The sequence below is a fragment of the Rhinopithecus bieti genome, unplaced genomic scaffold (assembly GCF_001698545.2).
Source record: "Rhinopithecus bieti isolate Rb0 unplaced genomic scaffold, ASM169854v2 scaffold_32047, whole genome shotgun sequence".
NCBI classification, from domain to species: Eukaryota; Metazoa; Chordata; class Mammalia; order Primates; family Cercopithecidae; genus Rhinopithecus; species Rhinopithecus bieti.
Genome location: NW_016814042.1, coordinates 841,606 through 913,694, shown reverse-complemented (window position 1 = coordinate 913,694; position 72,089 = coordinate 841,606).

The following is a 72,089-nucleotide window of genomic DNA, read 5'->3' as shown; positions in this document are numbered from 1 at the left end:
CCTGGACTACAAAAAAAAAAAAAAAAAAAAAAAAAAAAAAAAAAAAAAAAAAAAAAAACACCTAACCAATTCACTTGCACTGTGGTGACTGTGAAATGTGGGCCGTGAATCTGAGAACTGACCAGATTTTCCACATCCTTTGGGCTTTTTCTGGGTGCCTCACCATGGGGTAATCCATTACTACAGCATCTCCTGATGAACAGCGAGACAGGTTGTGGGAGGACAGAGGAGCCCCAGGCCCAAAGGGACCATCTGGGATGCCTCCCTTTGTCCTTGCGGCTGCTTGTCTGTCTTGTGTAGTTAGACAAGTTCTCCAGCCACAGAGCTTGGGGGAAAGAAAGTTTACTTCATATTTCATAGTCACAGATCTGGTAGCCTATGTACTGTGAAGTAGCTTAAACTAGAGAATTTCCTTTCTGGAGAGTCCCTACATCTGGCACTCCCCAAAACACATGGTGGATGGTGCAGGCCTTGATGGTAGAATCCTTGAAACAGGTGGGACTGCAGCCCCCCAGTGCTCCAGCAAGCTGTCTAGGCACATAGATCCATGGAAAGTCCCATCATTGCCTTGCAGTTCCAACTTCCATCCCAGCGCTGTATTTTTACTTAGAAACTAGACATTTCAACTTCCCTCAAGACTCAAGACTTCTTCTTGAACCAAATTTCTCACCATCCCAATCCCTTATCATCTCCCGGCCCCAAACAAAAATGTCCTGACTTCTTAGTGTCTAACAGTGAAACCACCATTCTCAGGGTCTCTCAGACTCAAGACCTTGCCATTGTGTTTTCAAATTCCTTCACCATAATTCTCTAAATTCAAAAAAATAGGTGTAGATGTAGACTAGGTAGTAGGTATAGACCTCAGTCATGGCTCTTCTCATCTCAGATTTGGAAATCTACAGCAGTTCCCAAATGTGTCTCCTCAACAATAGGGTCCTTCCTGATCAGTTCTTCTAAATCAGGAGATGGCAAACAGATAGTAAATATTTTAGGCTTTGTGTCTGTACTACAAATATTACAGTCTCTGTTGCAACTACTCAGTCAGGTGTTGCAGTACAATAGCAGACATAAATGAATGTGCGTGACTATAGTCTAATAAAGCTTTATTCACAAAAAGAGGTGGCAGGCTGGATTTGGCCCAGGGGTTGTTATATGCCAACTTCTGTTCTATACTATTCTCGTATTAATCTTAAACACCATAGTCCCTATCATTTTGTAGTGTTTGCATAAGTGTAATTAGGTCCAGAAATAAGACACGAACTCCAGTCTATAGCAGACATTGTTGACACCTTGCCTCATAGTCCTTAGTCCACTGTTGAGTTTACCTGTAGCCTCAGGGTACAGCTCCCAGGAACACTGAGAGCTTCTGAGCTATACCCACACTCTCTGTTTCACTGCCTGAGGACTTTCTCTAGTACCTTGGAAACTGCTCAGCTCCTGTGCAGGGCAGGCCAGAAATAACCAGGGATTCAACACCATCAAGAACACCCCTCACCAACAAGAAATGTGAACTGATGTATACATATTACACTTCCCCATCCCTTAGGAAGACAATTCTACTTTTTAAAAAATTTTTTGGTTTATTTATTTATTTATTTATTTATTTATTTATTTGAGATGGAGTCTGGCTCTGTCACCCAGGCTTGTGGCACGATCTCAGCTCACTGCAACCTCTGCCTCCCAGGTTCAAGCAATTCTCCTGCCTCAGCCTCCTGAGTAACTGGGACTATAGGCACATACCACCATGCCCAGCTAATTTTTTTGTATTTTTAGTAGAGACAGGGTTTCATCATATTGGCCAGGCTCGTCTCAAACTCCTGACCTCGTGATCTGCCCGCCTTGGCCTCCCAAAGTGCTAGGATTACAGGCATGAGCCACCGCACCTGGCCCAGGGCAGTCAATTCTGAGGCACATTCTAGATGGATCCACAGACAGTCCCAGCAGGGTTGAGAATCAATCCCAAAGCAGAAACTTATTGATTCGTGTATCCTCCACAGCCTCTCTTCCACAGCTGTTACATTTTCTCACCCCCTCAGGTGCTTCTTAACAATGAAACCATCATTCTCAGGGTATCTAGGAGATTTGTCTCTGGGTCTGAATTCAGGGTAACTAATCTAAGACCTCTTCTGACTCTTAATCCAGGACTTCTTTTTTCCATGTTAACTTCCTTCGAAGAGTCTACGATGGCACTTTTACTTCTGATAATACAGCAGGCTGAGCATTCTGAAAGTATCTTCTGATCCTAACATTTAGGTACTGGATAAATCATGCAAACACACTTTTAAATACATTTCTGTGTTTTCAAGGAAGTAAGGAAAGTCGACAAGGGCCACATACTTACATACACAAGCAAAGAGTGAGTGAAAACAGGAGTGGTAAGTGATACCGTGGAAGCAAATGTCAACTTGCAAATGTCAACAAACAAATATCAGTACTGTGTGATAGTACTGAGAGTCAACTTGATTGGATTGAAGGATGCAAAGTATTGTTCCTGGGTGGGTCTGTGAGGATGTTGCCAAAGGAGATTAACATTTGAGTCAGTGGACTGGGAAAGGCAGACCCACTCTCAATCTGGGAGGGCACCATCTGCTCAGCTGCCACCATGGCCAGAATAAAAGCAGACAGAAGAACATGGAAAGACGAGACTGCCTAAGTCTTCTGGCCTCTATCTTTTGTGCTGGATGCCTCCTGACCTCAAACATCAGACTTCAAGCTCTTCGGCTTTTGGACTGTTGGACCTACACCAGTGGTTTGCCAGGGGCTTTCAGGCCTTTGGCCACAGACTGAAGGCTGCACTGCCAGCTTCCCTACTTTTGAGGTTTTGGGACTTGGACTGACTTCCTTGCTCCTCAGCCTGCAGACAGCCTATTGTGGGCTTCACCTTGTGATAGTGTGAGTCAACACTCCTTAATAAACTCCCTTTCATATACACATCTATTCTACTAGTCCTGTCCCTAATACAACGTGGTTTTGATGTGAATGGGAAATGGGAGGCCAGGCTTTGGCCTCATGCAAGGTCAAGGAGCTAAACTTACTAAGGCCTCCACATAAATATATGTCTTCATTGAAAGGGCAAACTGAAAAAAGCAGCCTTCTAACAAAGAAAAACTGTCTCTGTGGTAGCTCTAGATGGAAATATATATAAATCGTCTTCCCTTATAATGTGTAACCTAGATCTGTTCTCACTGGGGCATCAGGAGTCTGAATTTGTACTGCTCATATGGAAAAAAAATGCCAATCTGAGAAACTGAAGTCTGTCTGGTTTAATAGTGCTCCCAATTTCAAACAGAAGCAGATTTTTTGAGGGGGAAAATAAAAACCACAAAGTCCTCAAATCAGATCCCACAAATTATGTTCAATCAAACAAGAGCCCAAGTAAAAATTTAAGAAATGAAAAAAGTAACAAGCTAACAGAAGCTAGCATCAGTAGAAATGGCAAACATCAAATTTATGCCCACCAACAGATTTGAATACTGGGTTATCAGAGAGTGAATATAACTAATTATGAAATTATTTAAAGAAAAGAGACAAAATTGGGGAAATGGACAAAGTGCCAGAGAGTATCAAAACATGGCAAGATAAATTTTTTAATTAAAATGAAAAATACAATCATTGAAATTAAAAACTCCAAGAAAGGTTTTAGCATCATTTTAGACACCCTTGAGAAATTTATGAAATGGTAGAGAGCTGACAAGTTATATAGAACTCAGCATAGAGAAGTAGGTGGTAGAAAACAGGAAGGAAGGTGAAGTCAAGAAACATGAAGGATAGAATTAGAATGTATATAACACATATGTAACTGAAGTTACAGAAATAGTGAATGGGATAGAGGCAATATTCAAAGGAATAATTGAAAGAAAAATAATAAGAAATTTCCAAAATTTGTGAAAGATATACATTCATATAAAAAACAGAATTATATGAAGTAGTATAAATAAAATATAATGCATTCCTATAAACTTTGTAGTTAAACTGCAGAAGAGCAATGAAAATAAAATATTTTAAACACACAAAAGACTGATCACCAAAATAAAATGCAAAACAGAAATCAATAACTAGACTAACAACAGACTTCTCGCTTGTGACAATGGAAGTCAGAATATAATGGAATAATATCTTTAATGTGCCAGGAAAAAGTAACTGTCAACTACGGACAGTCTATCCAGAAAATCCACATTTTAAGTTACTATCAGATTAAAAAATAAAATAGTTTACTGCAAAGATATCCTCACTAAGGAATTTAGCAGAAGGTTAGCAATGCAGGAAGAAACTTTGAACAATGAAAATGTAACATATATATAAATCTAACAAATATTGACAAAGTAAAACAAAAGTAATAGTATCTATTTTGTGTATTTAAAAACAAAACAACTGGACAATACTGAAGAGGACGGGGATAATACAAAATAAAGCATTCCAAGATCCTTGTACTTGAGAAAAACATAGTTAAGATACTAACAGATTTTAGACTGTTAAAGTGCACATAATAAAATGTAAATGTTTATCTTTAAATAAATATTAATGGAGTGAATAATTTCCAAACCAGTAAAAGGAAACTAAAATGAACAACAAACAATCCCAAAGAAGGCAAGAAGGGTAGGGGAGAAATAGAACATAGAAAAAGTAAGATTAATAGCCTGAAATAACAAGGGAGAAATTAATCCATATATAATTTAAAATTATATGAAACTTAATATATACATAGTAAAATTAAACCCAAAGGCAAGAGAATAATGAATATATAATTCAGAATAATGATCACTCTTTGGGAATAGGAAACACAGAATTGGATACATATGGAAGAGGAATACAAAAGGAATTCAAAAGTATTGGCTATGTTCTAATTCTTAAGTGGAATAGAGAGCACACAGGTGTTTGCTTTATTCTTCATTTGTTATATTCACATATATAGGTATGTTTGTATAAATGAAATATTTCATTAGAATATTTTAAATTTTAAAAAATATCTGCAGTAGTTCCATGTTGCCCTATGAAGCTTAAACTCATGGGCCTGGCTTTTTAAGTCCTCCCAAAGCTGGGCACACCTTCTTGCTCACTTCTTCCCAGCATGGAACTTTCCCTGTTGTGGGAATTCTCTGTTGTCATTTCTTTGCTCTGCATTTCCACTACTAGACTCACTCACTCACATTTCCAATATTTTATTCATTCTGTTCCCCTCATCTTTCCTTTGATCTACGAAGCAAACTCTATAGTTTCTAGAAAGAAAAAAATAATAAAACATTATTCTCTCTTGGATGAAGAATACCTGAGTTTACCTCGGGGCACAGGTATGTCACAATGATGTGAAATAGTCCCAGGACTAGTGAACTCAGTCAGCTACACACTCTTGGTGTTCATTGTAGGGGGAGAGGGAGAGTCTTGTCCCTCAACTACCCAATAAGCTCCTTGAGAACAAAGACAGTGTCTAAGCTTCTGTTTATCTCTGACTACCTCTTAGCTAGCACTGAAGTCATAAATGCACTCAAACACCCACTGAAGAAACGATGGCCTGAGAAGAATTCTAAATTCTTATGAACAGACCCTGAGAACCTGGATCTTGAGTCTTTCAGTTATATCCATGCACACCTTTCCTACTTCAGCCATTTTTCTTCTTAAGCCTGTTCAAATTGGTTCCTGCTACTTTTTAGCCATACAGTTCTCATTAAGAAATGTGTATCCAAGACTCAAGGCAGCTCAAATTCAAACCTCAACAAAAATGACAAATTATATCACACGCTATGGACCTTCAAAGTTGTTCACAAACAATAAATCTGTGAATGGCAAAGATGTACTGGGTTGAATTAGGTACTCGAGGCCCACAGTTAGGTCTCTGCATGGTCAAAACTGGAATCTAAGTGTCTTGACACTCCGAGGTTCTTCTCACTCGCCCACATGCTCAGTGATATTGCTTTATAGAGGTTATAAGGTTATCTTCTCTCTTGGAACCTCATAAAGAGGTTCCTGATAAGACAGCAGGAGTTTACGCAGAACATGGTGGGAAGAGGCTGTTGTCCTAAAACACTAAATTGGTGGGAGCTGAAAAGAAGAAGGCGAGTGTGAACTTGAGATGGAGGAAGATCTAAAAATTCTTACTATGGCCCACTCCAAGGAGAAAGTGGGAATTATTCTCTGCTAACTCTAGATGTCCATATGGTCCTAATGACCAGATTCTCCATAAACCAATACCTTTTGCCAATAGATAGCTGGAAACCATGGCATTCAATGAAAATTTATTGTCTACTATGTGTCAAGCATTGTCTTAGGCACTAGGGTCATATTAGTAAACAAAATAGATAAAATCTGCCCTTATAGGGTTTACATTCTAGTAAAGAGATACTTGACAATGAAGTAAATAGGTCAAATGTGTGTTTTTTGTTTGTTTGTTTGTTTTGGGGTTTTTTGAGGGTTTTTCTGTTTTTTTTTGTTTGTTTGTTTGTTTGTTTTGAGACAGAATCTCACTCTGTCACCCAGGCTGGAGTGCAGTGGCGTGATCTTGGCTCACTGCAACCTCCACCTCCTGGGTTCAAGTGATTGTCCTGCCTCAGCCTCCCAGGTAACTGGGATTACAGGTGTGCACCACTTCACCTGGCTAATTTTTGTGTTTTTAGCAGAGACAGGGTTTTACCATGTTGGCCAGGCTGGTCTTGAACTCCTGACCTCAGGTGATCCACCCGCCCCAGCCTCCCAAAGTGCTGGGATTCTAAGTGTGAGTCACCGCACCCAGCCCAAATGTGTTTTATATCAAAAGTTGATACATGCTATGGAGAAAAATATGGAAGAAAGGACATTAGCAGTGTTAGTAGGTCAGGGTAGGCAAAGAAGCCTTCCTTAATAAGGCAACACTTGAGCACCAGGCTCAAATAAAAGAAAGAATAAAGAACGAATGCAAAGCAAGTTTACAGTAGCTCCTAGATGGCCCTCTAGGCCTGATTTGTTGGTCTTTTCCTTAAACCAAGATGATAACAAAAAGAAAGGCTGGCAAGGCTCTCTAGCAAGGTAAAGTCACAGGACTGGCAGAACCTGGCATTAGCAGGATAAAATCGTAGCTAGCAAATCCTGCCTCTCAAGAAGTAAACATCAGAGATGAAGGCCTCCAGGGCCAGGACTCCCCACTTTTATAACAGAACTTTAAATTCCTTTGATTCTTTCTCTTTCATATAGATATCACACACTACATAAAACACACACACATACACACACACACACACACCAGTTTTTAATGGAATAGCTGGCAACAAAACACTCCCTCACTCCTTTTGGAAGCTTGGAGGCAAACTCTTAGGATATCTATGATTTCACCAAGTTACTCATGGGGTAAATCTATCAAGGCCAAAGAAATTGGTTGGAAAGTTAAGGGAAGAGCTATTTGAACATAAGCAGCATAACACTCTTCTATTAAATTAGCTAGCCATTCTCAGAGATAAGTCTATTTCTGGAAGTAAGCTAGGTCCCTGTGATGCCCTTAGGAAGATTCAAGGCACTAATGTAACTACAATATCTCACCTCTCATTCATCCTCTGAATCAACATGGGCCTCCTCTTATATATCCTATGGAAAAAGCAAGAGGTTTGGGGGTTAGATATGGGTTCTGGGTTCAAATTATCCCAGCTCTGTGTTTCACAGAAACTTGCTTTTGGCTTAATTTTCTTTTCTTTCTTCACTCACAATCTCCTCCATCTAGCGCATATCCCCAAGAAAAGATCTGGTTTTCTTTAATGTATTATTCAATTAACCTCCTCATGAGACCTCCAAGGGACATTCTGGAGTAACAGTGGATAGCCCTACACTGTTTTCTAAGAGTTTTCTGTTTCTCTGTCTACCCTTCCTTTACACAGCCTTTAAAACCCTGTTCTCCCAAGAAATTCAGCTCTGCCTCAACTTGTATACCATGTTCAGCAAAACAGAAGACTCAATAATTCTACTTCCATATCCTAGCTAATGATGTCCACTCTCCAGGCCATCTCAGGATCCAAGACAGCTGTGGAGCTCAAGCCATCACATCTGTATTCTAGGCCAGGAGGAAAAGAGGCAGCAAGACAAGAAGAGTGCCTCCAAGCTGAACCACCTCCCTTCAAGAAGCCTGCCCAGAAGGCCCACACAATATTTCTACTTACATCTCACTGGCTAACACTTAGTAACAAGACCACACATGGCTGCAAGAGAGACAACAAAAGTGCCTTGTAAAACATGAGGACCTGTTATTACAGAGGAAGGCAAGAACAGATGTTTGGGTGGGCTACAAATGATCTCTACCAAAAGAGTATAACAAAGAGAACAGGCATGGACATGGGAGGTCATCCAGATGTGGATCCCACACAGAATGATGATCCCACACAGAATGAGGATCTCACTTCCTCCTGCTCTCATGGCTTTTCACCTTTGCCCATGCCCACCACCAGCCTGGAGGCTCTTCTGCTCTTCTTTATGCTTTTTTTTTTTGAGATGCAACTAATATGACAACTCCAGGAAATCATCTTTTGCCATCACCCAGTGCCCTACCCCTCAAACCTCTGTGTTTTTGCCTATTATTGTGCTTTTCTCACTTCTTATAATTAGGTCTTTACTGATTTATCAGAATAAGATCCAGAATAAGAATACATCCTTACACTTTATTAAGTGCTAGTAATTTATTTCTATTATTTCCCTTTTTTTGCTTTGTCTTTCCAACTGTCACTTTTCCATATTTTTCTTTCTCTCATTCCCTCGCCTGTTCATTGGATCTAACAGGAACATTTAAAGTAGGTGACCATTGAGCTCCACTGATGGTCTATAAAGTCAAAGAGGATTCTGATCTTGAATCTGTTATATTAAAGGTTCAAAGTTAAATGGGTCATTTAGATCTAAAAAGTCAATACAGCTCCAAGCTATCTTAAGATACTCTTAGGAAACAGCTAATGCTCTAGGAGAATCTGGTCCAAATTAAGCCATTTCAGTGTCCTTGACCCTAAGAAATGACAGAGCTCCCCTTATAGAATACTATGACAAAGAGTGTGGCAAGGCATAAAAACATCTTTTGCAGGGTGTGTGTAGATTTATGTAAGTTGTGTGAGTTCTCGAGTTACATTAAGATAGCTTTTCCTAACTGGGTCTTCGAGATCACACCCCCATGGTTGGGGAAGATTGAGGAACTGGGAAGACTCTAGTCAGAAGGGAGTAGGTGGGATGCAGGCTTCCCTTCCATAAGCCCTTTGTATCCAAAGGTCCCTGTTTGTCTCTCAGCTTCATATCTTGGAGGTGGGCTACAGCAGGGATTGTGGCAGAGGTGGTAAATGCATGGATGAGCTTTCTAGGAGATGGGAGCTAGCTTCAGACATTCCATGAAAAGGGCCAAGAAGCATGAGGGAGAAATCCCCTAAGAGTAAGGCCTAAAGCCACGGAGCGCAAGCCATTTCTTACAAAGCAAATTATCAAACTTATAAACTTTTAGATTGATCTCCCTTTTACAATCTTCTGTTTTTTAGTAAAGACATGTTTAAATGTTCCATATATATCTTTGTAGGCTACACAGTATAGAGAGACATCACAGGTCAACACTTGCCCCAGGGGTTACAAAGAAAAGAATTTCTTCTTTCTCCTTCTCATCCTTCCTGCTCGCAGTAGTATCTGAAATTATAATGCCAAAGAGACAAAATAATTTACTTTTCTATGAAAAGGTAATATTTAAAGTATAAGAAAAATTTTAATTTCCTGCCAAAAAAAAAACTAACCAGGGCAAAATAGGAAACGTCTAACATTTCAGGCTTGGACTCCTGTTCTGCCAAGTACTGAGTGACCCCAAACCAGCCACTTAATGTTCCCAAACCTCAGTTTCCTCAGCTATAAAAGAGAGATCTTAAAATCTACTTCACAGTAATATCATGAAGATTGAAGATTTTAGACTATAAATATAAATTGCATGTCTTGCATTAAGAGTAGATATCAATAAATACTTTTCTGAATTTGGCAGACCCTAGAAGGCAAATATCAGAGATTTATGTTTCTTTCCCAGAGCCAGATACCTTTCCCTCTATCTAAAACAGCAGTTTTCCACTCACTCCACAAGTTAGTTAATTCTCCTAAATGCTTCAAGAAATTGGCATGGTTCACAAAATTACTACCAATAAATTTGTATTGAATCACTAATACTAAAGCACTCCCCCAAGGGTTAGGGAAAAATAGAGTCAGCTAAGTGAAGTTTACTATTCTCTGGAGCTTCCAGTTTATTTGAGGAGACAAGACTAAACCACAGAGATGGTTGGCAAACAATAGCCTTCATTCCAAGTCACTGGATATATCTATGCCATTTACATATTCTGGAGCTGGATGGGGGGAGGACTACAGGGAGGGTCTATGGATCCACTGAGTCCTGTAGGAGATGAATTTGTTCCAACACTTCATTTATCACCTGATCACCAGAAGTTCCCACTTTGATTAGTGGGTCACAGTAGCATTTGGGGTCCCTAACGTCAATTCAGAGCCAATTCAGTATCTAGTAAATCCCTGAAAAGTGAAGATTTCCTTTCCCCCAGTGCACAGTAACCCTAGTATATAGCTAAAGGCACCTTTGGGGAAGACTCAAAGGAATATTTACAGAATATAGTTATAGCAGTGTTGTACATTCTTACTCAAGGGAGCTAGCCTCGCCTTCAATCAAGGGCCTCGGGTCTGTGATCTGGCTTATGCCTGGACATTAATTAGGAAGCTAAGATACTCCACTGTGTGCACTCAAATTAAGCTCCTAGACATCAGCCCTAGAGTATTTCTGTCATGCAAAAGAAGTAATATTGCAATAGGCTGCATATCTATTTCATTCCCAAGAATACAGTAATCAATTAGGTACTGCCAAAGATCCCAGTAGGTCATTCTGCTTACCTCTTTGTCCTTGTTGTCCATTACAGGAATTGTGTTGACCTTGCCTCTAGTGGTTAAGAACTACTCTTAGCCACTAATTTTCCAGGATCCCCATGGAAATCAGGAAACATAACTAGTAGCTGTATCTCCCTGTGTGTACAAAAGAAGTCACCATAACGCTTTTCATAGATGTTGATGCTCCCTGTTACGGTTTGTCTCTATGTCCCCACCCAAATCTCATCTTGAATTGTACTCCCATAATTCCCACATGTTGTGGGAAGGACCCAGCGTAAGATAATTTGAATCACGGGGGTGGTTTTCCCCATACTGTTCTCATAGTAGTGAATAAGTTTCACAACATCTAATGGGTTTATCAGGGGATTCTGCTTTTGCTTCTTTTTCATTTTCTCTTGCTGCCACCATGAAAGAAGTGCCTTTTTCACCTTCTGCAATGATTCTGAGGCCTCCCCAGGCACGCGGAACTGTAAGTCCAATTAAACCTCTTTTTCTTCCCAGTCTTGGGTATATCTTTATCAACAGCAGGAAATGGACTAATATACTCCCATCACTAATACATACTATTTCCCAATTTTTCCTCTTAGAAAAGGTACTATGTTCTAGGGCTTTTTGGTGTATATAAAGGGGATAGGGAAGAAGGGTATACAATTTGCATATGATAATTCCATGCCAATATTCCTATCTTGTCAAGTCTTGGAGTTAATCTTGTACATTGTGCCTCAACCTCACTGAATTCATGAATTCAGGCCATTGTGGAGTCCAAGTTTCAGTCAAGCAATCAGGCAAACTAATTTTCAGAACCACTTCTAGCATTAGATCCACCATCTCTGGTAAGTACACATATAAAATCAGCTTGGCTTGATCCAGTTTTATATTCTGTCCTTTTTGTTCTAACAGCCTTAGAATCCAGTCCCATATGTTTCCCCCATATTTGTGCTGAAAAAAAAATTAGCAACATCTTGCATTTATTTTGAAGTATACTTTTTTTTATTCAGGTCAGACAGAGACAACCAAGGTTGGGGACTTAGAAGCTTGAGAAAAATAAGCATCCCTTTGCAAGGCAGCTGGTCTAGGTGGAGTTGTTACTGGGAAATAACAGAAAGGGAAAACTAATATCATCAGTTGGAGGAGGCTTTGGAGTTCAAGATGCTCAGTTTCAAACAAGTCAAGGTGAAAATGTGATCTGTCTGTGACTTTAAATTGTTGTCATTCTACAGCCCACACACTTAATTCCAGGTTAAATTTTCCTTTTTAATTTTTGACTTTTAATTTCTGTGGGTACATAGTAGGTGTATATATTTATGGGGTACATGAGATGTTTTGATACAGATATGCAATGCATAATAATCACATTATAGAAATGGGGTATCCATTCCCTCAAGCATTTATCCCTTGTGTTACAAACAATCTAATTATACTCTTTTAGTTATTTTTTAAATGTACAATTAAATTATTATTGACTATAGTCACCCTGTTGTGCTATCAATCTTATTCATTCTTTGTAACTTTTTCGGTACCCATTAAGCATCCCCACCTCTTCCCCATCCCCACCCCCACTACCCTTCCCAGCATTTGGTAACGATCCTTCTGCTCTCTATTTCCATGAGTTCAATTGTTTTTTATTTTTAGATCCCACAAATAAGTGAGAACATGTGATGTTTTTCTTTCTATGCCTGACTTATTTCACTTAGCATAATGACCTCCAGTTCCATCCATGTTGTTGCAAATGACAGGATCTTATTCTTTTTTTTGGCCAAATAGTCCTCCATTGTGTATAAGTACCATATTTTCTTTATCCATTTGTCTGTTGATAGACACTTAGGTTGCTTCAAATCTTGGTTATTGTGAACAATGCTGCAAAAAAACACAGGGGTGCAGATATCTCTTCAATATACTGATTTCCTTTCTCTTGGGTACTACCCAGCAGTGGGATTGCCAGATCATATGGTAGCTTATTTTTAGTTTTTTGAGGAACCTCCGAATTGTTCTTCAAGGTGGTTGTACTAATTTATATTCCCACCAACAGTGTACAAGGGTTCCCTTTTCTCCACATTCTTACTAGCATTTGTTATTGCCTGTCTTTTGAATATAAGCCATTTTAACTGGAGTGAAACATCTCAATCTCATTGTAGTTTGGTTTGCATTTCTCTGATAATTAATGATGTTGAGCACCTGTTCATATGCCTGTCTGCTATTTGTATGTCTTCTCTTGAGAAATGTCTATGCAAATCTTTTGTCCGTTTTTAATTGGATTATTAGATTTTTCCTATAGAGTTGCTTGAGCACCTTATGTATTCTTGTTATTAATCTCTTGTCGGATGGGTAGTTTGCAAATATTTTCTCCAACAACTAATTTTGTTGATTGTTTTCTTTGCTGTGAAGAAGCTTTTTAACTTGATATAATCCTATTTGTTCATATTTGTTTTGGTTGTCAGTGCTTATGGGGTATTACTCAAGAAATTTTTGCCCAGACCAGTGTCCTGGAGAGTTTCCTTGAAGTTGTTTTTGTACTAGTTTCATAGTTTGAGATCTTATATTTAAGTCTTTAATCCATTTTAGTTTGATTTTTTTAATATAGTGAGAGGTATGGGTATGCTATTATTATTCTACACATGGCTATCCAGTTTTCCCAGAACCATTTGTTAAAGAGACTGTCTTTTCCCCAGTGTATGTTCTTAGCACCCTTGTTGAAAATGAGTTTACTATAGGTGTGTGAATTTGTTTCTGCATTCTCTATTCTGTCCCATTGGTCTATGTGTCTGTTTTTATGACAGAACGATGCTGTTCTGGTTACTATAGCTCTGTAGTATTATTTGAAGTCAGGTAATGTGATTCTTCCAGTTTTGTTCTTTTTGCTTAGAAAAGCTTTGGCTATTCTGGGTCTTTTGTGGTTCCATGTCAATTTGGGGATTGTTTTTTCTATTTCTGTGAAGAATGTCATTAGTATTTTGATAGGAATTGCATTGAATCTGTAGATTGCTTTGGGTAGTTTGGACATTATAATGATATTGATTCTTCCAGTCAATGAACATGGAATATATTTCCATTTTTTGGTGTCCTCTTCAATTTCTTTCATCAGTGTTTTCTAGTTTTCATTACAGAGATCTTTCACTTATTTGGTTAAGTTAATTCCTAAGTATTTTATTTTTTATGTGGTTATTGTAAATAGGATTACATTTTTTATTTCTTTTTTCAGGTTGTTCACTCTTGGCAATATAGAAATGCTACTGACTTTTGTGTGTTGTTTTTGTATCCTGCAATTTACTAAATTTGTTTATCAGTTATAATAGTTTTGGTAGAATCTTTAGATTTTCCAAATATAAGATCATATCACCTGCAAACAAGGATAATTTGACTTCTTCCTTTCCAATTTGGATGCCCTTTATTTCCTTATCTTGTCTGACTGCTCTAGCTAGGACTTTCAGTAGTATGTTGAGTGACAGTGGAAATCCTTGTTATGTTCCAGATCTTACAGGAAAGACTTTCAGTTTTTCCCCATTGCTTATATGAGCTGCTTATATATGGCTTTTAGTATGTTGAGAAATGTTCCTTCTATACCCAGTTGTTTTAGGGTTTTTATCATGAAAGGATGTTGAATTGTATCATGCTTTTTCAGCATCAATTTAAATGATCATATGGTTTTTGTCCTTCATTCTATTGATATGATGTATCACATTGTTTGATTTGTGTATGTTAAACCATCCTTGCATCCCAGGGATAAATCCCACTTGGTCATGATGAATGATCTTTTAAATGTATCATTGAATTTGGTTTGCTATTAATAGTATTTTGTCAAGAATTTTTGCACCAATATTCATCAAGGATGTTGATCTATAGTTTTCTTTTTTTTTATGTGTCTTTGTCTCTTTTTGTTTTCAAGGTAATGCTGGCCTCATAGAATAAGTTTGGAATATTCCCACTTTCTCTATTTTTCAGAATAATTTGAGTAGGACTGGTATTAGTTCTTCTTTAAATGTTTGGTAGAATTCAGTAGTGTAGCCATCAAGTCCTGGGCTTTTCTCTCCCGCGAGATTTTTATCATGGCTTTCATCTTGTTACTGTCATTAGTCTGTTCACGTTTTGGATTTCTTCATGGTCAATCTTGGTAGGTTGCATGTGTCGAAGAATTTGTCTATTTCTTCTAGATTTTCCAATTTATTGGCATATAGTTGTTCATGGTAGCCACCAGTGAGCCTTTGAATTTCTGCAGTATCAGGTGTAATGTTTCCTTTTTCATCTCTGATTTTATTTATTCGGATCTTTTCTCTTTTTTCTTAGTCTGCCTAAAGGTTTGTCAATATTGTGTAACTTTTCAAAAAATCAACTTTTTGTTTCGTTAATCTTTTGCATTGTTTTCTTCTTTTCAATTTATTTCTTCTCTAATCTCTATTGTTTCTTTTCTTCCACTAATTTTGAGTTTGGCTTGCTCTTGCTTTTCTAGTCTTTAAGGTGCATTATTAGGTTATTTATTTGAAATTTTTATCTTTTTTTGATTAGGCACTTATAAGTTTTTCTCTTAGTACTGCTTTTACTGTATTACATAGGCTTTTGGTATGTTGTGTTTTCTATTATTATTTGTTTGAAGAAACTTTTCAGTTTCCTTCTTAATTTCTTCATTGACCCACTGGCATTCAGGAGTATATTGCTTAATTTCCACGTGTTTGCATAGTTTCCAAAATTCTTCTTATTATTGATTTCTAGTTTTATTCCATTGTGGTCAGAGAAGATGCTGGATATTACTACAATTTTTTAATGTTTTAAGACTTGTTTTGTGACCTAACATATGATCTATCCTTGAGCATGATCTATATGTGCTGAGAAAAAGAATGTGAATGAAATGTTCTGTAAAATATCTATCAGGTCTGCTTTGTCTATAATGCAGATTAAATCTCATATTTCTTTGTGATTTTCTGTCTAGAAGATCTGTCCAATGCTGAAAGTGGAGTGTGAAAGTCTCCAGCTATTACTGTATTACAGTCCATCTCTCTCTTTAGCTCTAATATTTGCTTTATATATCTAGATGCTCCAGTGTTGGGTGCATATATATTTAAAATTATTATATCCTGTTACTGAGTTGACCCCTTTATCATTATATAGTTGCCTTGTCTCTTCTTATAGTTTCTCTCTTGAAACCTATTTTGTCTGATATAAGTATAGCAACTTCTGCTCTTTTATTTTGGTTGCCATTGGCATGGAATATTTTTTTCCATCCCTTTATTTTCAGTATATGTGTGTCTTTATAAGTGAAGTGTGTTTCTTGTAGGCAACAGATCAGTGGGTCTTGGGTTTTTTTTTTTTTGGTGGTGGTGGTGGGTTTTTTTGTTTTGTTTATTGAGTTTTCGATTTGGGGTTTTTTTTTTTTTTTCCATTCAGCCACTATATCTTTTGATTGGAGAATTTAGACTATTTACATTCAATGTTATTATTGATAAGTAAGGACTTAGTCCTGCCATCTTGTTATTTGTTTTCTGGTTATTTTGTGGTCTTCCCTTCCTTCTTTCTGTCATTCCTGCCTTCCTTTTAGTGAAGGTAATTTTCTCTGCTGATATGATTTACTTTCTTGTTTTTTTATCTGTTTTATGTTTTTTTGTTTGAGGGTATCTTGAGGCTTGTAAACACTATCTTATAGCCCATTATATTAGGCTGATAACAACTTAACACTGTTTGCACAAACAAGCAAACAAAAAACTAATAAAGATGCTATGCCTTAACTTTGTCTCACCCCTCACTTTTTCAACTTGTTATTGTTTCTATTTATGTCTTATTGTACTGTCTGTGTCTTGAAAAGTCATTGTAGTTTACATCTTTAATTGGTTCATCATTTAGCCTTTCTACTTAAGATAAGAACAGTTCACACATCACAGTTACAATGTTATTGTGTTTTCCTATGTACTTACTATTACCAGTGAGTTTTATACCTTCAGATGATTTCTTACTGTTCATTAATGTCCTTTTCTTTCTGACTGAAGTACTCCCCTTAGCATTTCTTGTAACCCAGTTCTGGTGTTGATGAAATCCCTCAGCTTTTGTTTGTCTGGGAAAGTATTTCTCCTTCATATTTGAAGGATATTTTCATTGAATATACTGTTCCAGGGTGAAATGTTTTTGCCTTCAGCACTTTAAATATGTCATACCACTCTCTCCTGGCTGTAAGGTTTCCATTGAAAACTCTGCTGCCAGACATATTGAATCTTCATTGCATGTTATTTGTTTATTTTCTCTTGCTGATTTTAGTATATTTTCTTTATTGTTGACCTTTAGGAATTTGATTATTAAGTGCTTTGAGGTAGTCTCCTTTGGGTTAAATCTGCTTGGTGTTCTGTAACCTTCTCGTACCTGGATATTGATAACTTCCTTTAGGTTTGGGAAGTTCTCTGTTATTATCTCTTTGACTAATTTTCTACCCCCATATCTTTCTCTACCTCTTCTTTAAGGCCAATAACTCTTAGATTTATCCTTTTGAGACTATTTTCTATATCCTGTAGGCATGCTTCATTGTTCCTTATGATCTGTTCTTTTGTCTCCTCTGACTGTGTACTTTCAAATAACCTATCTTCAAGCTCACTCATTCTTCCTTATGCTTGATCAATTCTGCTATTTAAAAAACTCTGATGCGTTCTTTGGTGTTCCAAATGCATTTTTCAGCTTGAAAATTTCTGCTTGATTCTTTTCAATTATTTTAATTTATTTGTTAAGTGTATCTGATAGAATTCTGAATTTCTTCTCTGAGTTATCTTAAATTTCTTTGAGTTTCCCCAAAGCAGCTGTTTTATTTTTTTCTGTCTGAAAGGTCTGTTATCTCTGTTTTCCTAGGATTGATCTCTGGTGCCTTATTTAGTTCATTTTGTGAGCTCATGTTTTCCTGAGCTTGGTACAGGTCTTGATACCTGTAGCTGTCCATCTTTGTCTGGGCATTGAAGATTTAGGTATTTATTGTAGTCTTTGCAACCTGGGTTTATTTGTACCCATCCTTCTTTGGAAAGTTCAGATACTTGAAAGGACTTGGGTATTGTCATCTGAGCTGTGTCTGCTTTAGGGGACACCCTAAGCCCAGTAATGCTGTGATCCTTTCAGGCTCGTAGAGATACTGCCATGATGGTCTTAGACAAGATCTGGAAGAATTCTAGTTTGAGCCAGGTTTGCTTTCTGCTACAATAGGGCAACACTGAATTCAATGCCTCATAATTGCTGCACTCTCACTCTCCCCAGCACACAGAAATGCTCTCTACACCACACCACTGCTGCCTGGAGATGGGGGACGGGTGGTTTCTGTGATTCAAGCCGGTTTTTCCTACCTCTATAGTGCCTCTTTCAGTGAATGAAGTTAAAACCATGTACTGTGAATGCTTACCTGATTTTTGGTTCTTATGAAGGTGTTTTTTTTCTGTAGATAGCTGTTAAATTTGTGTCCTTCTGGGACAGACAATTGGTGGAGACTTCTATCCTCCCATCTTGCTTTGCCTCCTCCTTCCAGATTTAATCTTTATCAAGATTGTTCCTGTACATTGAAAGAGATTCTTCTAGGGTCTCTGTAGAAGCACCTTAGTTGTCTGAACATTGGGATGAAAGTTTAAAGACTTGATCTCATTGCATCTGTTTCAAGTTCTCCAGTGTATTTAGAAGCAGCCATTGCATACCAGGATTCTTGTATATATTACTATTATTGCCATATTAGTCAACTACAGTAGCTATTTGGTTCTCAAGGCATTTGGTACAATAAGTAGCTACCACAAGCAATCATAGGTGACAATTTGTCATGTTACCACTGCATGCTATGAATTAGCAGTAGCTCATCTGCTATTGGCAAGGAGTTCAGCATTGTGTTCAAGGGTCCAAAGAAAACTAAACTAAGTCCATATAGTTTTGAGGGTCTTTTTCCTGTGACTATTTCCATTCTCAAATATTGTACCAATCAGTGTCCAATCAGGAAAATAGACCACGGTAGGTATATCAGCAGAAAAAGAATATAGACCATTGGTTATACAAGTATTGACGGGCTAATGAAGAAAAAAAAATCAACTATCATAGAGATAATAACTACAGAAAAACAGCTACTACAGCAAGAGCTGAAGGACAAAGGGAAGAGGTTAAGGTTATCAGAACTTAAAGCTTAAAGCATAAATCTCAAGATGTAGGGCTCATACTATGGAGGACAGGGCATACTTGAATGCTGCTAGTTCCTTAGGAGTTTATAAGAGGAAGCCCAGAGAGCTGAGACTTATGCCTCAGAAGAGGGGGCATTGCCTAGCTGCTGGTGGTACCTCTGACAGGTCATAATGAGCTGGTTTAGGAGTGGTGAAAGAAGCTGAAGGATAGAACTAATTGCTGCATCTAGGGTGAAATATTCTCAATGAGCATTATGGATAGGTACAGAAGCAAATAAGAAAGCAGAAGTACCTTCTTCCCTCCTGTCTTCCATCTCCTTCTAGAGTCCCCAGCTGCAGAACCCACCAGGAGGCCAGACGATAAAGGAGAAAGATTGTTTGTAGACTCCCAGCACTGGCAGCACAGAACAGAATCTACAAAGATGTACTTGAAAATAAAAGCCAATAGTCTAATAATCAGTACAAATAGGTCTTACAAAAACTGAAACAAGAAAGTTAGAAATGTATGTTCTGATAATTAAATTTCTCATGAAAGAGGATTCAAAAATCTTTCTCCAGACCAGGCATGGTGGATCACACCTATAATTCCAGCACTTTGGGAGGCTGAGGATAACAGATTGCTTGAGCTCAGGAGTTTCAGATCACCCTGAAAATACGGTGAAACCCTATCTCTATAATAAATACAAAAAATTAGCCAGGCATGATGGCATGCCTGTGGTCCCAGCTACCTGGGAGACTAAAATGGGAGGATCGCCTGAGCCCGGGAAGTTGAGGCTACAGTGAGCTATGGTTGTGCCACTGTACTCCAGCCTGAGTGACAATAAAGAGCCTTGGAAAAAAAAAAAAAAAAAACCAGTGCCTCACGCCTATAATCCCAGCACTTTCCTGAGGTTGGTGGATCAAGAGGTCAGGAGTTCAAGACCAACCTGACCAATATGGTGAAACCCCATCTTTACTAAAAATACAAAAATTAGCCAGGTGTGGTGGTGTGTGCCTGTAGTCTCAGCTACTCTGGAGACTGAGGCAGGAGAATTGCTTGAACCTGGGAGGCAGAGGTTGCAGTAAGCCAAGATTACACCACTGCACTCCAGCCTGGGTGACAGAGCAAGACTCCGTCTCAAGAAAAAAAAAAAAAGAATATTTCATCAATACAGCCTATCAAAGACAAATGGCTTTACCAACAGGTTCTACCAATTATTCAAGAGGGAGAAAATAATTTCAATTATATACAACCTCTTCCTAACACACAACATGAGGTTAGCATTACCTTTATATCAAACTCAACAAGGATAAATATTCCAGTCTCACTCATAAACATAGAAGCAAAAATTCTAAACAAAATACTAGCAAAATGAATCCAGCAATATGTAAAAAAGGATAATAAATCTTACCAAATTGGATTTATTCCAAGAATGTAAAGTTGATTAAATGTTAGTAAATAAGTTGTTGTAATCTTACATACTAAGATATTAAATAAAACAACATTTGAACAATTCAATATATGAAGAAAAAAATGCTTGATATAATTTAATATTCATTCATATATTTTTAAAAAATACTTTCAGCACTAAGAAATAGAAGTAATTTACCTAGCATGATCAATTTTATCTATTTAAAAAATTATAGAAAATATAATATTCAGTAAACTTTGAAAGCTTTCCCTCTGAGACATGAAACAAATCTATCACCACTTCTTCTCAACTCTTTACTAGAGATGCCAGTCCATGCAGTAAGACAAACACAGAAATAAAAGGGATATTGAATGAAAAGACGAAATAATACTGTCATTATACACCAATAATATAATTGTGCACTTTAAAAGTTAGAAGCATCTACAAGTGAATTATTTGAATTTGTAAAAACATTTCAAGATAGATAGACAGACAGATATACTAAGTACCACTCTGATAAGACAGAGTAATTTGTATTAAACTAACACTCTCACAGATAATATGTATAATATGTATAAAATATTTTTAAACAACTATTTGGAAGTACTGGAAGTCAACAAAAAGCAGTCAGAAACTGGTGAAGAGTCAAATATGAAAGAGAGAAACTGTCCTGGATATGTTTTTGCCTAAGGATACTCTATGGTCCACATGGCATGAGTTAGCTAGAAGTCAAACAGAAAGGTTCTGGCTTACCAGCTTAAGGAGCCAAAAAAAAATGAGCAGTCAAAAATAACCAGAGCAGCAGCATAGTAAGAGGTGAAATTCTGGAGAAGAGTAAGTAACAAAGATGGCCCCTGAATCAATGTATAATTTCACCCAAAATGCTGACCAACTCCTGAACTGCACATATCTGGGAGAGATCCTAAGGAGAACAATGTGAAATAATAGCCATAAGACTAGGCTGAAAGAACAAGCAAGGATTTAAACTACTGCCTATTTCAGGGAGATGGTTTAAAACTGAGCCCAGCCAAGTTACTTGCTGAAATAAAAATAAACATTCTTCAGAAAAAGATAACAAAATCCAGAATCTCTATGTCTCATCAGCAATGTCTAGTATACAGGAAAATATTATTATATACTGGGGAGAATTTAAAAAATGTAACCTAGAGTCGAGAAAAAAAATTTAATGTTGTCTGTAGAAACCAACCACCAGATGACCCAGATGTTAGCATTAGCAGACAAGAACTTAAAGAAATCATTATAAATATGTTCAAGGACTTTAAGAAATTAATGTCATAATGAACAAATAGATAGGACTCTCAACAGAGAAATGAAAACTATAGAAAAGGTCCAGATGAGAATTTTTGAATTGAAAATTGCGATATCTGAAATGAAAAAGATGATTAGATAGTCTTAACAGCACATTGGAGACAACGAAAGATGAGGCCAGCAAGCTTGTTGGTAACTCATTAGAAAGTATCCAATCTGGGCAAAAAGGAAAAGTCTTCTAAGGAAGGAACAGAACCTCAATCACCTGCAAGACAATATTAAGATATCTAACATATGTATAATTAGAGTTCTAGAAGGCAAGGAGAGAAAGAATGGGGAAGAATAAATATTCAAAGACATATGGTAAAATTTTTCCAAATTTATGTGAAAAACATAAGGATCTAAGGAGTTCAGTAAACCCTAGGAAGGTTAGTTACAATGAAAACCACATGTTGAAAAGTTATAATAAAACTGTTGAAAACTAATGATAAATAGATAATATTGAAAGTAGTCAGAGGAAAATGATATATTACCTACAGAGAACCAACAATAGAAATTATGGCTGAGTGTCATGCAAAAAAAAAAAACACAGTGAAAGCCAGAAGACAATGGAAAGATATATTTAAAGGGCCAAAAGGAAAAGAAAAACTATCATCCCAGAATTCAATATCAAATGAATATATATTTCAAAAGTGATGGTTTAGATCAAAGAAAACTTCCACATATATGCACATTTAATATATGACAAAGGTGTCATTGCAGATTAATGAGAAAGCGATGGACTTGTCAATAAATGATCTGAAGTAACTACATATACATTTGGGGGAAAAAAAGAAATTGGATCACTAACTCACACCATACACAAAAATCAATTCAGGATGGATTAAACACCTAAATATAAAAAGCAAAGCGATAGAGAATTTCACACAAGATATAAAACCATCAGTCCCAAACTATTCACTGAAGCTCCCCCAGGACACTGCATTGAACTCACAGTGGTGCCATGGGAAGTTTTAAATTTTTGAAGAAAACACAGGGATCCTTGACACCTGTCAGACACTGAATGATTAGCTCTCGACAGTTCCAATATTAAATCGGGCAACAGTCCCCTCAAGGGCATCAAATCTTTGCAAAGCTAGGCTTTCAGCAGTTGCTGTAATAACAAACAAACACCACATAAAAATCAATATGAAACAGGAAATAGAATGGTAATATCCTGTCATATTCTAAAACTTGAGAAGTTGTACATCCCCTTAGTAAGGAAATGCAATCATTTAAGGATGAAATAATTCTTTGTTTTTCTTTCAACCAATTTGTATTATTTTTTCAAATGACTACCAAGTTGTTAGTAGATAAATGCCTATTAACTTGCTTAGAATTAACTACCTAATAAATGGAAATGTTGGATATTTATTTTGGCCTAGGTATTCCATGAAAAAATTATTGACACACAAGGGCATCATGAACTGAGAAAGTTGAGAAGCTCTGATATCGGAGAATATATACGTGACCTCAGGATGGGAAAGAATTTCTTAAACAGGAGACAGAAATTACTAATCATAAAAGAACTAAAACATAAATTCAGATTCCTTAAAATTAAGAACTTCTATTCACTAAATGACATCATAAAGATACTAAAAAGGCAAGTCACAGAGTGGGAAAAAATATAAATCATGAATAAAACTGACAAAAGCTCTCTCCAGAATACGTAACAATTCCTAAAATCAGTAAGGGAAAGAAAACTTTACAGAAAACAGCAAAAAACTTTACAGAAAACATCATAAAATAGGAAATCCATATGACAAATAAACATGAAAAGTGCTCCTTCTCATCAGAAATCAGTAAAATACAAATTCAAACCACAATAAGAAATATAAAACTACAAATTTCTAGAAGAAAACATAAGAAAAAGTCTTCATGATTTTGGGTAGGTGAATAACTTTTAGATAAGACACAAAAAACTCGAAGCATAAAAAATGATAAATTGGTTTTTATCAAAATTTAAAACTTTTTTTTTCTTGGTAGAGACAGGGCCTCACCATGTTGCCCAGGTTGGTCTCAAACTCCCTGCCTCAAGAAATTCTCCTGCCTCAGTTTCCCCAAATGCTGGAATTATAGGCATGAGCCATCATGCCAGGGAAAAACTTCTCTTCAAAAGACACTCTTAAGAAAATAAAAATACAAGCCATGGACTGGAAGAAACTATTTGCAAAATACATATCTGATAAAGAACTTGTGTCCAGAATATATAAAGAACTCTTACTAATTTTAGTAAACGATCCTATTTAAAAATGGGTAAAAGATTTAAACAGACACTTTACCAAAGAAGAGATACAAATGGCCAATGAAAAGATGCTCAATATCATTAACCACCATTTTACATTATTTAAATGTAAATTAAAATATGAGCTACCACTGCACAAAGGCACACACACAAGAATAGCTAAAAATTTAGAAGACTGAATAAACCAAGTGTTGGCAAGAATGTGAAGCAACCAGAACCCTCACAGACTGATGATATGTAAAATTTTAAATGATAAAAAAACACTTTGGAAAACCACTGGTGATTTCTTATTAAGTTAAAAAGACACCTGCTCTATGACCCAGCAATGCCACTCTTACACATTCATTAAAGAGTAATGAAAACATACATCAACAAAAAGACTCATTGTATGTTTTAGAAGCTTTCTTCATCATTACCCAAAACTAGAAACATTCCAAAAGCCTAACAACAAGAGAATGGATAAACTGTGATTTGTGTATGAAATGCAATGCTACTCTGCAATGAAAGGAACAAACTGCCAATCCATGCAGCAATATGGATGCATTTCAAAAGCAGTCCACTAAGTGAAAGAAACCAGACACAAAAGAGTGTGTTCTAGTTGGTTCCACTGGAAAAGGCAAAGCTATAGTGACAGAAAGCAGATCAGTGACAGGAGCAGGGGACTGACTGCAAAGGGGCATGAAGGAATTTTCTGGGCTGATATAAATGCATCTGATTATGGTGGTGACTATATGACAGCATACAGTTGTCAAAACTCAACTAACTGTGTACTTCAAAAAGGGGATTATTTTACTGTTTGAACTATACCTCAATAACTGTAAAGGTTTAAAATATTCAATTAAGGATATAATTTTTAAATTTTTAATTACAGAAAAAACCACAATGAGCTACCCTTAAATACCCACCAGATTAGCAATACATTTTTAAAGTCTGCTGATATCAAACGCTGGCAAGGATAAAGAGTCCAGTAACTGTTGCAGTTTGAGTTCCCAGGAAGCAAGCTCTGAGACAGACTTTAGTGTAGGAGTTGTTTATTAGGGATCAGCTCCTATGAAAGGAGGGAGGAGCAGGAAGAGGCAGAGGAGCCCAGATGGACCACTCCAGAGCCAGTGCTGCCCATCAGAATCATCCCACAGTGGTGCACAGTGGCCAAGCCCTCCCACCTCCACTCCACACAGCCATGACAATGACAATTCAAATATGTATGTATGTCTTAGAAGCTTTGTTCATCATTACCAAAAACTGGAAACATTCCAAAAGCCCATCAACAAGAAAATGGATAAACTGGTAATTTGTGTATGCAATGGAATACTACTCTGCAATGAAAAGGAACAAACTGTCAGGCTGTCCCAGGCAAGGCAAGGCCCTGGGAAAGGCTGCTCTGCAGTAGAGGCAGACTGTGCAGGAGCTGAGCTGGGCAGCAAGTCTTCCTGGAAGGGAAATCTGCACAGCACACCTTTGGGTCTATCACTGAAGCATGCCTACTCTGCTGATGGCATTGTAATGTAACACAAGCATTTTGGACTCCAGTTTGGTAAAGGTGAGGATGCATGTGACCTATGACTCAGCATTCTGCTCCTAGGTATGCATCCTAGTGAAATGCAAGCCGGTGTACACTGAGATAAATATTCATCGCAGCACTGTTCATAAGGGCCCCAAACTGGAAACAGCTCAAAAGTTCATCAGTGATAGAACACATATGTAAATTATGGTACATTTATATCGTGGAATAATCAATAAAGTATCACAGGTCAATAAAAGTATGTCTACATATACATAAAAATATATAAAACTTTATGGATTAGTAAAAAATGAACTAGCTACACCAGTAAGCAAAAACATGGATAAATCACATTAACATAATGTTGAGCAAAAAAAACAAAAGGCACAAAAGTGTACATATGGGATGATGTCACTCATGTACAGATTTAAAATGGGCAAACCATATGGTTTGGAAATGAATATATAAATTAGAAATCTATGACGAAAAGCAATGGAATGAATTGCACAGAAATCAGGACAGTGGTTACTTCGGAGGGAGTGGGTATTCTGATTCAGGTCATAGTTCCAGGTAAAACCACCCATTTTAGCCATCCCTGGGTGTTCACTTTCTGAATATGAATCAAGTCACCTATATAGGTTTGAAGTATTTTTATTTGCATTTATTTCCCAATACAAAGAAGCAGATATGTCACATATGTAATTGTTAGAGGAACTGGGCATATTTAGCCTGAAAAAAAGAGAAGGCTTACGGGTCATATAAAGGTTGTCAATTACCTAGAGAAAAAAAAGTAAATTTACCACGTGCTTCTCCACAGGGCACAGCTCAGTCCTTGGAGAAAGAATTTTTTGTTGTTGTTTTGGTTTTATGTTTGTAGAGATGGGGTCTCACTATGTTGCCCAGGCTTGTCTCAAACTCCTGGCCTCAAGCTATCCTCCCACCTCAGCCTTCCAAAGTGCCAGGATTACAAGTGTGAGCCATCACACCCACTCATTTTTTTAAAAAGTATCTAATGATCCAAATACAGGAAATGGTACTCCAAGCTCAGCAGTCCATCCACCGGCCTGTTTCATCTGAGGTTGAAGTTAAATTTAGTGGCTTCAACCTCTCTTCCCGTTCTGAGGCCTCAAGGTACAAAGAACTAACTTGGAAGAGGATGGGCTAATGGGAGTCAGGAAGCCGTTCCACATATAAGAGCAAAGAATGAAGGAGGACATGTTTTCGTTTTTGGATTTTGGAGGGGTTTTTTTTTTAGACAGTCTTGTTCTGTCGCCCAGGCTGGAGTGCAGCGGCTCAATCTCGGCTCACTGCAACCTCTGCCTCCCAGGTTCAAGTGATTCTTCTCCCTAGCCTCCTGAGTAGCTGAGACAGATGCATGTCACCACGCCTGGCTAACTCTTGTATTTTTTGTAGAGGCAGGGTTTCACCATGTTGCTTAGGCTGGTCTCAAACTCCTGACCTCAGGTGATCCACCCACCTCAGCCTCCCAAAGTGCTGGGATTACAGGCAAGTTTATTTTTTTAAATAAATGTCAGTTAATGGACCCTTACTGTGTGAGCTCCACCTACCCCGCCATTTCTACCTGGGAAACTCCTGTTGCTTTTAGGCAGGCAGCGTGCAGCTCCCAGCTGAACATGTTCTGCTACGGCCCTTCAGGCCAGGCCCTCAGCAGGCCCAGCATCCCCCTCAGAACAAGAACAGTCCTGGGGCTGCTGACCGTGGTTCCCAGCCACCCTGAAGTCCACCAGAGACAGTGCAGGGTCTTGTCTTCCAAGAACTGCCCAGGTGGATGCCCTCCCAGAAAGATGAAGAGCATTGACACAAGGCAGGGGGTGCCAGTGCCACCACTCCTGATGGTCACGAGACCATGGGTTCAAGGGCATTGTCTCTTTTTTGGTTGTTTCATGTGCCAGTGCTTTATTAGGGGATGCCATCTTAGGAAAGTAGGAGTGGGGGAAAAAGAGGGGGCTAGGAAGAAGGGAGAGTCAGGAGAAGAGGGGCCCCTTGCTGAGTGGGACACCGCTTTTTGGAAACTGATTGCTTGGTGTCAAAGGTTATCTTCAAAGAGGGCAAGGGAAGCCACTCCACCTTCAGAGTCCACGCAGGGGAGAAAAGGAGAACAATTTACTCACTGGCAGCCATCTCCTATTGGTCAAAGTATGCCCCCCACCCAGGATGTGAACCCCAGTGTGCTTCAAGGATGCACGTGTCCAAGTGCTAAGTGGGAGCTGCAGTGTTCACTTCATGTCTAAACAGCAATAGAAAACTCCAGGGTAAGAGGCAAAGGACAAGATGCATGGGCAAGAGCAAGGCGTGTGTGCATCTGTTGCACTCAAGGACCTTGTGAGGAACTAGAAGAAGCCACCACAACAGGCTCCTCAGGCAGCCGTGGCTCCAGCAGCAGCAACAGAAGCAGCAATGGAACCCAGCTCCAGGCTTCAAAGATCAACACAGGCATTTTCCAGGGCCCCTCTGGTAGGACAAGTGTTCCCTTGCCAGACAAGTGATGCAGAAACAGCAGGTGCTGCAGCCCACAACCCAAGCCAGGAACCTGAAAGTCCCCCTTGACTTTCTCCTTTCTGGGCTCCACATCCTTTAGCGTCTACATTATCTCATTTAAACAATCAAGCTCTATTTAAGCCTTCAACCCACACTGCTACAGTCACCATGACTCAGAAGATTAATCCACCCACGTTTACCATTAGCAATGAGAGACTGTTCTGGCAGACGGTGAGCTCACCTCAGTTTGGACAGGCTGTAGGGTGTGGGTACAAGTGATCAGGTTCTTATTCCAGACTAAGTGGAGGAGCCTGCTGTCGTCTTCCACTGCCAGCTCACTTTCATTTCCTTGTCTGCCATCTCCCTTGCTTATAAATGATAACCTTTCCCACTGACCCCCAGATAATAAGTAACATTCAATTTGCCTCTCCTGTGGATGAGACATGGAACTGGAAGTTTTGCAGACCTATTTAATTTATTCATCTCAACACCATTTTACTGATAAGCAAAGCAAATCTCGGAGTATTGAGGTAACCTACACAAGGTCACATAGCTATTTAGTAAAAAAGAGCAAGAAAGAACTCAAACCACCTCAGATAACCGAGTTCTCCTCCAACCTTCCACTTTTATGCCAAGCCCTTCCTCCATGGAGAAATTGACTTGCTACTTCCTCAAGAAAAGGCCCACCTGACCGTCCAGGTCTAACTTCTTGGCTATTAAGACCCATCACCCTCCCCAAGTTCCTCAATAAAACTAAGAAGTTTTCTCCATCATACCCCAAAACAAACACTTCTTACATGTTGAAAAATGTAATTCACTCCATCCCTACCTACTCTTTTTTCTGCTTAATTTTTGTGACACCCTCGCTGGTGACAAAGTATGAGGCTTAATCCATCCTTATTTATGTATTTGCCAAGGAAGCAGTGGATGGAGCACGGTGACTGAAGATTTTGCAGGTGAAATCCATAAAAACTCAGCAAGTCTGATGACTTGGGAAAAAACTATTTTCGAGAGGGCATGATGTTCTGGACTTTTCAGCTCCCCGGAACCAGGTCAGCATGCAAGCAAAGGACACAAGTCAGCTGCACAGACTCGGGGCGTCACCCACCAGGCTGTCTCAGGCTGGGGACATAATCCCACCAGGGTCCACTGAGCATGCCCTATTCCCAGACCCCCCTCCCGAAGCACAAGTTCATATTCACCGAGATTGCCACTGCACCAGTCAAGCCCTGAATCACGCGTGTGACTCACTTGTCAGCCGATTTCTCTGCAGAAAGCTCTTAGCAGTTAATTTCTGGCTAATTTATTATCCTTCAGCTTAGCCCTACAGCGCCATTAGCTAGGAGCCTGCCACGACTGAGTGAAATATTGTCTAATTTATTATCTTATTACTCCTCTGGAACAGGATCAATTAATTACCCATTAAAGTATTTCAACTGCGGAGATTTATTAGGGGCCCTCTGCATTTTAACAGATGATTAGTTATACATGTTTGTTTGCTTGAAGAGCAGAGACTAGCAAATGAATAGAGGCAATGGAGAGAAGGAGAGAGGGAGTGAGGGAGAGAGGGAGACGGTGCAGCAGGGGGCGGCTAATGGATCTCCTCTAACTCCGTGAAAATGGAGCAGTCAATGACAAGAATTATCGACTCATTCACTTGCGGTTTTGAGATAACCATATGTACAGGGGAAGGGGAGGAGGGGGAGAAAAACCCTCACTCAACTGCTTTTTCCATTCAATAAATTCGCTTCAGAATATATTGGATTGGGGTTTGATGGCTATTTCGTGTTTTGCAGAGTGCTGACACTGGTATGATTCAGTAATTATTGTTTCTTTTAAGTTATTGCTGTAATTTTGCTCTCTAAGATCCCAATCAATTTCTGCCTCTCAAGGGCACGCTTGAAAAGCGATATTTGAAAACAGCCCTCTGATAGATTGTGCTGCTAGACAGTGGCTGAGACAAATAGCCTAATCTGGCACAAATTAGCTTGGCTTCCACAGATAGTTTTATACAGCAATGTAAATTATATTGTCAGGCCGAGTCACTTTCCTGCTTAGAGAGCAGCTAACAAGAAACCATGGAGACATTATTGGTGCTGCCGTGTACTCCCAGGGCCGCTGCAAAGCCATTTGTATGGAGAGGGGGAGAGGGGAAGAGAGAGAGAGAGACTTTGAGTAACAAAAGCAAGGTAGTCAAGCAGAAGTGAGTTAGAGCAAGGAGGCGTGGATCAGGTTCTCCGGTTCTCTTGGTTGGACTGAACTAAGTCATGGGAAGGGGAGGCTGCTGAGTGTGCGACCGGCCAGTCCATGCCATAGGGGACCGCAGGCTCCGCTTGGAGGCCTGGAAGCAAGAGAGGCAGTGCTCTGTGGGGAAGCAGCAGTGGAGAGATGACCTGAACCCAAAACTCCTCTCTGCCTGGAGAGTTGGTTTGCACTGAACTGAGCCAGGGGAGGGATGAGGAGATCTGCTAAGCTCAGCAGAAGTAACAGCACGCTGAGGAGAGCTGGAGGAAAACCGGCTGAGCAGAATGTGCCGGCTGGGCTGCGCTGCCCATCCTTGGAAGGGCCTGGCAGGGTGCTCCGACCAGCCCGGAGCAGGCTCCCTGTACGGGAGCGAGGCCCCAAAGCCCAGGCGGGCACTCAGCAGCCCTGCATCCTCCGCTGCTGGCTCCTCCTTCCTCTGGCTCTGGAGAGATCTCCCCTTCTCTGTGCTTCTTGACAACCGCCCTCTCTTCAAACCCTGCCTCAGGCCCTGCTCCTGGGCCGACCCTTGAGGAGCACTGCCTTGAGGCTATGTGACAGCCGCCTAATCAGATTCCAAGTTCTCAGAGGCCTGCCCAGAGCACCAGTGTGCTGGCAGGCCCAGCCCCCAGGGCAGAAAACATTGCTAAACTAACCAGCGGCCACAGAACCCGCTCTGGGTATCTGCCTAGGCTGGCCGGATGACATAAACCCAAGGCAGAGTCAGTGTCAGGTGGCAACAAGGTACCAGAGGTGAGCAGAGAGACGTCCCATCCACCCATCGCAAGGCCCCACCTGGTGGGCTACAGGGAAGATGCTTTCTTATTGCCCTGAGCCCTTACACCTATGGGATTGCTCGGTTTGGTTTTTTGGAGATGGTCACACAGTCCTTCATCCTCTCAGCTCTAAGCCTGCCCTGAAGCTGTAATTGATGGTCAAAGACCCATCTTTGTCAGTGACTGAATATACACTTCTAACTGAATGTGTCACATGCATTTTAAGAAGGACACTCAACAGAAAGATTTCTTAAGGGAAAACAGCTTCTCCCCAAACTCCTTGTCTGATAATGGCCCAACAACATTTGCTCCTTTCAAGAAAGATTTTGTTTTGTGTTTCATTTAGTCTCACCTGTCCCATCCAGTTATCATCTGATGTTTCTGGAATACTCTCCGCCACAGCGTTCACATTCCTGCTGAGTAGTCACTTATTTCTCAATGACTCTAGGAGGGCGGTTGGTATTACTACCTCTGCTTGGCTTATTTGGGAAATGAGAGTCGCATGTGTAGATGACAAAAATACAACATAAGCAAGAATGATGTCTACTCCTCATCCAATCTGACAAAAATATCCTTGTCAGGCAGAAGGGCACTTTATTTATTTAACCCTGCCATGTGACAGATAACACACCAGATGCTTTACGTAACTTGTGCTTTCTAAATGAATGAGGTAACGCTGTAAAAAGAAACCCCAAAATGTATGACAGCTGTAACACAATAGAAATGCATTTGACACTCATGCTAATTCTAAAACGGCATCTGTAAGGAGTGGGATAGCTCTGCTCCAGGTAGTAACTAAGGGCCCCAGCAGCCTTGACCCTTGCGGCTCTACCATCTCCAACATGTAGCTTCCAAGCTTGCTGTGCTCTTGCTGTGCACCAGGTCTAAAGGGGAAAGAACATGGAAGTTTGTCCAGGAAATAAACTTGGGGGAAGGGGGCTGCCCTGTAAGTAGACTGCATCAGCTTCTGCTCACACTGGATTGATGAGAACTAATCATAGACGCACTCCCAGATGCAATTCCTTGGCACTAGCTGAGCAACTTCCAGAAACTTCTATAGTATAGGAGAGAAGCAAGACTCTTTGGTGTATAGCTGGTCCTCTCTGCCATACCATCTAAGCATTACTATCCCCATGAGATAGAGGAGAAAACTGAAGTATACTATCCAACATCACATACCTAGTGAGTGCAGAGCTAGAATTTAAACCAAAGCCTATGCGTATTCTACTCTATCAAATTAAATCCTACAGGAAAACAAAATTGAATCAAGAACATAAATTTCAGAGTAAATGTCTTCAGTCATTTTGCCCAAGACTCGAGCTGGAGAATTGGTTTCAGAACACCTACTTCTATGTGATTTTAAAGTATTGCATGTGGACCTCACCTGAGCCAAACTGACTTTGGAACTCAGGAAACAGAGCTAGATTTATCTCCTTTAAGAGCAATGGCAGAGATTACTAGCTGGTTTTGCAAATGATGAAACTGAGGCTTAGAGAGGCTAAGTGAATTATGTAAAGTCACACAGCTGAGCGAGCAGCAGGCAGGACTAGAACCTCATCTTCTCACTCTGAGTCAAGGGCATAAACCTCAGCCTTCCAAACCTCCCATCTCATTGAGACTTTTCCCACCACAGCTAGAAAAGAAATCAAAGAACATCATCCTCTCTATGCAGAAAGTCTGCTTAGAGCAGCTATTACCTAAAGCTAGAAAGATGGGTGTTTTTGAGGCCCCCACTAACTCTTTCCCTAAATGGCCCCAAAATGACAAGTTTGAAGACTCCAGTGGTACAGAAGTCAGGAGAGTCTTCGTCAATTCATGGAGGAGAAGGACAAAGTTCCTTGAAGGCAAGGATTATGTGCTATTTTATTTATATCCTCAGAGCCTAGTACAGTGTCTGAAAATCTAATGGCTGTGCAATAAATATCTATTGGATGGATACACATCTGAATGAAAAGATGAAGGCATTCTTCAGTTTCCACTGACAACTAGTAAACAAGATGACTTTCAGACAGAGGGGGACAGGGGAAATAAATCTCTTCTATGTATCTGTTGGCTTTTCTATAACTCATTGCATTCTTTTTGTTTGTTTTCTCTAGTGATTACCATATACATTCTTAACTTTTCAAAATCAACTTAGAATTACTATTGTACCTTTTCATGCGAAGTATAAAAAGACCATGACTGTGTAGGTCTGTTTCCCATCTCTACCATCCTTTCTGCTGTTGCTGTCACTTGTATCACATCTACTGTTATAAACCCCACAAGTTAATGTTATATTTTATGCTTTAAATGTGTCACATGCATTTTAAAGAAATTAAAAAATTAAAAATAGTAATTTTAGACGTGTATTTAATCTTCTCTTTTTTTTTTTTTTTTTTTTTTTTTTTTTTTTTTTTTTTTTTTTTTTTTGGAGCACCAGAGCTGTCTGAAACTCCGTTTGAGACAGTGTCTAACTCTGTCATCCAGGCTGGAGTGCAGTGGCACAATCATGGCTCTCTGCAGCCTCAACCTCCCCAGCCTCAGGTAATCCTTCCACTTCAGTCTCAGAGTAGCTGGGACTACAGGTGTGCACCATCACGCCCAGCTAAATTTTTTTGTATTTTTTATAGAGACGGAGTTTCACCATGTTGCCCAGGCTGGTCTCGAACTCTTGGGCTCAAGAGATCCACCCACCTCGGCCTCCCAAAAGGTTGAGATTACAGGTGTGAGCCACCATGCCCAGCTGTATTTAGCATTTTTTATGCTCTTCATCCTTCCTGAAGATCCACTTTTCCATCTGGTATCACTTCCTTTAAGCCTAAAGAACTTTCTTTAGCATTTGTTGTAGTGTGGGTCTGATGAACTCAGCTAGTTTTCTTTTATCTAAAAAATGTCTCTATTTTACTTTTATTCTTAAATAATATTTTCACTTGGATATAAATTCTGGGTGAACAAGTCTTTTTCTTCTTTTACAATTTCGTAGGTGATCCTTTATTATTTTCTGTCCTCCACTGACTCATTGTCCTCCTGTATATATTGTGTCCTTTCTCTTGAGATTTTTTTTTCATCTTTTAGGTTTTCAGCAGTTTGACTACGATGTGCCAAAGAATGATTTTCTTCATATTTATCCTGCTTGGGTCTTGCTAAGATTCTCAAATGTGTAAATTTATGTCTTTCATCACCTTTGGGAAATCGGTGAAGACTAATCTCAACTTGGTCAACATTTTTCATATTTTTTATATTTTATATTTTCATATTTTTCAGTATACTTTTGCTCATTATTTCTTCAAATTATTTTTTCCTACTCCATTCTCTCTCCTGTTTTGGAGCTCTGTTAAACATATGTTAGACATTTCTATTTTGTCTCACAGGTATCTGAGATTCTATTCATTTGTTATTTGTTTGGGATTTTTGTTGTTGCTGTTGTTCTATTCTTAGGATTGGATACTTTTTATTGCTCTATCTTCAAGTTTACTGAATCTTTCTCCTTCATCTCCATTCTGTTTTTAAATCCATTAAGTGAATCTTCACTTCAGATATTCTATTTATCAGCTCTATTTGGTTTTTTCAATAGTGTCTCTACTGAGATTTTTTAAAATTTATTTCCATCATATTTTCTCTGATGTTAATGACTACGTATAATAACTACTTTGAAATCTTATTTACGTATTCCAACATTCGGACCAAGTAGGGATCAGTCTTCAGTGATAATGTTTTCTCTTGAAAACAGCTCACGTTTTCCTGGATCTTTCTGTGTTGAATATTTTTGGATTATATTCTGGACATTGTGAATGTTGTGTTGTGGTTACTCCGAATTCTGTTATATTCCACAGAAGAGTGTTGAGTTGTTGTTGTTGTTGTTGCTATAGTAGGTAATTAACTTGGTTAGACTCAGATTGCAAACTGCCTCTTGGGTGTCAACTCAAATCTCAGTTCAATTCTTCTATCTTTAGCTGAGCTTTTTGGATTCTACTCCATACATGCTTGATTCAGGGTCAACCAGAGATTTGGGTGAAGTTTATATTTAGCAGCTGTGGTTGCCTGAATCTCTCATCTGGTTCTTCTGGCCAGAAAGACTTCAGGTTTTCTATAGAAGTTTTTAACTTCCCTATCTGGTGCTGACTGCAGCCAAAGGCCTCAGTAAGTGGAAAACTTATCCCAGACTCTTCCTTCTTCTAAATATCAATATCCCTGGAGAATCTACTCACCTTTGTTCACTCTCCAGTACCTTTGGGTAGATGATATTTTAAATTTATTTTTGCTAGAGTTAAAGTTATTGCCTGTTTGTAGAGGGTTGGTCTGATAGGAGTCTGCTTAGCCATACAGAAATTGAATTATCTCAATATATTTTGAGATGGGGCTAAAAAACCCAGCTATTTCAACAAGACCTCTTCTCATAATTCCTTGTCCTACTGCATTTCACAAAACTTTCACAGGTGAAAGAGCTGTATGTGGTGGGGGTGCAAAAGGACAGAATCCAACTATAAATTCAGACATTACTTGACCTTTAACATGGATCATTGCAACATCTTTAACACATTAGGAAGCACTTATTGAGTGTCCACTATATGCCAACCAGTGGTCCTAATGGATAGTACATGTCAAAGCTCTTCCAACTCTGGGTAATATGGATATACAGATTGTCCTCTACCACCTAAGACACAATTAACAGCTATAGCTACTATTTTGAATGCCAAATGTGTGCCATGTGCTGACTCTAATCGTCACAACAATTCAGCATTTTTGTCATCTCTATTTCACATAAGCACTGTTATGAAGTGGAAAATAACCAGGTGTTGGAATCAGACAGACCTGGATTTAGCTCTAGCTTTGACATTAGCTATATGACCACATTATAAGACAAATCACTAATGTCTCTGAGTCTCAGTTACCTTACCTATAAACTTGAGCATTTAAAATTACTATAATGCTAAGAAATAACAGGAATACAAGACCTAATAGACAACCTCACCCAAAATGACTACTGTTATTTTCATGGCTGAAAATAACTTAAGATTAGAATGTTTAAATAACTTGCTCATGATCAGGAAGCTATATTGCCACATAATAAGTGTCAAAACCGGGTTTCAACCCATGTCCATGCACTTTCTTTACAGTTGGCTACATTATGTTCATAATAACAACCAATTATTGAGCACCTATTCATATTATGTTCAACAACTATACTAGGTGCTTTACATACCTGTAGCTAACCTTGAAACTAACCAAGAAAATTAAAAATGCAAGACCCTCAGATCAGGTAAATTTTCCCCTCTTAGAATCACCAGAATTTAGGTCTTTAAGATAATTCTTACCATCCCAGAGTTAAGGTCTCCCCTTGGAGGAAGCATTGTTATTCATGGAGGTGCTGTCTAGCCCAAAAATCCCCACCCAGAGAAGGATATGCTATCTACCCCAAAATGCCCCACCCAGAGAAGGATACGCTATCTACCCCCACATACCCCACCCAGAGAAGGATACACTGACTGTTCTGCAGAAGCTCTGTAGATGGCCACCTAGTACCCACTTTAGTCAAGAACACATTCCAATGCTCAGATGAGGTTAGAGAGAGAAAGAAGTTTCTACAGAAGAATATTTAAGCCTTCCCAAGTCAGTGACAGAGACAACAGCCTTCTGTTTCTTCCTGTGCATAGAGGAAAGTCAAACTGGGTATTATTCACACGTTTTACACCTTGCATTTCAATCAAGTCCCAAGTTATAAAAAAACCTCCTTTGTCAAGCCCATCATCAGTGGTTTCAAGATTCTTGAGACGTAGATACAGACCTCCCACACCCACATAGTTATTTAAAGTGATCATTGAACTCACTTAAGAGCAATTACCTAGTCTGTTGGCCAGATTCCATCTCTCTCGAGTATAGTATAATGTATTTTATTTTTTCTGTTTATTACTCCATAATTGTTGACTTAACATGTTGGTGTAACATCTCAGTAATATTGTCAGATCTACTGGTATATCTATTTGTACATATATTTGTTCAACAAGTAATTATCAAATGCCTGCCTGTATCAGACACAGAAGCTAGAGATATGCATAGCTGTATTTCATGTTCCCTCTCAGGCCTGACACAGTAGACAGGACTCTGGCTCTGAACTCAAGAGATCTGGACTCATGCTCTGGCTTCTTTATTAAGTCAAGGACTTCGGTTAAATCTCTTAACTTCACCGAGCCTCAGTGTTTACACCTGTAAAGTAGAAATAATTCATTTGACATTTCTGACAGGGTCTTATGAGGATCAATAAAGTTATATAAGTAAAAGCATCACAATTATAAAAGTATATAAATGTGAGCTATTATTACAATTAAGTATTATATATCATTTGTGTTTATTACTAATTGTTTCTTTCACTGTACATTTGTAATAATTTTATGAACAGAAGTTGCTATTGTTATAATTGTAATGCATAATCATACATCATTATACAAAGACTTTGCTTAATGTAATAGTGGGTAAATAAATAAAGGAATTATTTGAAGGTAGCATGTTTTTCCCAAAAATTTTTACGTATCTTATTCATCAAATAAAGAAGGTAATCCAGCCTTCTTAGAGCTTACGATACAGTCGCAAATACAGATCCTCATCATTGAATTATTGGCTAGATTGGTGTTAGTAAAGATGAATGACAAGGAGCGATAGGAGCACAGACCAAGGAGATGGCTCTAGCAGGAAGGAGGAAGGTCTCATTGAGAAAATCATCACTAAACTGAGGTTTTTAATTAAATAGTGTTGAACAAGCAAGAGAAGGAGACAAGAAGAGTGCTCCAAAAGAGAGAGTAGTATGTATGACAGACCAGAATCAAGTGCTAACATTACTGAGTTTAGGAACTGCAATCAACCCAGAGTGTTAGGACTGGAGAGAACCAAGGTCAGGGAGGCATGAGCTAACCCTGGGGAGACTGGCAGAGGCCAGATCATGCAAGGTCCTCTAGAGCACATGAAGAATTTGGGGTTAAGCAAAACCCACTGAAGGATTTGAAGCAGGAGGAATATGATCACATTTCCATTTTTATAATGGAACTTTCACAATGAAATGGAAAATAGATCTGAAGGGACAAGACTGAGTGAAGGAAGGTCAGTTAAGAACCTTTGCAATGATCAAAAAAAGAGGAATGATGTCTTGGACTAAGCTGGTAACAAGGTAGAGAGAAGTATGTGAATCTGCAAATATTTAAGACCAGGTGCAGTGGCGTGCACCTGTAATCCCAGGATTTTGAGAGGCCAAGGCTGGAGGATGACTTGAACCCAGAAGTTTGAGGCTGCAGTAAGCCATGATCTCACCACTGCACTCCAGCCTGGGTGATAGAGTGAGACCCGTCTCAAAAAATAAATAAACAAAATAAAATAAAAAATATTTCCGAGGTATAAGTGACTAGGGTTGGAGAAAGATTGGCTATGCAGCAGTGAGGGAAAGAGAGAACTCAAGAATGATTCCAGTTTTCTGGTTTGAGCAACTGAGTGTATGATGAAGATACTTACTGAGAGTATGATCGAACCATAGAAGCAGCAGGTTTCAGGGGGAAAACAATGAGGTTAGTCTTGGAGATGTTAAGTGTGAGGTGCCTGTGGCAGAGGGAGCTAATTGTCCTCCCAATAATCATTCTGAGGGGCTGGGGGTTATATGTGTTGTAGACACTCAGCTCACCTGAGTCTCTCTCTCCAACTTTCCATTAGGCAGAGCCATATGACTGCTTTGCATATACCAAAGAGAATGCACGATATCATGGCTCAAATAAGACTGAAGTGTATTTCTCTTGCACAGCATAGTCCTGAGTTTCTGGGCACTCCAGGGAGGGCAGGTGAGAAGGTGCAAAGAACCTTGGCCTTACAAGCCAGTTGGACAAACTTTGTCCCTGTCATTTCCCTTGCATCATTTTAATAGATTTACTTAATTTCTTATTATTCTATCACTGGGTTGATAAAGCCTAGGGCCTTCTCTTTTTCATTTTCACAATAGAATATCCCAAGTTTTAACTGGCTACTCGATCACCCAGGTAATAGCACATTGCCTAACTTAGCTTGCAACTAGGTAAGGCCACATAGGTCAAGTATACCAGGGCCAGGCATGACTGGGTCACTTTCATTTCTTTTTTTTTTTTTTTTTTTTTGAGATGGAGTCACACTCTGTCACCCAGGTTGGAGTGCAATGGTGTGATCTCGGTACACTGCAACCTCCGCCTCCCAGAATCAGGTGATTCTCCCACCTCAGAATCCTGAGTAACTGGACTACAGGCATCTGCCATCATGCCCAGCTAATTTGTGTGTGTGTGTGTGTGTGGTTTTTTTTTTTTTTTTTTTTTTTTTTTTTTGAGACGAAGTCTCGCTCTGTCACCCAGGCTGGAGTACAGTGGCATGATCTCAGCTCACTGCATCTCTACCTCTGGGTTCACACCATTCTCCTCCCAGCCTCCTGAGTAGCTGGGACTACAAGCACCCACCACCTCCCTGGCTAGTTTTTGTATTTTTAGTAGAGACGAGGTTTCACTGTGTTAGCCAGAATGGTCTCGATCTCCTGACCTCGTGATCAGCCCGCCTTGGCCTCCCAAAGTGCTGGGATTACAAGCATGAGCCACTGCACCCGGCCAATTTTTGTGTTTTTTTAGTTGAGATGGGGTTTCACCATGTTGGCCAGGCTGGTCTCAAACTCCTGACCTCAGGTGATCTGCCCACCTCAGCCTCCCAAAGTGCTGGGATTACAGGCATGAGCCACCGCGCCTGGCCTACTGGGTCACTTTCTTAAGGGGAAGCGGGTTGCCTTCAGCTTCCTCTTCAACTTTGTACATGCTGGAAACACAGTGCATATAAGACACCTTTCCCCATGTGGAAAAGGATAATACTTTAAATGGTGAAGTCACAAGATAGAACAAAAAACTAAATCTCTGGACAACTTCATGGACCCACTTGGCCTCCCTGGAAAGCCCAGGAATTCTGGACTATGGTGTGAAATAAAAATAAACTTATCTTGATTTGAACCATTGTACTGTGTATTCTCTTTGATACGACAAAGGAACCAATAAGAGCTGCCTAGTAGAAAGCTGGAGGAAAGGCTCATGAGAGTTGGCGAGTCTGAAGCCTTCAAAAGGCCATTGAAGTTGTGGTACGTAGACAGATTGTCTGGACAAGGGGAAAAATAGAGAAAGGAAAGACTTGGTCAAAACCTTAAGGACTCCAACAAGGTGACAAGGACCAAACCCCAAGCTAACAAAACAAACTGACAAGTGAACCAAAAGGTGAGCAGACCCCAGGAGAAGGTGATGTTCCAGAAGAGAGTGATCATATGCTAGGGAGGGATCCCACAAGACGAGCACCTGTAAGATTTAGCATCTTGCAGCTCTTTGGTGACCTTGAGGAACAATTTCAGAGGCATTGGTAAAGGACAGAAGCCACATCCAAGTGGACTGCAAAGTACCTGCAGTGATGATTACGACACTGTCATTCAGAAAGTATGGCTGGAAAGAGACAGAAAGAGGTAGTAAATCTAGAGATTATGTCAGGAGCATCGTTTTTAAGATGGGAGCAGTTTGGCCATGTTTAAGTGCTAATGAGAAAGAAGAGCGTGCATGCAATCTGTAGTCCAGATCACAAGACGGTGAGAAAGAATGGGATGATCTAGTGATCCAAGGTGGAGGAACTGGCCACACAGAGGGTAAAAAAGATCACTTCTATCTTAACAGAGGGGAAGAAGTTTATCCAACTACGTATCCACTCCTCTAATCTGAGTGCAGATTAACAAGTCCTTTTTTTAACTTTTATTTTAGGTTCAGGAGTACACATGCAGATTGATTATATAGGTAAATTGCATGTCACAGCAGTTTGGTGTACAGTTATTTCATCACCTAGGTAATAAGAATAGTACCCAATAGGGCTTTTTCAAACCATACCTTCCTCCCGCCTTCCACCCTACAGCAGCCCCCAGTGTCTGTCATACTCTTCTTTGTGTTCATGTGTGTACTCAATGTTTAGCCCCCACTTATAAGTGAGAACATGCAAAATTTGGTTTTCTGCTCTTGCATTAGTTCTCTTAGAATAATGGTCTCCACCCCCATCCATGTTGCTGCAGAGGACATGATCTCATTCTTTTTTATGACTGGGTAGTATTCCATGGTGTATATATACCACATTTTCTTTATCCAGTCTACCATGGATGGGCATTTAGGTTGATTCTATGTCTTTGCTATTATGAACAGTGCTGCAATAAACATACACATGCATGTGTCTTTATGGTAGAACGATTTATATTCCTTTGAGTATATACCCAGTAATGGGATTGCTGAATTGAATGGTAATTCTGTTTTAAGTTACTTGAGAAATTGCCATACTGCTTTTCACAATGGCTAAAGTAATTTACATTCCCAGCAGTGTATAAGCAACAACCTTTTTTTAATCATCACTTTAGACAAGCTAGTTACCAAATCAGTCAAGTAGGACTAATAAGAGTTTTTGAACAAACATTTATAATAGTAAACTCTCTCTTATAGAATTTTGAAAACACCCTAATCAGTGGATGCTGGATGCTGAAACTGTCCACATTTTATTATCTATACTAATGTATATATGCAAAATGCATGTCATTCCCAATTTGACATTTAGATTAAGAGCCCCTTGAAGGCAAGAATTTGATAGTTTTTATTTGAATCCTGAGTACTTCATAGGTGCTTAATAAATATTTCAGGATTCAGTTAAAAACTAGAGACTTTGCAAAGCTGTTTGCTTGCTTGTTCGTTTTTGTTGTTGTTGTTGTTGAGATGTAGTTTCGCTCTTGTTGCCCAGGCTGGAGTGCAATGGCACGATCTCAGCTCACTGCAACCTCTGCCTCCCAGGTTCAAGTAATTCTCCTGCCTCAGCCTCCCAAGTAGCTGGGATTACAGGCACGTGCCACCACAACCAGCTAATTTTTATATTTTTAGTAGAGACAGGGTTTTGCCATGTTGGCCAGGCTGGTCTCGAACTCCTGACCACAGGTGATCCACCCACCTAGGCCTCCCAAAGTTCTGGGATTACAGGCATGAGCCACCAAGCCCAGCCAATTATTTTTCTTTACCAAAGAATTCATCACTGGGTACCTTCAAATAGTCAGCAACTCTGGTGCATTTAAAATTTAATATAAACTTACATTCAAATTTGGGATATAAACTTGGCATTTTGAATTATTAGCATTTGAATTATATGAATTATTGCCATAGAATCTAGCCACTCTGGTGTTTTAGGGGTACACCTATTAAGTAAAATCAAGAACCCAGAGCCTTTCTCATCAGTGATAAGAGGTATAGCTATCGAAAAAGATAGCAGTCAAAGAAGTATTTCTGAAATTTCCAAAGCTAGGGATGGAGGGAAGATGCAAAGAACCCCAACCTGACCGGCCAGTTGGATAAGCCTTATCCTTGTGCCTCGAGTCATTTTAATAGATTCTCTTAATTTCTTATCATTCTATCATGGGTTGACAAAGTCCAGGGCCCACCTATTTGTCTTTTCCCTGGAGTGAGTTTCTTTTTGAGGCCAAGAAGTGATTATGCGAAGGAAATATGCAGCTATGCACACTCCGGCGCCAGTTTTACTTAAGCTCTAAAATCACCCTGCCATGCCTTTGGTTTCTGAATTATTAGTCTATTCACACTCTTTGCCCCCTGTCAGGAGATGGAACTAAGACACACTGACAGTTCCTGGAGAGCTGTGTTTCTCTCTTCTGGGTCACTGCAAGTCACCCTCAAGAACACAGATCGGACGATGTGGTTGATGGGAACCCCAGCCTTCAGTCTTTATCTGCCTTCGGAAACAGAAAAGGCAAGTGGCTGGGAGCGTTAAAACATCACTTCTAGAGAATCACCATCCAGGCCAGTCCCGTCGTTTTGTAAACAAGGACACTGTGCCCCAAGATGGGGAAGCAATTTGTCCAAGCTCATGCAGCCACGTCAGCAGCAGGCTGAGGCTGGGATCTGATCTCCTGACTCCTGGGACAAGGCTTCCCCTGGAGATCTCCAAATTAACACATTAACCCCTTTTCAAGTATTTGGTTCCAGCCATTTCTACCTTTTCTGCATGGCTCTGGGAGGTGAAGAAGGTACACATTCCTACCCACAAGCTCTATGTTTTTCTAAGACAAGAATTCAGTTGGGGTAGAATCTGTCCCTGACTGACATGTACTTGCCATTTTTCCATCTTACTGTTTTCTACAAATGCCCCCAGGAGGTCACAGAGACTGGAGAACTTGCCTTAGTGCTCTGCCTTCCTTATTAGAGTCTTCACAGCACCCTACTCCCTCTCCCAAAAAAAATTATTCCCAAATACCCAACCTGCCTGGCTCCTTTCCCATTTTGCAATTTCATCCTCTCAAAGCAAGGCATCTAGGCCTGTGAGGTCTGCACAGTCCAAAGGCACACATTGGCCAGGGAGTCAAGACAGTCCTTGAAAGTGGCCTCTGAACTTGGAAGCAAGAGTGACACCTTTAGGGCCCCTTTGTGTCTTTCAGGCCCTTTCAAACATGCATACACAGATAAATATGCACGCACATACACAAACAAGCACGCACGTATGCAAACTCACACTTGAAAATGTGTATATACACAAAAACATGCATACATGTATGCAATGCATGCACACACACACACACACACACACACACACACACACACGGGACAGCCAAAAAGCCGAAACAAAACAAAACAAAAAAAGGCCCACGCAGGAGAGGAGAAAATGTCCCCTTTCTATCTGCAGGCTGCCTCCAGTGAAAGCATTTCTAAATACGATAGGTTAAATATATTGCTGCCATTACACTCTACAAGAAACACATTCCATAAAAACGAAGGTGCTGTAAATTATACAAATATGATGCTAACAAGCCAGGAAACGCGCCGCTAATGAGGTCAGCTACAGAACTCCCGCAGCGCTGCAAATCATATGCCAATCCTGCATATGAGGTACAAGAACGGCATTGGGTCAGCATTTTCTGAGTGTGTTTGTAACCTGCTGTTTGGTGTATGGTTACACAGGTAGATAAAAAGCCTCCACTTCTCCCCCGAGTGGCACCCCCACAACTTTGTTTATGTGTCAAATATCCAAGTCACCAGACGAGCACACTCTGCATTAATGTACCTGACTATTATGCCTATTGTTCTTCTGCTCGGAGTAGAGAATTAGTCACTCAGATGTGTAAATATTGGTTACAGTTTTGAAGCATGCAAGCTTTGTGTTCCTATCAGCCCCATTCCTGGAGGAATTATGCATGCTGTTGGCACCAGGTTTTGTACACACTGTATTTGCTAAAGCTCTAAAAATCAAATAAACATGTTCTCAGCTCCTGAATTATTAGTCCATTCACCATCTTTCCCCGTTAGGGGGGGAAACAATAAACACACCAAAATATGGCATTTAGGAACTGCAACAAGATTTCTGCTTGGCATTTACAAGTTGGAGAACAATTGAAACACCCTTCCTCCGCCTTTGTCACGCAGCCTTCAGCACAGAGAGCCGAGACGGCTTTGAGGTCACTCCTAACCTCTTAGCGAATGAGATCTTTACCTAGGGTCAATGTGCAGCCTCCATTTCCGGACAGGTGTTAGACATGGGGTTCGGTGCTGCTCCCAGTGATGAGCCAGGGAGGGACTCAAGAATCTAGGTATTACCAGCTGGGCCATATAGCAAGACTCCATCTCTACAAAAAGAATTTAAAAATAGTATTAGCCAGGAGTGGTGGTACACACCTGCAGTCCCCGCTACTCAAGAGGCTAAGGCAGGATTGTTTGAGCCAAGGAGTTCAAGGCTGCAGTGAGTTATGATCGTGCCACTGCAATCCAGCCTGGGTGACAGAGCAAGACTCTGTCTCTTTAAAAAAAAAAATGGAAAAAAAAAAAGAATCTAGGCATCAAAGAAACCCACTCCACCCAAATTCAGAGGTTACAACCACATCTACCAATAGCAGCCTAACTCCCCGGTCTTAGAGTTCTCTAACACTGTACTCCCTGCCAGACGTTGGGATTAGCAAAGTCACATGATACAGTTTAAAAGGCATTGTTCAAAATGGTTAGATTCACCCCATAAACCAAAGAACCCCCAGACTGGCAACTATTTGGAAGAAAAGAGGGTTGCCAGTTTCATAGGCCAATCCCATTGTTTCTTGGCACATTTTTTTCCAATACTAAGATCCAGGGCAGTTAAGGTTTAAAGCCATTGAGGGTGAGTGAATAGAAAAATTGAGAAGTTTATAGTGAGATGCTCAAAAGGATACAAGTGAACATTTAGCAGATAAATATGATCACAAAAATATCTGCTACCTCCCCCAAAGCTAAGCAAGGTATTTATGGTAGAGCTTAAGTTTAGAGCCAACATCGGGGTGGGGGTTATTTTTCTGAACCGCCTGGCCTAGCCCTAGTCTCAGACACCTGTTTATACTCCATCTCAAAGGTTTTATTGAGTCTGTGTTCTCCCCAGTCTAGGGGCCCTGCCGTGGATCTATTTGTATACACACATCACAGGTTTTGGAAATAACTTCAGCACATAAATGCCATTATTTCCAACACAGTTGGTGTAAACCATATTTACTACCCAAACACTCAGCTAAAAATTGAGCTGCAAGGAAACAGTCGCAGCCGCAGCAACAACAACAACAACAAAGAAATCAGTGACAGCTACAAACCACAACCACAAATCAAACACATCTGTAAAGTGGCCTTGAGGTGGGAAGCACAAAACAAAGGCATAGCAAGATGGCAGGCAGCAGCAGCAGCACTCCACACATTGGAAGGAAAATTCGATTAGTAATTCCCTACTCTAAATTAAACACAGACTGCATGTGGGGAGCACACAGGGATGTAAAAAGGAGTAGGACAGGCGCAGAGGGAGGAGGACACAGTAAGAGAAGCACTAGTTTTTTCTCACTACCATAAAATCTCAACAGTCTATGTGATCACTGACAAGGAAATCTCAGGCTCTATACAGAAAGTGCTGGGACAGTCACTGGCATTCAACAGCCACCTAATATCCAGCATCGTCCAAACAAGAGGGGATATCGAATAGGCAGCATCTCTGCAAATCAAGGCTCTCTCCCTGGACTGGAAGTAGGAATTGTCTTGCTTGTTACTCCAAAGAAGAAAGAGAAGGCCACAACATCAAAGCCACACCCACACCCCAAGCGGGAATTTTCATTCATTCCTTTTTTTTTTTTTTTTTTTTGACAAGCATGCACTAAGCACCTGTTTGGTAAAGAGTAAAAACAATGTGTTTGGCACTGTAAAGGATAGAAATATAGGTAAGACCTTATAGTCTAATAGAGAAATAAGAAACATTCATAAGCTCAGCACAGTGACTCACACCTATAGCCCCAGCACTTTGGAAGGCCAAGATGGGAGGATGGTTTGAGCCCTAGAGTTCAAGACCAGCCTGGGCAACATAGCAACAAAAATACAAAATAATCAGCCGGGTGTAGTGGCATGCACCTGTAGTCCCGGCTACCTGGGAGGCTGAGGTGGGAGGATCACTTGAGTCCAGGAGGTGGAGGCTACAGTGAATGGGGATCACGCCACTGCACTCCAGCCTGATCAACAGAGTGAGACCCTGTCTCAAAAAATAAATTCATTAAATTAAATTAAAATAAAGGAAACTATTTTAAGAAAAAAAGAAATGTTAATAAGAAAATGATAGTTAAGTAGAAAACAATGATAATAGCTTTTTTTAAAATGTCAAAAAAAGCAGTATATGATTGACAACCCAGTGAGAGAATGATATGAGCTGTGACTCCTGACTGAGTCCCAGGTAAAGAGAGAGCACCATAGGCTGGGGGCAATCCAGGAAGGCTTCAGGAGGAAGTGGACCTTGAAAGTAGACAGAACTGAGCTGGACAAAATAGAGTCAGGAGGAGCAGACTCAACGCAGGAGAATTACAGGTGTGAACAGCCAGGAGATGGGAACAAACGTAGGCTGTCTGGGAAGTCCAAAGCGACCATTTCGAAAGATGTGCAGATTTGTAAAGGGGAAGGGAGGCAGATAAAGTTGGAAAGGTTATTTGTTTCTGCTGAACATTAACCAAACTAATAACTTGGAGATTTGATCATAGTTCAAAATTACCTATAATAAACACTAGGCAGGCTTCAGTAGAAGATAATCCTTATTCCTGTATTCCTCATGTGTTTTCACAGAGGGAGAGGGAGTCACTACAGACGCAGGCACAGGACTGTGTGCCGGAGGATGGAGGCTTCTGTCTCCAGCCTGTGTGAGTCCATTGTGAATATATGAGCACTGCGGTCATTCACGCTACCTCCCTCCTGGAAAGCACTAAGCCAGCGTAGTATACTTACCAACCACCTCTGCCTCCTCTCAGGCAAAATGCATGTTCAGGGGAGGGCAGGTGAGGGCCAGTGGAAGAGGGTGACAGAAAGACACGGTTCTTTAGGCCAGGCAGAAGGTACTTGAACTCGGTAGGAAGGTCGGCTGTTTGTAACAGGAATGAGTTGAAAATCACCATCACCTAGAACAGACAAAGTGTGAAACATGCATTTTTCTCTTTCGTTTTACACCATTTTTATGAGACCTCTGTGTAGATGCAGCAAGCAAGCCCTTGGCTCAGGCCCTGCAGGGTTGGCAGATTTATTACTGAAGAAGAAAAAAAATGAAAACAGTTCAGCTGTCTGGCCAGGTAGAAGGGATTATCTCCACTTGAAAGAAATAGACAAAAAAAGACTTGCTGGGGTGGTGAGAAGGACACTTTCCCTGCCCAAAGCTGTGCGCCCTCCACTGCAGCTAAAATCCGCCACTAATTCTTCAAATGGCTCTTATTTCCACCTCCAACCTGGCTACAAGAACCAAACTGCCTCTTCTGCAAGCCCCTTCACTGCCTCTCTTTGCACCAAACCCTCTTGGTGCCTGTCCCAGCATGGTGGAGTTGCCAGCCTGATGTGGACATTTATTCTTCTACCAGCACCAAGGGGTTAGGCCCAGACCCGGAAAGTGCTCCCCAGATGGGGCACCTGGTAGGACGTGGGTCTAGAGAAGAAAATCACCACAAATTCCAGCTCCTGGAGAGGGCTTCAGTCAAGAACTTGGAGCACCTCCTCTGGCCTTTTCCGGGGCCCTACCCTACCCGGGGCTCGGCCCAGAATCAGTTCAGCCTTGGGTCAAATACCCTATCTTATTCTCCGAAATAGTAAGACTGTCAGAGTACCAAAAATGGCTGTCACAATTTACAAAATGCCCTTTCACTCACATTATCACATTCAACTAACTTTTCATTTTAACAGACTTCATTCTTACCATGTGCCAGGTACCATGCTAGGTACCAGGCATAGAAAGGGGCCATGACGACACAGCTCCAGGTCTCAGGACTCTCACAGACCAGTGGGCTGGTGTCTTAGTCCTCAGGCTGCTATAACAAAATACCTTAGACTGGGTGCCTTATAAATAACAGAAATTTACTGCTTACAGTTTGGAGGCTGGGAAGTCCAAGACCAAGGTGTCGGCAGATTCAATGTCTACCGAGGTTTTCCACTGCTTCATAGAAGGTACCTTCTTTATATCTTCAAGCAGCGGAAGGGGCAGAAAGGCTCCTTCAAGCCTATTCTATAAGGACATTGATCCTAGGCATGAGAGCTCTGTCACCTTCCAAAAAATCCTCACTTCCTAATACTATTGTACCAGGATTGGGTGTCAACATACACATTTGGGGATGGGAGGGGGGACACAAACGTTCAGACCTAGCAGCTGGCTTTTCCCAGCCCCCACTCAGGTAGGTGTGATTTTCATGCCTACTGCTTCCTGCTTCCTGTCCTCCCTTCCCCTCTCCAGCCATCCTTGGAAGACACTTTTCCATCAGTTCTCTTCTCCCAGGAGCTCTCTTGCTGCTCGCCTTTATCAAAGGCCACACACTCACGCAGAGGAGAAGAGGTAGATAAGAGAAAAGACACTTCCTACATCCCAGGACCTGAGCCTGGCGCCTTGTCCCCGGCTTCTTACTACTTGCCTTCTCTGGTCATGGAGAACTGGTTGGATCTCCCCACTTCTGACTATACCTCCCAGTCCCCCAACCCTTGTCTGCCCCCTAGAAACTGAGATCTTGAAGTCCCAGCTGGAGTTCCTTTTCTGAGACCATTGCAGACAAGGGAGGCTCAAGCCCTCACCCCTCCCTCATCCATCAGCCTCACCCGCAGCCCCAGCCTCTCCTGCATCACTGTCCGGCCAGACTCCACCTCCTTGCCCCACACTCCTACCCTCTCTCCAGCCCCGAAAGAAGTGAGGAATGAGTGTTTGCAAAGTGCTGTGAGGAGGAAAGAAGCCAAGTACTTCCCATCCACAAGAAGAAAGCAATTTTAATTGAAAAACGGAATCACAGATTACATGCAAATCTTTGTTGGCAAATTTCAATTACCGCCAAATTAAATGCATAGCTAAGCTAAGCATCTTCGGGACACTCCATTTAATGTTTTCCCGGGATGTGTCCACAGCAATCAGAGGCAGCATGATAGGTGCCCTCCTGCAGAATGAGCCCACAGGGAAGAAGTCTAGGATGCTCAAGCTCTAGCTGCTTGGGGCCCACATTTGGACCTTCAACAAGGTTATCTCAGCTGGGTAGTGGCCCAGGAGGGAAGAAGAGAAGAGTTCTTCCTGGCTTTACCCCTCCAGCCTCCTGTCCTTCAAACAAAAGCAGGCACCAGCAAGGGAAAAAAGAGGAGGTATTCTAATAGCAATAATACTAAAAATTACCCTCCAAAAAATTGCCTTGTCTTTGCCTATTGTTTTACAAATGAGAAAACAGAGGCTAGAGCATGCCTTGAGCAAGCTTAGGCAGCTCGCCGCAGGGCCAGGACAGGGGCACAGGTTATCCATGCCCAGAAAAGGATTTTGTTCCTAGATCACCCAGTTAACCCTAAAAAACAGGGCGCACACTCTGCTCGGGGCCTGGGGATGATGATGCTGTTTTTATTCAGCTCTTTCTCATTTCACTCTCATACTCTACTTTGTATTGGCAACTGTGTCAAGCAATTTGCTCCTTGCCACATGTCCCTCAATACAGGTGCTTTGACACACCAGGCACTGTGCTAGGTACCGGTACTAGAAGACCAGAAACCCAACCACTCGCACATCGCACACAGCTGTAGGTCATATCCTGAAAGCACTGTGTTTTGCTGTGACAGTGAACACTACAATCACCATACCTGAGACTTTGGTTATAAGACAGTCTCTCCAAGCAGATTGTAAATGCCTTAAGGGAAGAACTGTGATCACTGATCTAAGCAACTCTACCTTCTAGGTCCAGCACCCTTCAGAACCTCCCTTACTGTGCACTCACAGAAAGTAACACATATTGGAAAGAAATCTGTAAGATCACGGTAGTTGTTGCTCAAGAAACATGGGGATAGACATGTGAAGTATTGCCCTTAATTAAGAGGTGTTCCTTGATGCCTTCCATCCAAACAGGAAGCTACTTATCACTATGAGATTGTTTCGATGCTGGCCAATACTCATGTCTCTAGAACACACCAAGGGGCATTAGGTTAAGCAATAGTTATGCCCATCACAGCACCTGTCTTGGCCTAGGGTACTCCTGCTCTGGCCTGGTGACAGACACCAGGACCTTTTGGACACTTGAGTGTAGAGAGCATGAGAAGGTGATCTGTAGGCCTAGCCCCAGAGTGGGAAGCCACACGGTTCAGGGAGCTGGAGCAGCTGCCCTGTCCAGGGCCCCCATCCTCAGTCTGATGAGATAAGCCAGGAAGAATCTGACAGGCCAGGCTGCTAGAGAGAAAGAAAGTCCCCCTCAACAGGGCCTGGGGCTGCCCAGCTAGGGCCGCCTCTCTCTCTGACTCCGCCTCTGCAGAGCATGTGGGTTCTCATGGCCTTATCTGCCAGATGGCTCCTGGAGGGGATGATTTATTAGGTGCAGAAAGCTCACTGATAAATTTTACTGCAAGTCCCCGGCAGAAGACTGGGGGTAGCAACAGCCCGGCACAGGCAGCTCTAATGGAAAGTGCCGTCACCAAAGAGCAAAGCATTATTTATGACTGTCTGTAATGCCGTTCGGGGGAAATTCATCATCGCCTCCCTGCTCCATGCACGCAGGGACAGCAGCACTAGGGGGTAGCGGGGGGAGCACAGGACAGGTGGGGAACAGTCAGAGCTTCTCTGGGAATCTGCCAGTGGAGAGCAAGGCCATATTTTCCCTGGGTGACCCAACTCCCCTTATCAAGCATCGACCTACAATTCCCTTCACCTCCCCTCTTTTCTCCCCTACACTATTCTCAACCCCCGCCCCACTTCCGCCACCAAAACACAGAGAAGAGAGAAAAAAAATAATGTTTCCCTGTTCTGCATATGGAGTGCAGATTCTTGCATGTCAGCACGGGTGAGGGCAGTCCTGCCCAGAAGCAGAGATCTAGACCAAATGACCACCCAGTTCCCTTTAGGCTCAGAGCAAGAAAGGGGATGTTCTCGCATTTTGCAGTGGCTAAGGAAGGCAAGACAGTAACCCAGCTATGCTCACCAGCAGTCAGTGGCAAGGAACTCACAAGGCTGGAGTCCCTAATGGACCATAAAGCATGTTCCCTGTCCCTTCAGCTGGATGGGGGCATTTGGGGGGATGCCCTGTCCTAGCCCACCTCACTCTCACCATGTCAACAGGTGAGGTCTTAATCCCTGTACTTCCTTGTAGCACATATAGAGTAGTCATGGATTGCTATCTGCCTTACATTGGAATTATTTATGTCTAAGTCTGTCTTTATTATCAAATTAAGTGCTCCTTGAGGGCAGGGGCTGTATCTTACTACTCATTTTTATATTCATCTCAGCAGTAAGCAAAGTTCCTGCATGCACATGGTAGCCTTGATAAATGCGTGATAATAAAATTACACTGACAGGCTTAGGACATACTGGGGCTGTGGCCCCATGTGTTCACAGTCATCTGTCACCATGCTGGTATTCACAGCAATTTAAAGGAGCTCATCCCCACCCGCCCGTCAGTCAGCATGGTATAATGGACAGATCACTGGATTAAGAGTCAGGAGGGATGGGTTCTAGTGTTCAGTAACTCCAGACATTTTTTTAATACATAACATGGGCCAAGTCAGATTTTACCACTAGCGCATGATTAAACGTGGGCAGCTCAGCTTACTCCTGTATGGGTTGGCGTTCTGCGGAGTAAAGGATGATAAAATCGGCTCATTCTAACTCACAGGACTTCTATGGAAACATGAGTATGATGAGAAGCAGATCTGAGTTCTAGAAAGGGAGGGAACAGCTTGTATCAGATGGTTCTCTATGCCAAGAAATGTGCTAAAGGGCTCTGTGTGTGCCATCTCATTTAAATACCTTCACAATAATTCAGTGGGGGTAGATTTTATTATTATGCTTACAATATAAATTTGAAAACGGGGTGTCAACTGCTTCACTAACTGGCTGGGTATCCTTGAGTTGAGTCATTTTCCCTCTTGGGGCTTCTTATCTCATCTGTGCAATAAAGTTGTTGGACTAGATGCTTGATAAGGTCCCTTCAGGTTCAAATCCCTGTGAATCATCTAGTGATACTGTTGCCCAAGCAGCCCAGGCCATTCTAGCCCATGGGAAGGGTGAGGTGTGATGGATCACCAGGATCTCCAAAAGCAATGAGCTATATATGAAGGGGCTACTTAACTTTTTGCTTGAATATTTCACCTCAACAAGAAATATCAAAGAATGTGGTACTAGAATCCACTACAACCGTCTCCCAAAAAGAAAAGAATGTAACAACCTCAGGCCAGAAAGGAGGCAGGCCAGAGGTTGGGGGACAGTAGGCATCTCAGGAGCCCGGGCTAGGTTGCCCACCCTCTAACCATTCTGACCCGGTGAGGACATTGACAACAGTGCCACTGATGAGGCCCCATCGGTCTCTTTGCCAGCTCCCTGGCTAACATTTTTTTCAAGAATCATGACATATTAGATGAAGAAAATAACTTTATGGCCTCTAGTCCAAAAGCTTTGCATGGAAACTGAGGACTTCTAACTCACAGGACTTTTGTAGAAACATGAGTATGGTGAGTAGCAGATCTGAGTTCTAGAAAGGGGGAAAACAGCTTATATCAGATAGTTCTCCAAGAAATATGCTAAAGGGCTCTGTGTGTGCCATCACACACACAAATTATTTGGTCTTGGGTAAAATGGCTTGCTCAAGATAACAGAGTTACTGAGTGGCAGAGCTGCCAAGAAACCAAACCTCCTGACTACTCATCAGAGTTCCTTCCTTTCTCTCTTTCCTTCCTTCTTTCTTTCCTTCTTTTTCTTTCTTTCTCTCTTTCTCTCTTTCTTTCTTTCTTTTTTCAGACAGAGTCATGCTCAGTCACCCATGCTGGAGTGCAGTGGCACGATCTCAGCTCACTTCAACCTCCGCCTTCTGTGTTCCAGTGATTCTCGTGCCTCAGCCTCCCAGGCACACCACCACACCTGGCTAATGTTTGTATTTTTCATAGATCTGGGGGTTTCACTGTGTTGCCGAGGCTGATCTTGAACTCATGGCCTCAAGCAATCTGCCCACCCGGCCTCCCAAAGTGCTGGGATTACAGGCATGAGCCACCACATCTGGCCTAGCACTCTTTCGTACACTGGACAATCATTCAGTCTAGTGGGCACCAGATGGGTCCTTTTCCATGTACACTTACCAGAATCCACTCTACAGGAGGAGTGGCCAGGTCGTTCCATGGAAACATGTTCTGTGGAACATGTGTTGCTCATACACATGGAAAGCCACCTGTGTAAGAACCACATTGGTTGTTTTGGGGGCTTTTTAACAACAGGGTAAGGAAGAGCCCTTTAACTTTTCCAAAATATAAATTTGAGGACTGAAATTAATCCTAACACAGTTTAACATACTTTATACATAAAAAGTAGACAAATAATAGGCCCAGTGCTAAACTTGATGAAATTCTATCAAGTCAATGAGAACACCAGAATTTAACAGACCACTACTACTGTATCTAGTAAGCGTCCTTCCAGTTATGTCTTGAAGTTTGCAACACTAATTATGGAGCTTGATTTTGGTCCCAGCAACGTCACTAAACAGCGTATTTCTTGGAAACAGAATTTAGAATGCAGTAAATAAGAATAAACATTTTAGAGTCAGACAGTTTTAGTTTAAAGAATCACATCCATATCCTGAGTCTTTCAAGGAAAGTTACTTTTCTGAACCCAAATTTCCTCTTCTGGAAATAATGATGATTTCTTCATAGGATTATTTTAAGAACTGCATTAGACAATGTATATCTAGTCCTAGTGAAGTGTCCAGTGAAGAATAGATATGCAATATATGATACTCATTATTATGACACTAACTTTCAGAAAGTCAAGTGGACTCAAATATTGACCACATAACCAGTTCTATGGTTGTAATGTTTTTGTCCCCTCTCAAACTTATGTTGAAACTTAGTCCCCAATGCAGTAGTATTGGAAGGTGGGGCCTAATGAGAAGTGTTTAGGTCATAAGGACTCCACCCTCATGAATGGATTTATGGCGCTCTAAAAAGGGCTTGCAGGAGTGAGTTCACTTTCTTTTTCCCTTCTGCCATGTGAGGGCACAGTGTTTGGCCCCACATGCCCTTCTACTGTCTACCACATGAGGATGCAGCAAAAGAGGCCTCACCAGACACAAGATGCTGGCATCATGATCTTGGACTTCCCAGCCTGCAGAACTGTGAGAAATAAATTCTATTCTTTATAAATTACCCAGCCTCAGGTATTCTGTTATAACAGCACAAAATGAACTGAGACAACCAGAAATTTCAGGATAATTTGTCTTCCTGCTCCACATAAACTACTTTTCTCTCTTCTTTGATTCTTAAAACCAAGCCCAAACAGTAATATGGATGCAAGATAATTCAGACACATCCTAAAGATTGATCTTCATGAAGCATGACTTATGTTCATCCAAATGACCAATCCCTTTAGAAATTGCAAACTCATTTCCAATGTCCAAATGACTGCAGTTTTTCAGTACCTGGAACACCATGGAATGTAAGGTAGCTCAGCCATGGGAAATGAATATGGTATTTTTGGCCAACCATCCAAAGATATAAACAAGGGCCGAAATATTTCTGTCATTTAAGTCTCTGGTTCCCAAACATAGATTCATGGGCTGGTCTCAGGAATAGTGCAGAATAATTACTTAGGATGTTTTGTAAATATGGTGTTTCCAAGCTTCAAGACCAGAAATTCTGATTTAGTCTAAAATGGGTCCCAGGAATCTGCATTTAAAACAAGTGAGCAATTCAGATGTACATCCAGGTTGAGAACTATTGATCTAAGCCAATAGTTATTTTTCTGTGTATATTTTATATTTCTTCACATATCTCCTGCCTCTTTGACCTCATATTTACACTATTAAATCACAGGGAGGACAAGAGAGTGAGAATATCTTTATTCTAGTCTTAGAGCCCCCTCAGCAACTTCTATTTATATTTAGAGATTCTCAAGGTGCTAGATGTTACAAAATTTCTCCCTGCTTTAAGTCTTTGTATTTCATGAAAAAGTTACTTGGTATTTCAGATAGTAGTAACATTTTAAGACTTTAAACAGAAAATGGCAAAGAGACTTCTGGTGTAATACAACTGGCTGAGTAGCAGGGGCTGCCTGGAATATCACAGGGCGCTCTGTCTGACAAGAGCCCCAACTCAGGGGGAAAGCATGCGGGTTCAATTAGTGATGTCTGGCATGGGCAAGAACAAAGTCAGGAAAACGTCACTTCCTTCCAGCTCTACTTCAAAGCACATTACCTTCAAAAGAGGAAGAGTATAAAAATTAATTTTTAAATGATATTGACATTTAAGATTTCCAATCATCCTTCATTTGAGCACTTCTTTTCCATTCTTATAATTTTTCTAGCTAAACTGAATGTGCATTTCAGAATCTGTATACTCTTGGTCCAGAGAAAGTAGGCAATAATGTGCAATGAGACCAGAAACCTCTAAGAGGTACTGGGCCCTTTGGACAAGTGAACACCGAGCAGCACTTCCCTCCTCCCACCCCAGAATGCTTTGCAGGAAGCTGGCTTTTGTAGTTCATCCGTGTATGTGTTAACAAGGATGGACTTCAATGTGAATAAAGGAATCTTTCCCCTCTCACTGCCTTGCCTTGAACTATTTCTTCTATCTTAAATGCCTTCCCCATCCTCTAATGTGTTTTTATTGCAACCCTACCAATCATCTAAGGTCCAAATCAAGACCTAGCTATCTCCTAACAAAAGATTTGATGAAATCTCTTTTCCAGTTGGAATTATTCTCCCATCATATTTAGGGACTTTATAAAAGCACCCCTGACCATCTGCCTTGTTATCTTAGTTAATTATATGTTTGTCTACCTCTCCTCCTAGACGGTGAGCCCCAGAGAGTAGAGATAGGGACACAGTCATATTCACTGTGATAGCCTCACAGTGCTCAATGTGGTGAGTTGCCCTTGTTAGCACTCAATTGAATTGAACTCAAAAGGCAGCCAGACTTTGTTTCATAAAACTATAAAAATAAAATAAGGTATGGGTGAATTGTGCAAGGGAAAGTCTTTGTGTTGTGTGTTCTTCCTGATGTGTCTGTGTGCAGGGAAGCCTGCATGAGGAAATGCCTTAACTATTCACTCTCTAAGACTTTTCCTCTGCTTCTTGGGATAATGCAGAAGGAACACTGGCATTGGACAGCCCCTAACTGAGGGCATGTTCAAGGAGATTTGGTTTCTCAGAAGACTTTGCTAATCTGTAGAGCACACAGACTGCTGCAAGGTATAACTTGCAGAGATTAGCAAAGTGGCTAATGACACACCTTCCCAAGACAGTGGTAGCCTGGAGATGTGGTCAGCAGAGCAGCCAGAGGGCCCAGCATCCAGCCCTTCAGCCTCCTTCCCAAGCTCCAAGCAATCAGAGCACCTGGGCTTTTGTGCACAGTGACATTTGCTGCCACTGGGCTTCCCCAGCCATCAGTCCATAGCCAGGAGTTGCACTCTCCTCCCCAAGAGTAAGTGAGCAGGCAGAGAGGCAGACAGGCAGGAGGAAGACTAGAGTTTACCAACAAATCGAAGCTGAGCCTGCCACGTCAGAAGGAACTTCAGAGCCTGGGTTTGCTGGCCAGTGTTCCAGAAGTTGTTCATCTCCCCCTGGGCACTGCATCTCCAAGATGAAAACTGCGCCCAAATCAGCTGGAGTTCCTTGATAACAATGCCAGGGCCTGTCAGTGGGGCTCCCTGTGGCCCGGGAGATGAAAAGAACAATGCTCTCACACATAATATGGCATTTCCTCTAAAAACCCCTTCTTATGAAATCATAGAATTGTGATACTCTATGTATCTACATGATCATATATTCCAAGCTCTTCATTTTACAGATGAGGAAACTGAGTCCTCGACATGGCAAGTGATTTGCTCAAAGGCTTCCATCTGGTTAGTGGCAGAGATGAGGATATAGCCCAGGCTGACTGCTCTCCAGGTTAGCATTATTATTATTAACTTTTTTTTTTTTTTTTTTTTTGAGACAAAGTCTTGCTCTGTCGCCCAGGGTGGAGTGCAGTGGCGCGATCTTGGCTCACTGCAAGCTCCCTGTCCCAGGTTCACGCCGTTCTCCTGCCTCAACCTCCTGAGCGACTGAGACTACAGGCACCCAACACCACGCCCGGCTAATTTCTTTTTTTATTTTGTATTTTTAGTAGAGACGGGGTTTCACCATGTTAGCCAGGATGGTCTCGATCTTCTGACCTCGTGATCTGCCTGCCTCGGCCTCCCAAAGCGCTGGGATTATAGGCGTGAGCCACTGCACCCGGCCCAGGCCAGCATTATTTCTAATGCAAATTTCAAAATATACTAATTATGAGTCACTAGCTTTTCCTCAATACAGTATAGGCAAGAAAATACATGATTTCTGACAAGACATTGACTAAAAAGATAAAGCTATCCAACTGGTGTTCTCTATTTTCCCTCTTAGTTCTCAATGTCACACTAGACAGGGAGTTTAGGTTTTACCAGAATAGAAAAATTAAATGAACGTCTGTTGCATACCTATGTCCCATCCATTGTGCCGGGCACATCTATATAGGTTATCCCATTTAGTCCTCACAAAATCCCAGAAAGGAGGATCAATTTCCCTTCTGTTACAAAGGAGGAAATGAAGCTTCAGATGTTAAGAGACTGGCCCAAGAAGCAAAGCTAACAAGTGGTAGCACCAGAATTTGAACTAGATCTTCTGATTCTCAGCCAGCATCTTTGCACTCTTTCATGATGTCACTCTCTTGTAGGAATTTTGGCCTCTTGGGACCAAGGCAAGATAAAAGGGCAAGTCGGCGGCCAGGTAGTCAGGGCAATTCCCAGGAGCCATTCCCCTATTCCACTGGTGGTGCCCTCTGCTCTACCCTGAGCCAAGCCCTCTGAGGGCTCCAGCCTCTGGGTGGTTGTAACTTATCCTGGAGCAATCTCCCTCTGCCTTATATTGACAGAGGGGAATATATAGAAGAGGGAGACAGAGGGCTTCCTCCTGGCCACACCCCAAAGGGGGGTTTACTTACAAAGGCACAGAGAAGCGAGGTCTCCGCTTAGTGTTGTTCTAATGGGGCCCTCTCCCTTCCTTACAAGGATGCTATGAGGACAAATGAAGTAATATACCTGAAGTGTTCTGAGAGCTTCCTAAGTGCTACATAAATATAACAATGGAGTTGCTGATGCTGATCACAATAATAACTGCAGTGATGATGAGCCTATACCCACAGTCATTATTTAAGGGAATATTTAAAATGAGAAAACCCCACCAAAATCAATCCACTGAAGTTTATTTAGAAGAGAGGATGCTAATAAAAATGTTATGGGAATGTGAGCTCTTGGGAAATAATGATGATTTTCTTCTATTAAAAGACTCATCAGATCCATTTCCAAAGTACAGCTCAGTTATTTGTGGGTCCTTTGCTGCTCTGTGCAAGAAGTTCTCGTTTAAAGAGAAAGAAGCTGCTCTGGCTGAAGCTGCAGAGTTTGGATACAACTGGCCTGTGTTTCTAGAGCCACTGCCAGCTATGCCCATTTACAGAGGAGTCTGCACCAGCAAAGCATCTGTCTTTGACTTTCTTCTTTCTTCTCTCATCTCCCATCCCCATCAGCAGCTGCGAAATAGCTTTAGAGTCATTACTAATGGAACAATAATAGGCTGGTGCTGTCTTTTTCAGAGCTGGGTAAGGTTACACTCCAAAGATAAATCTACCCACATATGAAAACCCAGCATGGAGTGAACATGGAGTTACCCATTGCAGCAGCATAGTGTGGGTCTGATCCCTGCTTGCTTGAATTACCCTGTTTAGGGACATTAGGATGGGGAGATTAAAACTTCAGACTAGGGAAAGACAATGGAGGCAGCATGAGGCATATTAAAGGGAAACAACACTACAAGGGTTCTGGGGGAAATGAAGAACTGCAAGGGGAGGGCAGAACCCCATCTCAGGCCCAAGCAGCAGTTGGTTCACCACCATCCCATCTTCAGTTTGGGCAATGGAATGGAAGTGGAGTGATACAGTTTGGCTGTGTCCCCACCCAAATCTCATCTTGAATTGTAGCTCCCCAAATTCCCAGGTGTTTGGGGAGGGACCTCGTGGGAAATAATTGAATCATGGGGCAATTCCCCCATACTGTTCTCATGGTAGTGAATAAATCTCACAAGATCTGATGATTTTATAAGGGATTTCCCCTTTGGCTTGTCTCTCGTTCTCTCTTGTCTGCCACCATGTAAGACGTACCTTTCACCTTCTGCCATGATTGTGAGGCCTCCCCAGCCATGTGGAACTGCGAGTCTACTAAACCTCTTTTTCTTTATAAATTACTCAGTCTCAGGTACGTCTTTATCAGCAGTGTGAAAACGGACTAATACATGGAGAGAAGACTATTCTTTTTTTTTCCTTTTTCTTTTTTCTCTTACTTTTGTTTTTTTTATTTTTTTCATTTTTTTTTATTTTTTTATTTTTTATTTATTTATTTTTTTTTTTTTAGAGAAGACTATTCTAATGCCATTTCAATCCTGGACTTCTGAATCCCACTGACCATGAGGCATCAACAGGAGAGAAAAAGATAACCATCAGCAGCATTTTGGAACTCGGTGATGAGTCTTGCTTCTGATTCCTTGCAAATATCTTCAAAAAACACCATGAAGAAGTGGGCTACAGGATAGGTGAGGGCTGAGATCAGCTGCAGAAGGAAACTCGTCACCATTATTTTCCTTCAAAGATGGAATTTGCCACTGAAAAAAGCTAGATGAGGAAGCCACATGGAGTGATGCTAGACTATTTGTATTGTGGTGCCCACACTGGGGTTTACACAGTTGTGGGCTAAGGTCACCCAGCTTGGCCCTGGAATAAACACAAGGCAGTTTCCTACTCACAGGTGAGGCTAAACCATGACAGGCAGACCTGGATCTCCACCAAGGCTCTGGTGCACCTTGAATGTGCCATCTCCTGGTATTCTCAGCGAGAAAGGGAGAGTTTTCAGGACATCTCTCCTTAGTTATCACCCTGATTCAATTCAAAATTAGTGAAAATGGTTGCCATTTTACTGATTCTCAGAAAGCAAAAAGACCTGGCCACTAACACCAATAAACCACCTCCTGCCCTTCCAAATTCAGTGTTCCAAGGTGGATTCAGTGCAGAAGTGAATTTTTCCCTTCAGTTGAGCAAGTTAAGAAATATACATATACCGTTACATGTTTCCTGATGGTAATTTAAAACATTGTTTTTTATACTAAAATACAGATGTATGATGATAGAGCATATAAGATATTGATGAATTTTTAGCATTAAACACTAAACTTCAAACATTTAACACCTACTCTGAGATGTTTCAAGCCAGGGAATCCCTGGGGACTGACGTCCACCACCTCTGCCCTCACTTGAGTGAAAAGGTTTCAGAAGCACGGTGCTGGGTTGAGTTCCCTGCTGCCTGTCCACTCTCTAGCTAAGGGATTCAATTTCATTATCTGTAGATGAAGCTGTAAAATCTTTAAAGTGTGGGCGTATTCTGTAGAGATTTGGTTCTAGAGCTTTTTCCCCAGAAGCCTTCAAGGGCAGAAGAGGCACACTTTGTTTAGAATGACTGAACCACAGTCTGTATATTGCAGGAGAAAAAAAAAAAAACCCTGATTTCCAAAAGGCTCTTAACCTTGTTAATTCACAATGTTTCCCTTGCCCTGTGCAAGACTTTCTCTACCTAGAAGTGCGCAATCATCAATAGGTCCATCCCCTTCCCTTTTCCCTGTTCTCTTCATCTAAACAATGCTTTTCACTTCCACTCTCATCCCATCTTAACAAGATATTAGGATTTGCTTCCAGAAGAAAATGAGGCCGCTGTCTCTCCAGCTTCATTGTCACCGAAACCAAGCTCTTTTCAAAGGCATCCACATGCAGGCACTACCACCCGCATCTTGCCAGTGGGGACCCTGCCACCTTACTCTATGCTCCATGTCCCCAAACTAGTGAATCCAGATGTCCAGTCTGTCATGGAGTTGGACAGACAGGGAGCCCTTGGCCTGGAACTGGAAGCTGATAACCAAAGAGAGTCCTCCAATTCCCCATCAAGGCAGAGTACAAGAGGCCTGCATTGGGCAAATGCTGCTCACACTCGTAATATTTCGGCATGACTGTGGGAGGGGCCTTGTATTTCCTCAGCACTTGGGACTTTCCTAAATGCAGTGGTTAGTCTAAAATCATGTGCCTGGCTCTGCACAGTGGCTCATGTTGATAATCCTAGTAGTTTGGTAGGCTGAGGCAGGAGGATCGTTTGAGATCAGGTGTTGGAGACCAGACTAGGAACATAGCAAGACCCCTATCTCTACACACAAAAAAAATATGAAAAATTAGCTGGGTGTGGTGCCTTGTACCTGTAGTTCCAGCTACTTGGGAGGTGAAAGTGGAAAGATGGCTTGAGCCCAGGAGTTCAAGGTTGCAGTGACCTGTGATCATGCCACTGTGCTCCAGCCTGGGCAACAGAGCAAGACCCTGTTTCAACAAATAAATAAATTATATGTATATAAAACACATCTCCAAGACCACTTCTTCTCTACTTATTCAAGCCTATACCAGAGTGACCATTTGTTTAGCTAAAGGGAGTTTGGGTTTGCAAAGCAGAACATGACCTAAGTGCCATCCCCGGCTGGTATTCAGCCCATTTAGACTTTCACTGGGATTCTGATCTCATTCTGAGCTGGCCGAGTCATTCTCAAAAGAAATGGGGACTTCTCACTTCTCTTTGACCCAACATCCTGGACTTAGAAGCAATTTTGAATAAAGGAGAGGGAAGCTTTAAAAAGAAGGTTCAATAGTGTTGGGATCCAGTGCAAATTGCCATGTAGATGGCTTGTGCAAAGAGAATTCAATCTCATTTCCAACACTATCAGATTAACACTGCTATGATTTATTCCTGAGTCCTAATATTATGTGTGAGGTGCTAAAGCATTTCGGTTGGGTGTCACATCCTGTCACTAGAAAGCTTAACTATTTTCAGAATAGTTCTTAAACCACAGACATGACTGTACTCAACCTTGCCCACAAAGTATGTATCCATACAATTCCATTGTCCTTAAGACAATGGAAAGAAAACACAAGACAAAGATTTTTAAAGAACTTTTATTCACTCATTTATTTAAAAATTCTCATTGAGCTTATATTCCTGCAGACACTTTAGCCTAAGATCTTTGGTGCCAGTGTGGGTCAGCAGAATGACCAGGAAAATATGCATTTCTTATGTGAGACTTCAACTGCATTTTTGTTCTTGTTGTTGTTTTGTTGTATTTGAGACAGGGTCTCACTCTGCCACCCAGGCTGAAGTGCGGCGGCATGATCTCATCTCACTGCAACCTCCGCCTCCTGGGTCCAGCCGATTCTCTCCCATCTCAGCCTCCCAAGTAGCTGGGACTACAGGCACGCCTGACCATGTATGGCTAATTTTTGTATTTTTAGAAGAGACAGGGCTTTGCCACGTTGCCCAGGTTGATCTTGAACTCCTGACCTCAAGTGAGCCGCCCACCTCGGCCTCCCAAAATGCTGGGATTATAGGCATGAGCCACGGCGCCTGGCCAAGACTTCAATTGAAGACGCACTGGGGCTATACACTGGAGTGACACCTTTATTTCCTCCATCACTTTCACCATCTCCATCACCCCACCCCCATTAAACTAGACCTTACCGTTTACTCCCAGGGCAAGGACAACAGAATAGGAACGCTGACAAAAACAAACAAGAATTCTTCATTTTCCGGTTTCCGGGAGCAGCCCCTGCAATATAAGACTTCTCCGAAATACTTTTGACTTGACCGAATGCATCCCTCCAGGGTCTTGCTGTCACCCAGGTTGAAATGCAGTGGTGCGATCATAGCTCACTGTAACCTCAAACTCCCGGGCTCAAGCGATCCTCCTGCCTCAGCCTCCCAAGTGTCTGGCATCACAGATGTGCGCCACTATGCCTGGCTAATTTTCTACTTTTTTGTAGAGATAGGGTCTTGTTATGTTGCCCAGGCCGGTCTCAAACTCCTGGGCTCAAGCAAGCCTCTTGCCTCTCCACTGATTTTAGAAGGCAACACCTTACTGAGATGGGACCTCACTGTATCTCCAGAAAGAGTTACTGTTTATAAACTACCCCAGGCTGAAAACCTAAGTGCAGAACCCCTACCTTCCCACTGGTACGCACTACCCTTGTTCTCCTAAATGTGGCAAGGAGATCACGTGGGAACCTCTCCACTCACTTCCTTAAGCACAACCAGAAGTAATTTTAAATGCTTAGCACCTAATCCTAGTCACACCTATAGTTAGGATAATGATTGCCTTTAGATGCAGTGGTTCCTCGGCAAGGCAGCTGTTCCCTTTCCATGAGCCCCCTTTCCCAGTGAAAGAATTTTTCACCCTTCTGGCTGGAGGGTCTCAGATTCAAGCTTGTTAACCCTCTCCCCCAAATGCTGTTACCCATAAGAATAGTAATCACATCATCCATAAAGTGTCTAGGAGATACTTTAGGAGCCAAGAAGCTCCTGTTTCTAAGTGGTAAATCTATCTGTTTTCAGCTAAGAGTCAGGTCACTCCCATATCTTCCATATACTCTGTCAGGGTATGGGGTATCTTAGACCTCAATCTTCCCCTCTGCCAAATGGGTCGTGCAGCATAAATGGTATCCATGAGGAGACCCAGAGAGGCGAATCCCAGTCTCAGAGAAGTGACCAGAGGCCAGAAGTGATGATGTGCTTAGTGATCGTTAAACAGAAGGGAGACCCAGAGAGGGGAAGGAACTCCCCCAAGTCACAGGCAGATCGGAACATGACCTAAGTGCCATCCCTGGCTGGTGTTCAGCACATTCAGACTTTCACTGGGATTCTGATCTCATTCTGAGCTGGCCAAATCATTTTCGAAAGAAGTGGGGACTTCTCACTTCTCTTTGACCCAACATCCCGGACTCAGAAACAATTTTCAATAAAAGAGAGGGAAGCTCCTCCTTCTGCCCTGACAGAACTAGAAGCCCCGCCCCACCCCCTCCCACAGTTACTGGATTCCCTGACCAGGGCTCTTTCTCCAACCCAAAAACTCTTCAATACACAAATGCCTTCTAGACCCGTCAGGACCTGGGGATGAGAGTCCAGGGAGCCAGCACCGTCTTGCCCTGTGCAGGGAGAGGGGTGGTACACTTTCAGTCCGCGGCCTCCAGCCACTGGGGGGCCCGGCTCCAGCACGCCCCTCCGTCCCCTGCCTGGGTAGGGGCTTCCACTCCGCGTGTGTAACTCAGAGCCACATGACACTGAAATGCTAAGTGAAGAGCAATTAACTTTTGCTTCTGAAAACCCACTTTAGCTTTCCATAACTCTTCGGGGGCCATTTCAGCTCAGCCAAACCTCCCGCACATTCTCCCTCAGCAATAAATTACCTTCCTGGCTTTAATTAGCTGCTGGCGCGCAAGCGGGGCTGGGTGCTGACGTGCTGCTTTCCCACAGGTCCCATTCTGTCACACAGACTCCAGGAGAAGGCGGCGGCGGGGGGCGCTGGGCCCCCTCTGCGAGACCAGGCCTGTAGCAGACGCCTCACCTGCCCGCGGTGTAAGGCGGGGAGCCTGCAAGTCCAAGCCTCACGGAGGTTAAAGTCTAATGTAGACCAAGCTCCAGTACTGTGGAGAGCCTTAGACTCCCCCTTTAGACTTCTTGACCCCTTAATGATGTGCCCTCAGACCCATGTTCTCTCTCTCGAGCCTTCTCTTCCTTCAGTCGGCCCCGAAAACACACATGCATGCAGACACACCAGCCCTCAGATACCCAAGCTCTTCATCTCCCTCATTCTTGCTAGGGGAGAAATTACTGACAGAGCTTAACATATAAACCCTCCCAGGAGACTTTGCTGTATAATTGTGAGCTAAGCTTGAGTCAAAATGAATAAATCTCTAAGTACGGGGTTTAGTCACATCTGTGGGCCGAAATGTATTGGCTGGGGAAGAAAGAAGTAAAACAGCACCTTCAGAATTCCAGACACCATTCTAAGCCCAAGATTAAGATCTGGGGTACAGCCAACCCTATCTCTAACTAGAAATGGGTCCCTCAGCAAGTCACCTCCCTTCTTCAGTCCAGGTGCCCATAAGAAAGCTGTGATGGGAGAACCCACGTGCCTCGGGGCCCTGCCCTACTGTGATTCCGGAGGGCGGGCATGTGCACACAAGTGTGTGTGTGAGCGTGTGTGGGAGTGGGTGGGTGTATGAACGTGAGTGTGTGTCAGAGTGTGAGTATGTGTGACTGTGTGAGTGTATGTGTGTGTCAGTGTATGGGTGTGTGAATGTGTGTGTCAGAGGGTGTGAGTGTGTGTCAGAGTGAGAGTGTGTGTGACTGTGTGTGTAATTGTGTGTGTGTCAGAGTGTGACTGTGTGTGAGACTGTATGTGTGTGGGTGGGTGGGCATGTGAATATGTGAGTATGTGTGCATGTGAGTGTGTTAGGTTATGTGAGCGTGTGTGTGTGTGCGTGAGTGTGTCCAAGTGTGTGTGTAGTGTGAGTGTGATAGTGTCAGTGTGAGTGTGTGTGAAACTGTGTGTATGTGAGTGTGTATAGGGGAGTGAGCAGGAAAGACGCATCCTAAAGCAGACCTTAGTGCACCTTCTGCTTTCTTCTAGAGTCTGCAGCATCTGGGCTGAGGGGGCAGCACCCCTGGAGGCCTGATTTCCAGGGGGGCCAGGCCAGCAGGAGCACCACCTGTGACAGCTGGCAGCCACAGCACCCACACTCTTCTTCCTGGAGGCTCTCCCTGACCAGGAAGGGCCTGGGAGAAGTGAGCCTCTTTCCTGGTCTGCTGCAGACATTTATGCTAATGGTGCTTCTCCTCCCTGCACCTCCTCTGACAGGTAATGAACTCCCCAAGTCCATTTGTAGGCAGCCTCTTTCATCCTTCTTTTCTCAAGGAAAAAACATTGAAAATGAAAAGTCCAAACACAGAAGACCCACAGCCAGGCCCTGCACACCAGACCAGTGACAGGTAGGCTGGGCACAGCCTCCCTCTGATTAAGAGGGTGAGCACCAAGCAGGGCTAGGAGCCCCAGCAAGTCCTCGCTGCAACTTCTCTCCACACCTCCCAGTTAACAGGCAGCTTGTTAGGAACGAGGAGACGCTGGGCAGGCAGTGGGGCAAGACTGCAGGCGGGTACCCAGGCTGTCACCACCACCAGACAGGGCTCGTGTCACCCCACCCTGCCTGCCAGCACCTGCCACACACCCCACATGGTGACAAGTGAACACTTCCATCAGCCAAAGAGCGTGCAAAGACTGGGTGGCCTGTGCAGCTTCCCTTCATCCTGACCTGGAGTGGTCTGGTGCTAGAGATGACCTGGAGTCCACCTTCCTCGTCTCATCTTCCCAAAGTCAGTGATGCCCTCAAGAGATTTGTGGCAGGGGGACCCAGAGAGTCGCAGGGGCCTCCTAAATGGTCTGTGAGACAACCTCAGCTTTGGCTGGTACTTTGGAAATCATAGAAAATGAGCAACAGAGGTCTGCTCACGTGCAGAAATTGACCAGGCTCTGTGAGTCAAATCACCCTGGCGCTCCTTGGACAAATTAACCACACACCTGCTCCTCCCTGGCCTCCATCAAAAGGGCAACAGGCAGAGATTCTAGGAGGGCCTCACGATTCCCCTCCTGCCCCAGCATAATCCCATGCATTGAGATGTCTCACTCCAGGCCCCACAGGTAAGGCCCTTGGTGTCCTCCTGTAGGCTTGACCTCCCTCAATCACAGGGACCAGGCTCATTCAGCCAGGCCTCCCACAAAAGCCCATGCCCTGCATGACTGAGTTGATCTCCATAATCACTCCCTACTCGGTGATCTGAGTTAGAAAGCCTCTCCTTGCCAGTTTTCCTGGGAAATGCCCCACCTGTCACTGACTCCCTGCCTGTCTCAATAGCTGAGTGGTACTGGCTTTGAGATCTCCCACAGGTGGAGAACCCACATACATTACACACAATTCCATGCCCTTTCCAGACAAGATGATGCCTTCTACACAGACAGCCATGTGATTTTTGCCTCTTGGAGTAGGGTAATGTTGTAGCCCCAGCTCTTGCCTAACAACCAGGATTAAATCAATACTTATGTGCAACTACTGTGTACTCGGTACCTTTGGACAACGCCTCTGCCCCTTGTCTTCTCCTGAGATTGGTCTACAAGGAAACCTGCTCTCCTTGGCATAGATTTGTGGCTTTGGCCATATCCAAAGAAGGCTAGGTAGAAGCCTACGTGTCCATCCCAGAGAGAAATAAATCGTCTGGGATGCCTTAAACTTGATGTGAGGTGGGAGGTGAGAAAGTAGATCACATTGACAAAGGCTGAAGGGTGAATAATGATAGGTGAGGCAGGTTCCATAACTCCTAAAGGGAAGGGACTGCCTTGGTGATCTTCCTGTTCCTAGTGATGAGAGTAACATCTGGCCGTGGTGAGCACTTAATAAATATTTGCTGAATGAAGGAGACACAGGAATCAGGTTATATGGTGACTCTCCTCATGTCTTCAGCACCAGAAACACTTAGTATATGTCCTCTTTAGGGGTCAGTTCAACCCTCATCACCCCTAATGATTGGCCCCTAAGGAAAGAATGCCACAAAGAAGAAAGATGCTGGGAAAACATGATCAAGAATAAAGGATGGTGAGAGAACGCACTTGGGCCAAGTCAAGCAACATGTTACTCCTCTCCACCTTACACCAGGAACTCTGACCTGCTCAGCAATAGCCAAGCAGCTCTAGGAAGCCATCATGTGTTTCAGAAATTGCAAAATTGGTACTAGAAGGAAGGAGAGAGGGAGGAAGAGAAGGAGAGAGAGAAAAATGATCTGCTCCTAACTACTCGCTAAGCTACAGAAGAATTCACAAATATATAACCTTTCATTTGCAATGTGGTAGCATTCCCCCTTGGAAAGGGGAATATAAAGTTATGGAGATGTAGATAAACAGAAACTAAATGCCAGCTCCCATCCATGACAAGGAAGAACATATATCAAATTCATTAATTATGATCCAGTTTGTGCTTGCACTGTGAAAGATAATCATTTGCCATCAAAGGGATGCCCTTCCCTTACTAAAGCCACTGAGACTCTCAGGAAGTGCTCAAGGGTTTGAAATTCTGTATTTGAATTTCACACATGCTCTTTACTGCTGGGACCAAAACTCTATCAACACTTGATAGTGCTGACACCAACACTCAAGCCACAGGGGTCTTCACTCCTTTACAACAGACTTACAGATTGGGTCTGGCTAATGCATTTGCTAATTTGTTCTCCTCTGGATTTGTGTGTGTGTGTGTATGCACGCATGTAACATATGCATAAGCCTATACCTTTTCTCAAATGGAGTTGAAGTAGGAGTAAAAGAACCCAGGCCGAGTTAGAGAAGGGAACAACTAACCTCATCTCTCACATGCCCAAGGCTGAGAGGAACCCAGCTGTCCAGTAATGGAATCCATGTCTTCACTTTCATCTCAAAGCCAAACCAAGATGAACAGGTTGCTTAGAGACCAGGCTCCTCTTTCAATTCTGGGGCCGAGCCTTTGGTCCATGCCCAGACAGGGCTTGAGTTAGAAGCCGGAGCTCAGAGGTTATTGCTCTTTCCTTCACAAGTTCTTTGGCAGTACCTTAATTCTGATTTGCCTTTTCCAAGCCTGTTTCTTGCTCTAGGATTCAGGCCGATCCAGAGAAAGTCATTGGATTTCCTGACTCAGGACACTAAGTGCTCAATGGAAGCATATTAAATAGTATCGATGCCATAGATGGACTGCAATGGACTGGAACAGATGGAATATAGTTTAGAAAGACCCAACTGCCAGCCAAAAAGACCTTTCCTTTCCTCAAGCTTCCCACTGAAAGCATAGAGATTTCCACAGTCTATAGCATACTATAGCATATACCACACATAGCTTAACATATGCTATAGCATATAACATAGTCTATAGCATATAGCACATGTAACATAGCACATACTATAGCATACAAATAGTCTATAGCATATAGCATACATAGCCTAACATACATTAGGTTAGTGCAAAAGCAATTGCAGCTTTTGCCATTGAAAGTAATGGCAAAATATAATATAGCATATGCTATATTACATATACTATATTGCTATAGAGCATGCTATATGGTATAGTATATGCTATGCTATGTATGCTAAATGCTATAGGCCATGCTATATGCCATAGTAATGGCAAAAACCGCAATTACTTTTACATCAACCTAATACTATAGACTATAACATAGTCTAAAGCATGTTGCACATGCAGCATAGCATATAGTATAGCATATAGCATGGTCTATATCTGATATGGTTTGGCTGTGTCCCCACCCAAATCTCATCTTGAATTGTAGTTCCCATAATCCCCACGTGTTGTGGGAGGGACCCAGTGGGAGGTAATTGAATCATGGGAGCAGTTTCCCCCATGCTGTTCTCATGATAGTAAGTTCTCATGAGAACTGATGGTTTTATAAGCGTCTGGCATTTCCCCTGCTGGCACTCATTCTCTCTCCTGGCACCCTGTGAAGAGGTGCCTTCTACCATGATTGTAAGTTCCCTGAGGTCAATTAAACCTGTTTCCTTTATAAATTACCCAGTCCCAGGCAGTTCTTTATAGCAGCATGAGAATGGACTATAGCATATAGCACATATAGCATAGCACATACTATAACACACAACATAGTAACATAGTCTATCGCATACACAGCCTTACATACACTATAGCACATAACATAGTCTATAGCATATAACACATGTAGCATAGCCTATACTGTAGCATATCGCATGTTCTATAGCATATAGCACATGTAGCATAGCACATACTCTAGCATGTAACATAGTCTATAACATATAGCATTTATAGCATAGCTCATACTATAGCATGTAGCATGGTCTATAGTATATAGCATACATAGCCTAACATACACTATAGTATATAGCATAGCCTGTAGTATATAGTGTATACAGCATAGCACATACCATAGCATATAAAGCATGGTATATACTGTGGCATATGGCATGGTCTATAGCATATAGTGTATATGGCATATAGCATGGTCTATAGCATATATCACGCATAACATAGCATATACTATAGCATATAGCATGGTCAATAGCATATAGAATGGTGATATAGCATAGCTCATACTATAGCATATAGCATAATGTATAACATACAGCATACAGCATATGGAGCATACTATATACTATAGCATATAACATAGTCTACAGCACATAGTGATATGGTTTGGATGTGTCCCCACCCAAATTTCGCCTTGAATTGTAATAATCTCCACATGTCAAGAATGGGGCCAGGTAGAGATAATTGAATCATGGGAGTGATTTCCCCCATATTGTTCTCATGGTAGTGAATATGTCTTACAAGATCTGATGGTTTTATAAATGGGAGTTCCCCTGCCCAAGCTCTCTTGCCCGCCTCCACGTAAGATGTGACTTTGCTCCTCAATTGCCTTCTGCCATGATTGTGAGACCTCCCCAGCCACGTGGAACTGTGAATCCATTAAACCTCTTTCCTTTATAAATTACCCAGTTTCAGGTATGTCTTTATTAGCAGCATTAGAACAGATTAATACATAGAGCATATATAGCATAGCACATACTATAGCATATAAGGCATAGCATATACTATGGCATATAGTGTGGTCTACAGCATACAGGATACATAGCATAAGGTGTACTATAGCATATAGCATAGTCTATAACATTTGGCATATGTAATATAGCATATAACACTCTACAGCATATAGCATATATAACATATCATAAGATATACTATAGCATATAGCATGGTCTATAGCATTTGGCATACACAGGATAGCATATACTATACCATATAGGATGGTCTATAGAAATATATCATATATAACATACCATAAGATATACTATAGCATATAGTGTGGTCTATAGCATTTGGCATACACAGCATACCATGTACTATAGCATGTAGCATGCTCTATAGCAAACTATAGTCTATAGCCTTCTTGACTGTAGGCTGAGTGAGGTAAATCTGCCTTGAAATGAAATTTTTATGCAGTATCAAAGATAATAAATATAATACTGAATCCTCTCACGGCCTAACGAGGTGCTGTTGTTATCTTCATTTCGCCATGAGAAACTCTGGCCAGAGAGGCAAGGTAACTTGCTCAAGATCGTATAGCTAAGAAGGGATAGAGAAAAATTTCAGAGCTGGCCCTTTGTGAATAAACTAGGCGTGGGCAGGCAGGAGGCCCAGCCCTCTGTGTGGAATATTATTTGGATGGCACATCTTCCCAACCTCAGAGGACCCATAAGAGGCATGAACACAACACACACTCTTGAATTACCGACAGAGGGATTTCCTCCCTGCGATTTCTCTTGCTTTGGTATCAAGCACTGAGCTGTCCTTGTAGCTCTCTCGTGAACAGGCAAGGGCAGGTCTGACTGTGTTGAACAGAAGGCAAGGCTAAAGCACAGAGAGGTGCAATACAGTAAGAAGTCGGAGGTCAGGCCCAGATTATAACTTGAGTCACCTGGCCCCATCCCCAGTCACTCCCAGCCCCAGGGCACAGCCCTGCCTCCTCCTCTCCCACCTGTGTCTGTGCCCCGCCAGCCTGAGGCACTGGCAGCCTGAGGCATCAGGGATCAAGTCTTTCGGATAGAGTTCTTGACACCAGATGCTTTTGGAGTGGCCAGGCAGGGCAGGGAGGGTGACTCTTATGGGGGAAGGAAGGACACTATTT